Source organism: Struthio camelus, chromosome 1 (genome assembly GCF_040807025.1).
Source record: "Struthio camelus isolate bStrCam1 chromosome 1, bStrCam1.hap1, whole genome shotgun sequence".
NCBI classification, from domain to species: domain Eukaryota; kingdom Metazoa; phylum Chordata; class Aves; order Struthioniformes; family Struthionidae; genus Struthio; species Struthio camelus.
Window position 1 is genome coordinate 84,047,454 of NC_090942.1, and position 72,089 is coordinate 84,119,542.

General features: G+C 40.7%; 2 protein-coding genes across 3 annotated transcripts; both read right to left on the reverse strand.

Annotated features, from left to right (window-relative positions):
- Nucleotides 1-6,335: 6,335 nt before the first annotated feature.
- Nucleotides 6,336-14,523, reverse strand: LOC138068128 (uncharacterized). The gene is made up of 2 exons (XM_068953973.1): nucleotides 13,839-14,523; nucleotides 6,336-6,455 (listed from the first exon to the last, which is right to left on the reverse strand). Exons 1-2 carry the CDS (start codon nucleotides 14,440-14,442, stop codon nucleotides 6,412-6,414), a joined length of 648 nt encoding a protein of 215 aa, XP_068810074.1. The 5' UTR covers nucleotides 14,443-14,523; the 3' UTR covers nucleotides 6,336-6,411.
- A 15,281-nt stretch (nucleotides 14,524-29,804) lies between these two features.
- GALNT8 (polypeptide N-acetylgalactosaminyltransferase 8) lies at nucleotides 29,805-56,100 on the reverse strand. 2 transcript variants are annotated; one of them, XM_009675403.2, is made up of 11 exons: nucleotides 55,623-56,100; nucleotides 48,666-48,954; nucleotides 47,079-47,245; nucleotides 46,005-46,188; nucleotides 44,679-44,876; nucleotides 42,528-42,642; nucleotides 39,505-39,690; nucleotides 36,941-37,078; nucleotides 36,000-36,095; nucleotides 35,237-35,404; nucleotides 29,805-33,587 (listed from the first exon to the last, which is right to left on the reverse strand). In XM_009675403.2, the coding sequence occupies exons 1-11, from the start codon at nucleotides 55,816-55,818 to the stop codon at nucleotides 33,408-33,410; spliced, it is 1,917 nt and encodes a 638-aa protein (XP_009673698.1). In that variant the 5' UTR covers nucleotides 55,819-56,100; the 3' UTR covers nucleotides 29,805-33,407. The 2 variants fall into 2 exon arrangements, with proteins under 2 accessions (XP_009673698.1, XP_068810069.1); XM_068953968.1 differs by lacking the exon at nucleotides 44,679-44,876.
- Between the last annotated feature and the right edge of the window lie 15,989 nt (nucleotides 56,101-72,089).

The window sequence follows — 72,089 nt, forward strand, 5'->3', positions numbered from 1 at the left end:
AAATGACAGTCCTCTAGCACATGAGAGAGGGGATTTGTCAGGCTGTCAATGTTTCAGAATGACACCATGTCCCATGTGGAACAACCTAAGGAATGAAAAAAGACACCATCAATAATGTGTATACATGGCATTTTGACAGCTGAAGCTGTCTTGAATGGCAAGACTTGAAAAGAAATACAGCATAGTTACCTGCACAGAGAGCATCACCCATTGAACACACAAAATGATGGCAAGATAAGCACTATGTGGTTAAGATGCAAAATTATATCTTAATGTACATGTGATAGGGTCACATGAAGGTGTAGCAAAGACGGTCTTAGGACCAGTAGTACCTAACTGTTGACTGATTCTGCAAGTCAAAAAATTTCACATCAGCATAGTGTGATACTTTGAGAATGCATACATGTGCTCACATAGTCCTAGAAAAAACATGTATATCTGAACTTTTGTCTGTTCTGTTAGCTTCTTCGTGTGTAGCAAAGGCATACACTTCTAACTTCTACTGCTTCGTTTAAATTAGTTCCTGTGTAATAGTCTTTCTCTTCATATCCAAGAAACAATATCTATAAAGAGCAAAGATGATTTCATCTACCTCTGTCAGATAATCTTAACTGGGTTATGGTGATATGCCCTCTGCCCTTCTTTGTCCTTTTTGAAGGACAAAACTTTGCTTATCTCAGTTTGCAGGGCTAGGGGTGTTGGAGGGGACAAGACAACATTATTACTTTCTTTAGAATAAATTTTTTGAGACCTGTTCCCTTCCCCATTGCTTTTCCTGTTCTTGGCCATCTGCTTTCTTCACATTCAAGGGTATCCATCTTTCTTTTTATCCTCATCTTTCCAATCCCCGAGGGAGATTTCAGAAAAGTTGTGTTTCCCTTTTCTCTATGGAAATACTGGCCATTTCCAGTGAGATTTCTTTTTTGCCCCCTGCTTTTAGAGACCAAGCCATCGATCTGCCTCAGTCTGAAGCATGTGATTCATCAGTGTGCTTAATAAGCCAAAATATCCTGCAACAAGTGACTAAAACCCTCAGCGACTCAACTTTTTGTTCTCCCTCATTAGTTCCCAGTTAGTGTATGCCCTGGAATGTTTTAATAAAATACTCTTTCCATGGTCTACTTTTGGTGGGTCTGCTGATGTCTGGCTTCACAAATGAGTCTCCAAAACACAAGTTCAGACCTGTGCTTTGAAGGGGGCTGTTTTGTTGCATTGCAGATGGGAAGACAGCTTGAGGCAGGGCTCCTATCAGCACAGGGAGCTCAAAACAGCTTATCTCTTGCAGTAGTGTAGCACCACGACCCTTTTCCTCTGCCAGTACGCCAAGCACGGCTAATTAGCAGATCACGAATTTGACTGGTTGGTTTGTGGGTTTTTTTGCAGGGTGGGAAAGAGGCAGCGGCACCTCCCCACGGCATATGAAGTATGGGTGTAGCTGTGGAGAGGAATAAGAAGAGAGAGGCATTTCTGTGACTTTTACCCTTGATATGTAAAACTTCTTGGTCTTTGTTGGACCTATGGGCAATATTCTGGTGACTCATACAATTTTTTCCATTGCAATTAAATTAATCAGTTCAGACAACTGAGAAAATAAGGGCTCTTTAGCTAGAAATCTTAAAAAAAGACCTTGAATCCTTTGGGAAAGGTAAGTACAGTGTTTGATATCCCATATTCTATAACAATGCCACTAGTTTTAATAAGATTTGCTGGTTTTTGTTAAAAGCTCAGCCACTTAATCCTTAAATACTTGGGTTGACTGTCCCAAGTTATCCTTCATGCTGCTCTCAAGTGCTTTCTGATAGAAAAAGCACTTGTTTCTTTGTGTTGTTCTTGATCTCCTGAAATGCTTTGATGTTACTCTCATCATGCAGTAGATCGTACCTTACCCCTGCTTTGCTCTGTGACAGTGTCCCCAGCAGCCTTCTAAAAGCCTCAGTTCCCTAACTATTCAAACCATCTTGGTCTTTGTCACTGTCCAAGTTTGCTGGGTGGCCTCACCAGAGGAGAAACGTTGTTCCCTCTTACAATAAAGTTATTTATTTGATTGAATCCGTGAGCTGAAAATAGGTTTGGGGTGGTGGTATAGGATTTCTTACTTTTATGAATGGATTTACAATACTTTTTAATTAACAATACAACACTTTTTAATAGATAACAATACCAACAATGTATTATATTAAACTATTTACATGTACATGAAGCTTCCAATCAATAACACAAATAAGCTAACAGGGAATATAGGAAGGGTAGGTACCCTGATGTTCTATGAAGCGGTGCCAGATGATGACAAGGTAAGGCTTTTAAAATAACCCTGCTATAGAAGTATCAGCTCCTGATACAGGACTGTAATACACCTGGCCACACTGGTCGGTGTGCTGGCTCCCGATTTAATACCATAATATACCAGGCTGCACCAGTGGGTGTGCCGGTTCCTGGTTAAACACTGTGATCTTACCGTGCCACACAAGCGGGTGTGCCGGTTCCTGGTTAAACATCGTGATCTTACCGTGCCGCATCAGTGGGTGTGCCAATTCCTGGTTTAGCACTGTAATACACCTGGCCACACTAGTGGCTGTGCCGATTCCCAGCTTAACACCATAATAATTTATGACTCTATAGTTTGAGGGCCATGATGGGAGAGTGGCTAACAGGATCCTGGGGGACTTGATTCAGTATCCCAGATCAATGGGCAGGGCAGGTCCTGAGGAGCGCTGGTCTGTAGCTCTGCATCCCGTTGTTGGTTGCCCAGCAGCTTTGGATGGGACATGTGTGGGTCACTTCAGCTCTCAGCCTTGAGAAAGGCTGCCTAACCTCTTCTGGTCCTGAAAAGGACCGCTAAGCACACTTCTCCCTGAATGTCCTCAATGACTCCTCTTCTCTCCTTGATGACTCTGCCGCCGAACCACCAAACGCGTGGAACTGGAGCTTCTTTTATAGCAAAGACCAATAGTGGATGTAGGCATATATCAGTTCCAGGCCATTTTTTTGGACTCTTGTGCTAAGTAGTTCATTGCTCAGCCTTTATTTGAATGTTCTAGAATGTTCTTTTCATTGACAGCAGCAGCTGCCTGCGCAAGTGCTATCTCTCCACTTATGATATCCAATTTAAATGGCTGGAAGCTTGGCAAGATTCAGTTAACCGAGGAGGGTCACACAGCGGTCATTCCTAATAGGTATTTATTTAACAGGGCCTGTAAAACCATAACAGTCTTGAAAATGCGTTCAGGGGGGCTACTCTCTAAAGAGTAGCGTAACCAGAAGGGAGATACAGGAACAGCTTGGCCTTCCACCTGTTTTCAGATGGTATCCCCAAGGCATTCAGCAGATGTTGCACAGGGCAGTGTGGCTGACACCAGGTCTCTGTACTTCTTAGAAACTCTGTGACCTAGATAGGATCCCACCCTTTTTTTTCTTGGTCTGTTTGTATAGCCACATAGCCATCAGGGAACCTGTGATGAGGTGGTCTTCTCATGCCATGGAGGAGTTCCACCACAGGGTCTCAGTCCCCTCACCCTGGGGAACTCTTATTGCTCTTGAATATTGTTACTTTTCAGTCTTTTGCATTTTTTAAGTTCAAATGAAGAGTAGTCTTTGTGTTTTCTATTCCAAGAAATAATTGCTCAAGCTCGAGGAAACCTACTTCTGAAATGAAGTGAAATGTCCTGTTATATTTGTGCTGTATCTCTGATATTCCTTACTGTTGCACACTCAATAGCCTGGTACAGGACTCTGGTAATATAATACCTGTATTATGCTGACCTGGAATGTGTCTCTTTGCAGTTACTACTCAAAGTAAGTTCAAAGTTCATTCTGCTCAAGGTGCAAGTCACCAGCGGGCCTGTGAAGTACTTTAAATGCTCAGGGGAACTCTTTGGCGAGTCCAGAACTGGAGTGTAAGGATCCAAATTAGCAGAGCACTGTGCAGAGCAGAACTACTGTGACACTGGACTTTGTGGGACAGGGTGTGGGTGCTGGGATGTGAGTTTTGCGTAACAGAACTAAATGAAGTTCTCAGCTGACCTTCTTAAATCTGATGTTGATCTGAACTTTGAAAAGTTTCTTGTAAGTTCAGTTGTCAGTGTCACATTTTTATATGCTTTTTTTCTTTCCTCTTCTCTTTTTTTGTCCCCTTTCTCTCCTGCTTCTTCTCTCACATTTTGATTTTATCTCTTCTTCTATTATTTCTCCCTTCTTTTTTTTTACCCTTGCCCATGCCATCCTCTGTGTTGGTTCCAAATGATATCACTTCTGCAGGTCCCCACTGTAGGCCTGCTGAGACCGTTCTTCCCTTATTGAGTCAACTGATGGGGCAGAAGGACAGAGATTGTTGTCCTTCATTTTCTTCCTTATCTTTCTTGGGCTGAAACCTCATGGGAGCTGTGTGGGAACCCCTCTCTTCTCCTTCTTCTCTCCTCCCTTTCTCTCCCTTCCACTTCCTTATTTATTTCCAGTTTATGGGAGTTGACCTTCCAACATGTGGTCCTGAAGTATGTGACCTTGTGGTTGGTACTACAAAAATTCACACTCTGGTTCATTTGAGACTGGTGGCAGTATAAAAAAATTCTTACTTTTCATGTTTTAGGTGCTTCCTAGGCATGAACTAATTCTCACAAAAGGCAGATACCATGTAGAACGCTAACTGAATGTCACACTCACGTTAAATACTTGTACATTAAGGAGATTCTTGGAAATATGGAGACAGTGGAAGAAAATAAAATTGATGAAGGCTGTTAATTTACAATGTAGATTGAATAAAGACCTCACTTACTTACTTCCTACCATATCTTCAGTCAAATTGTAGTACTTCTGGCAAAGGGTCTTGTCTACCCTTTTCAAGCCTGATTCCATTACTTGGAGAAAAGCAGTAACAGAAAAAATTCAGTGAATGTTGATTGATAAACATAATGAGGAAAACCCTGTGAAAGAGTTTCTCATCTCTGCTCCCACAGTAGCTTCTGATGGTACTGCTTACAGAAACTTCTCATGCAGATACAGCCCACACAGCCTGTAGGCCCAAGTTTGTCTGCTCTAGTCCCCTAATCCTCTTTTCTTCCATAAGAATTTTGACATTTTCCCCTGCTTCAGTCTGTTTTGCACTGAGAGAAGACCAGAAGAGAAAAGCTCCAAAAAATAAATCCCAGAAAGAAAGTGTAGGAAAGAGATAAAAGGGGGTAGATGGAAAGAATAACAGTGAAAAAGGCTGAGAGAAAAAGTGGAGAGAGAAAGATGGCACCAACACCTGACTGAAGGCTGTTTGCTGCTCTTGCTACTTTCTCTCTGCATCTGGGTTGCAGAGTGGTGTTTGCAGGTGGACAGGAAAAAAAATCAGATTATACTTGAAATGTGCCATTGCAGGACACCTTCAATTTCTCTATTTTCAATTGGTTTTGGTTGGTGGGGTTATTTACTCTTCACCAGCCTGATTTTTTGTCATATTTAGTCTTAAAAACACACATACGCACACAGCCAGTATTGTTAACAATGATAAAAAAAAGTTTCGTCTACGCTGCTTGATTCATTTTTACTCACAAGTGAAATTGTTTATAAAAGGACCTGGCACTAAGAAATAGTGACAGTATTCAGAACATCACTTCTGAAAAGTCAAAGCCCTCAGTCTTCTCTCTCTCTTCCTCTCTCTCCTTCTCTTTCTTTCCATCTCCTTCTCCCTTTCTCTCCCTTCCTCTCTCCCTCTCTCTCTCTTCCTCTTTCTCTCTCTCTTTTTTTAACTCCAATACAATGTCAAGGACTATGAACCTGTAGGAATACAGGGCAACCTGTGAGTTCTTTAATCATTATGTCTGTTTTCCCAGTATTGCAAGTTAATACTGTTTTCCCAGTATTACTGTTAAATCCTGCAATTCAAGAACTGATCAAGCTCTATATCAAAAATAGCTCTTTTGCCCCCTCCTCTTCAAAGGCTGTTCCAGAACTTCATAGCTCTTCATAGCTGATGGTTAGAACCTTCTCCAAAATTTTCAGCCCACACCATTCCTAGATGAGTATAAATAAACAGACCATATGTTCTTCTGCCAATATTGCCTTCTAGCTTCAAAATTCTTCCTCCTTCTTTGTATTTTCCCTCTAGGAAAAATAAAGAAGCACTCATATCCCCTTTTCAACTTCTTTTTGTTAGGCTAAATAAAGTAGACATTTTTTTAGATTCTTTTTGTATGATCTTCTTCCCTGATCATCCTACTTATGTTTGCTCTGCATCTGTTACAGTTACAGTTCAGCCTCCTCAGATACTGGGACTAGATTTGTACACAGTATTTCAAAGAAAGACTTACCAATACCTACTGCAAAATCATTTTAATTTTATTATTTTCTGGAAATATCTTTCTTCTGCATTCTAGGGGCATCTTAGCTGTTTTCATAGGCTTGTCCTGCTGAAGTCTTACAATTGTACTATAATCAAGCGGTATATGAAGTCCTTCTCATGTTCATTTTTTTCCAGTCTGTGAAAACATAGTAGGGAAGAGAAATTGTTATTAGTCTCTAACTATATACTCTTATAGTTTATACTATTGAATTTCATCTCATTTCTATAATTTCAGTTCTCTGGCTCACCCAGTTCTTCCTACATGGTTTCCCAATCTCCTTCTGAGGAAGCCTCATTAAAGAACAAATGACATAACTCTTCATGATCATAAGCCAAATAAACAGTCCTTCTAGAAGATAACAATTCCTGGTTTCAGCTCTGGGTATTTTGACACTAAGAAAAAAAAAATTAACAAAGCAGACAGATCCTTTTCCCCTCTTCATCTAAAGGCAGAATGCTTTAGGCAAGATACTGCCTGTAAAAAAGCTGAAAGGGTACAAATGTGCTTAATAAAGAAAAAAGTGCAGGAAAAATGGGGAACCTCTGGCTTCTGCAGTTCATGGCTCTAGAGCAACCTACATGGCCTATCCAAGTTAAAAGACAGAGAGTTTCCTGCTTACTTACTGGAAGCTCTCCACAGCCGAAGCCATATGAAGTTTGGGATCATTCCTTCATGATACAGAAAAGCTATGCTGTTTCTGAGCTTGTGAGGCACTTTGGAATCAGATGAGGCACAGAATTCAGATTGTGTCACCAAAATGTTTGATTTCAAAATAAAAAATTTCACAGAAAGCAGTAATATTTTCTAGCCATGGAATTTTGGCTTGTGAGAAGTTGCAGTGAAGGAATACTCTCCTTTGATACTTCATTTAGCTTGTCCTTTACCAAGTTGTCCCCTCTTTCTTCCATTATTAACACAACCATCTATCTTTCCTTTACTATCCTCTTTTCCTTGCTGAAGGGTCAGATACCACCGCCACTGCAACAAGACCATGAAAAGCTGTGTGCTCTTGGATGAATTCTGAGCAGCTGAACAAGCAGTCATAAGCCAGCTTTCTCTAGTGAAAGGTATCACAAAAAGACAAGGGAAAGCCATTCCTTGGGACTGATAGTTACCACATAGATCAGGTAAAGAGTGAATTATCAGAGTGAGGATTTTCATCAATAAACTTGTCGAGTCTGCCTGTTGCCAACAGAGCAAGAAAAGTTTGAGGTCACTGTAAGAACTGAGGTGAAATCTTGCAATGATGATTCACTGCAAGGTTCAGATAGGTTGGCCCAGTGCAAGTGGATGAAACACAAAGAAAAGACTTAAATATATGCAAGTTTTAAGGAAACATTGGGAAAAGCACAGGCTTCACTGCCTTGCATTCTCAGAGAGTTCGTTGCTGCATCACCTAAACCCTTCAGTAACCCAGAGATTCATCTTTTACTCTCTGAAAGGCTCCCTTGTGTTCTTGGCAGCTTTAAAATAATTGAGATTATCAGCATCATGAAGCAATATAATTAAAATAGTTCAAAAAGGATGTTCTCAGGTTGCACATTTTATCAATATTTCCACAGTTTCTTTGGTTGAAGATGAGTGTTTAACAGATTTCAGGGTGACAATGTGCAGCAGGAGAGCAGAATTGGGTCAGAGAATCTGTACCTGACTCATGCAGGAATCAGTTTCTCCCAGCATGGTGAGATACTGGTAGTTCAATAGATTTGAAGTCAAGAAGATAAAAGGTACATTTAGGACCAGAATTAGAGATCAGCCTAGATGTTATATAAGACTGATAAATTAAATGAAGGGCAGTCTTCATTGGGATATTCAAGTTCACATGCTGAAAAACAAAGCTTTAAAGCCACACGCAGAAACATTAGAAAAAATAAATCTTACGCATTTTTAAGTACATTTTTAGACACATAAATACATTTTTAGGATAGAATTTTTGAGCTGTTGAGTCACTGGGAAGTAAAGATCACTCTTGAAAAATCAGCTCATTATTCAGCTGCTCAACTTCAAGAGCACTTGGAAAAATGCTAACTCCCCATTTGCAAGATTAAAGAATAAAGAATAGGTGAATCTGCTTGCAAAATTACAACTTCCTGCTTTGGAAATGTCAGCTGATAGTCTGCCTGTGGGGTGTTTATCCAGACAGCTCTGCCAAAACTTTTTTTGAACAATGTGTTAAAGAATATTTTCTGAAAATACCATACGCAGGATCTACATAAATGTGTTGATTTACGATGTCTCTAAATGATATGTAGATGTAAGTAGAATTTACAAGCAATGCTGTTCGCTTCAGGACTCCAGCACACTTACACTTCTTATTCTCTGCACTGAGTTTTATTTACAGATATGTGCCTAATATATCAATATTGCAATCAAATAGTGGAATCCTATGAAAATAGCTATCAGTTGTTAACAGAGTTGTTAAAGTCACAAAATGTTCTGTGAAAATTGTGGGGTTGAGAGATGTAAGCTTCTTCTGCCTATACTCCTATTTTAGAATGGGGAATGTTAATCAATTGCACAGTGTACAATACACTGCTGAGGTTACCCCTTTCCATGCAAAGTGAGAATGCAAAGCCATAGGCAGCAACAGCACTTTTACCAGGAAAGCTTGATTTTAAGCAGAATGATCAGAAAGCCTCCCACATCACAACAAAAGATTGAAGGTTGTAGCATGAATGGCATTCCAAGGGGCTTCACTAATCTGAGATTTGCAGAAGACATTAATAGAGCTGGTAGAATGTTTTTTCTAACCTTGTGGAACAATTTTCTAACAGAAAATGCAGATTTGATTGTGTCAAACTATTTTACAGGCACATAAAGAAAGTTTATTTTGTTATTTCTAAAGTAACATTTTTGGCAATGTTAAAGACTGTAAATTTCAACATTCAGGTTTGGTTTGGAAATGAAAGTCAAAATATTGGAATTTTTCATGAAATGGCAGATTTGAATTCCAAACATTTCTAAATCTGAACAAAATCACACGCTGTACTCAGAACCTCTATATCTAGCAGTATCTCAGTAAAATCAAGAATACACATACATGTGGAATTTCAGAAATGTTCCTTATGAAAGTAACTGAGCCCTATGAGAGCCTTTAGAATTAAGATGTTCAATAGTAATACCAGTAATAACCAAGTGAAAGAAACATGAATGCACATAAGCTTGATGGAATATAATCTACTGTGCCAATTGACTGCAGTTTTTAAAATCAAAGTAGATGAAATGCTGACTGGCTTGAGCATGCTAAAGGGCTTTCAAAGTCGGATTTGGCATTTCTATTTCTCCACATTCTTTTGAATGAAAAATATCAAGGCTGCCAGTGTTCATTACATTCAAAATATTGTCAGATATGCAAATACATGCGGAGCTTGACTGATATCATCTGTATTCTAAGCAATTAATTCAAAAGCTTCCATGATGATAACAGGGCTCCATCGTTTTCATTACAGGACAATAGTATAAAGATTAATTGAGAAAGAACAATATCCATTATTAAGACCAGTATCACACAACAAGTAGCCTGTGTATGAAATAGAAACACAAAGTTTCTGACCCAAAGTGCTTTAAAAAATCATATTTTATCATCTTTTTATTTATCGTCTTATTTCTGAGCCCTTAGAGAACATTTAATTTGTATTTTTAAGCTTTCCTCTGCACCACAAGAGCTAAAAGTTACTAAAGAAAAAACAAAGAAAAGGGTTTTATGCAAAAACAAATCTTGAAGGAAGTTGTATAGATGTTCTTATGCAAAAACAGTAACTCGCCTTTTCAGCTAAATCTTAAATATTGTAAAATTTCAAGTACAACTATAAAAAGTAAGATTGAGCAACTACGTGAAACTGCCATGGTACATGTGATCATACCTGACACAGTAAAACCCAAATGCATTTAGCATATGCTGATGTAAAGCTGCAGCTCACCTGGAGTTAATTAAAATCTCTCTCCAAGAGAGAGATTTTCCCCAAAACGTATTTTCCACAAAAAGGTTTTCATCATATAAGGCAGAATGCCTTAAAAAAACAAACAAAAAAAACCCCTATCCTCTTGTGCGCTTTCTTCAAAATATTGTTTGCTTTAAATAAGCTATTCACTTAAAAGTCTCATACTGTTACAGAAGACGTGGTCAAGCACTGTAACATTAATTATAGCTATGTATAAGCTTAATTTAAGTATACAAGGAAATGAAGATAGTCATTCTAGGTTCCATGGCCAGTTAGTAGCAGAATTGAAAACTGAACAATGTCTTTTCATTCCCAAAGTTATTGTTTGTGCTGACTTGAAAACAACAGAGGAATCACTATGAATGAAAATTAAAACTGATTGGATGCTATAGTTTAGCCAGGCAAAAAACAATGATTAAATAAAGGTGATTACAACTGTCTCATCCTAAACAAGGCAAAAATAGTGTGTCCAGTAACTGGAAAGAAAGAACTAACATATTCTGTACTTAAGACAATTATTTCAGTCTATATATCTGTTCTTGTCACCACAGTGTGAAAATAGCTTGAAAAGCTAGCTATTTATCTTCAGAAGACCCTTCAGAGATGGGGGCCTTCAGAAGACCCTTCAGAGATGGGGGCTTGCTGTATGCCCACTCAGTAACTGGGGAGCTGTGACGTGCCTGGTTACATGAGAGGTCTGTGGCAGATATGCGAACGTGCTCCTTCCTGTAACATTGCCATTCCTTATGAGGAGAGGAAGGATGGAGAACATCATCTGGAATCGTACTATTCACTGCCCTAAACTCCTCGGAAAACCAGCCCTGGAACATATATGGGCAATGGAGTAAATGTTCTCCTTTAGCATCTGCTCTAGTCCTTCTAATAGATTGCTCTGCTGAGTCTAAGACAGCCTTGGGCAGTGAGTGTTTTCCTGTGGTAGGAAATCCTCAGAGGACATCAGGCAAAGAGAGATATAAACCACCCTTTTTTTTAAAAAAAAAAGGGTGAATATTTTGAATTGTGTAACAGCTACCACCATAGCATGGAAACAGTTAAAAGTAACCTGTTACAGGGTTCTTTATGGGAGTCAGCTTCACTTGATTTTTACTCTACTTTGTTGTTCTTCAGAGAATGTTTTCAGTTTGATTAAGTGTGGTGTTGCCTGCTTGGCCTCTGGAAGAGCTACATCTGAAGGCAGATGACCTGTATCTATAGGCAGGCCCTTTTGCAGTACAGCTGGATGAGTGGCAGAAGGTTTTCTGGAATGTGCCCGTGGAAAGCAATGATATACAGCAATGTAAAAGGTCCTAGAAGTGTGTTTAGAGATGAAAATTTGTAGCCTAAGAGGTGCAGCAGCCTTGCTAGGAAGGTAACTGCAAATATCTATTATAAGTGAAATGCTAAGCCTGGAGTAATGCTGATTCAGTAAAAAGTCAGTAGATGGATGCTTTCTTGAATTTGTTTTCCTTGTTGGAAGAGGGCTGGAGCACTGGAAGCGCTGAGACTTACCTGCTGGAGAAGGGGAGGCACACACTACCAGGTGTTCAGGTGATTTTGTCACAACACCGAAAGAAGTGACTGGAATCATGTTCTTTCTTGCCACCACTCAAATGTGCTTGGGTTTCTGCTTTCCTGGGATATTCAAGTATGAATTTTGTGTATTTAGTATGCACTAAACTCAGCATATTTGATTCAGTTTAGGGAGCAGAAATTGAATACTATCTGAATATTAGTGAGTATTAGTGGCTAGTACAGCACAGTTGGAGTGGATGTGTACAGTGAAATAGCTGATGTCGAGGACCTGTCATCCAGTCCTACTCTATGCTTTCCAGGACTGTTTCCTTCAGACTATTTCTGTTCTAGTCCTCTGTACTGACTACCCATTAGCAATTGTAGAGCAGGAGGTGAATTCATGGGGTACATTTGGATTTAGTCTCATCTGAAAGGAATCCGAAAGCAAACATGGTGACTTGCCCAAGGCTATGAGGAATTCCAGTAACCTGGAATTAATTTTAATTAATTAACACAGTTTTAATTCTTGCATTATTCCACCAGGTTTCTGTGTGGGGGAAACTTTGTAGGTCTGCAGTGAGGATACAGTGTGGATGTATTACTAAATTTTAGTGTGCAAATAAGCCATGGGCTTAGGAGAAAGTCCCTGAGTGGACAGTGCCTTTAAACATCAAGTTTAAGATGAGTAAGGCAGCACTGTAGCTGCTCTGCAGATTTATGGGGCTGAGATGAATGGTATTGACACAACTGTCCTGAGTAACAGTACTCAGATGCTAAGAAGATGCTAAGGCTAGGCCTGTGGTAGAATTACGCAGCAGTGTTTCTTAACACCACACCAGCAGAGATATCTGTCTTAGGGAAATTTGATCCTGTCTTAATGCTCAGCTGAAATTAGATACACACCTTCCTTTCTTGCCTTGTTACAGGAATGTCTATCATTCTATTTGTGAAAGCTCAGCAGGGAAACTGGAAATTTCTTGCAGTCTAGCTTTACTATTTAAATATTTCCTTTCCATGCATGTAGATTTGTGAAGCCTTTTCCTCCTTGGACTATCACCAGTGTTATACAGAGTTTAAAAAGAGAAAATCACTTTTGATAATATTTTCACAGGGGCTTTTAAGGTCACCAAAACTGTGTAAATAATGCAGGATAGTTACCTTAAGGGCCAAGAACAGCTGGTGGGAGTTGATTTGGTCTGAATGGGCTGTTAGAAGGTAGTCAACAAAGGAAACTGTATAGGCGAATATTCATCTTTTCTTCCTTTTAAGCCTTGTGATCAGAAAGTTAAGTTACATTTTTTTCATCTGTAAGCCGTAACAGAATATCTTTAGCAGAAAACTGTGTTATTTAGCCATTTGCAGCAGTAAAGGGGCTTGCTTTAAATTTAACTTTGATGAAACTGTTACTGATTCTAGGATTCCATCCAGATATGCAATTGTGTATAGTTCTAGCCTAAATCTTTTGATATGAGAAATACGAAGGTGTAAGCCTGTGATTACAGATTTGCAATGATGATACCTGTACCTTCTCTGACTTGGTATACCGAAAAACATTTTAATGATGAGAGTGGTGTGGCATTGGCACAGCTCTAGGAAGCAGTGGAATCTCCATCCTTGGAACCACTCAAAAATGGACAAGTTTGGAGCAGCCTGATCTAACTTTGAAGTTATGGCTGTCTGGAGAGTGGAACTGGTGATGACCTGCAGAAGTCCCTTCCCACCTTAATTCCCACAGAATTACTTTGATTTTTCTGTTTAGCCCGTCTTCTTGATCAGTTCTCTGTTCCTGGCTGTGAATGTGCGAGAAGTCTTTGACTTCACAGGTAAGCCCTGTAGGACAGGTTCCTACAGGAAGGAAAAGTACCACACTATTTACTTCATTTCACAGAGTCACAGAACGGTTGAGGTTGGAAGGGACCTCTGGAGATCATCTCGTCCAACCTCCCTGCTTGATCAGGGTCACCTACAGCAGGTCAGCTAGGATTGTGCCCAGCCAGCTTTTCAACATCTCCAAGGATGGAGACTCCACAACCTCTCTAGGCAACCTGTTCCAGTGCTCACTCACCCACACAGTGAAGAAGTTTTTCCTCAGGTTCAGATTCTGGTTCCACCTTCCTGTGGTTCAGTTTCTGCCCGTTGGCTCTTGTCCTGTCGCTGGGCACCATGGAGAAGAGACTGGCCTCATCCTCTCGACACCCGCCCTTCACGTACTTGTAGACATTGATGAGATGGCCTCTCAGTGGTCTCTTCTCCAGACTGAAGAGGCCCAGCTCTCTCAGCCTTTCTTCAGAGGAGAGATGCTCCAGTCCCCTCACCATCTTTGTAGCCCTCCGCTGGACTCCCTCCAGTAGGGCCATGTCTCTCTTGGACTGGGGAGCCCAGAACTGGACACAGCACTCCAGGTGAGGCCTCCCCAGGGCTGAGTAGAGGCACAGGATCACCTCCCTCGACCTGCTGGTAACACTCTGCCTAATGCAGCCCGGGATGCCATTGGCCTTCTTAGCCACAAGGGCACATTGCTGACTCATGGTTAACTTGTTGTCCACCAGCACTCCCAGGTCCTTCTCGGCAGAGCTGCTTTCCAGCAGGTCAGCCCCCAGCCTGTCCTGGTGCATGGGGTTATTTCTCCCTAGGGGCAGGACCCTGCACTTGCCTTTGCTGAGTTTCATGAGGTTCCTCTCTGTCCATCTCTCCAGCCTGTCAAGGTCTCTCTGAATGGCAGCACAGCCTTCTGGTGGGTCAGCCGCTCCCCCCAGTTTAGTATCCTCAGCCAACTTGCTGAGACCCTTGCTCTGACCCTTCCTCCAGGTCATTGATGAATATATTGAACAAGACTGGAGCCAGTACTGACCCCTGGGGGACACCGCTAGCTACAGGCCTCCAACTAGACTTTGTGCCACTGACCACAACCCTCTGAGCTCGGCCATCCAGCCAGTTCTCAATCCACCTCACTCTCCGTTCATCTAGCCGTACATCATGAGCTTGCCTATGAGGATGTGATGGGAGACAGTGTTGAAAGGCTTGCTGAAGTCCAGGCAGACAACATCCACTGCTCTCCCTTCACCTACCCAGCCAGTCATTCCCTCACAGAAGGCTTATCAGGCTGGTTAAGCACGATATTTCCCCTTTGGTGAATCCATGCTGACTACTCCTGGTCACCTTCTTGTCCTCCATATGCTTAGAGATGACCTCCAGGATGAGCTGTTCCATCACCTTTCCGGGGATGGAGGGGAGGCTGACAAGCCTGTAGTTCTCTTGGTCCTCCTTCTTGCCCTTTGGGAAGACTGGAGTGACATTGACTTTCTTCCAGTCCTCAGGCACCTCTCCTGATCTCCATGTCCTTTCAAAAATGATGGAGAGTGGCCTAGCAATGATGTCCACCAGCTCCCTCTGCACTCGTGGGTGCATCCTGTCAGGGCCCATGGACTTGTGGGTGTCAGGTTTTTCTAAATGATCTTTAACCCGATCCTCTTTGACCAAGGGAAAATCTTGCTTTCTCCAGACTTCATCTGTGGTCTACAGGGTCTGGGTTTCCTGAGGGCTGATCTTAATGACAAAGACTGAGGCAAAGGCGGCATTCAGCACCTCAGCCTTTTCTATGTCCTTTGTCACCAGAACCCCTGCACCATTCAGCAGCAGTCCCCCAGTCCTCCTTAGTCCTCCTTTTGTTACTGAAGTATTTGAAGAAGCCCTTCTTGTTGTCCTTGACATCCCTTGCCAGATTTAATTCCAACTGGGCCTTAGCCTTCCTTGTCGCATCCCTGCACACTCTGACAATATATTCCTGTATTCCTCCCAAGTGGCCTGTCCCCTTTCCCACATTCTGTGTACTTCCTTCTTCTCTTGGAGTTTGGCCAGGAGCTCCTTGCTCATCCATGCAGGTCTCCTGCCCACTTTGCTGGACTCCTTACTCAGAGGGATGCACTGCTCTTGAGCCTGGAGGAAGTGGTGCTTGAATATTAACCAGCTCTCTTGGACACTTCTTCCTTCTAGGGCCCCACCGCATGAGATTCCTCCAAGAAGGTCCCTGAAGAGGCCAAAGGTGGCTCTCCTGAAGTCCAGGGTTGCGATCCTACTTATTGCCCTGCTCCCTCCTTGCAGGATCCTGAACTCCCATGTCTCACGGTCACTGCAACCACAGTTGCCCCCAGCCTTCACATCTCTAACCGGTCCTTCTTTGTTTGTTAGTACAAGATCCAGCAGCGCACCTCTCCTTGTCGGCTCCTCTATCACTTGTTATCGATGGTCTCCAGGAACCTGCTGGATTGCTTATGGCCTGCTGTGCTGCCTTCCCAGCAGATGTCAGGGTGGTTTAAGCTCCCCATGAGAACTAGGGCCTGTGATCGTGAGGCTACTTCCAGCTGTCTGTAGAAGGCCCCATCTACAACCTCGTTCTGATCCAGTGGCCTGTAGTAAACCCCCACCACAGTGTCACTCATGTTAGCCTGCCCTTTAATCCCTACCCACAAGCTCTCAGTCAGGCCATTGACCACTCCCAAACAGAGCCACATGCATTGCAACTGATCTCATATAAAGGGTGACTCCCCCTCTTTGCCTTCCTAGTCTGTCCTTCCTAAAAAGCCTGTATCCACCCACTGCAGCCTTCCAGTCATGCGAGGTATCCAGTCATGTCTCCATAATAGCAGTGAGATCATAGCCCTGAAACTGCACACAGATCTCTAATTCCTACTGTAATATAAAAACAATGCTTTGTTCTGAAGACTCCATTCCAGGTTATGGCTTTCTTATATAGGTCACTAATTTTGGGTGGAAGTCATGTATGCAGCAAAGCATAAGTCATCCTGCTGAATTACCCCATTCAGGGGTAATTATTCAGGGGTAATTCAGGGGTAATTAGCACTGTCACTGCCATCGCTTTCACTAGTTCTTCCCCTAGAATTTACTTTGAAGGAAACTGGAATGAAAATGCTTCCTCAGTGAGGATCCATTGCTGTTCCTGGTACTGCTCACCTTTTCTTTTCACCCGTCACACAGGAAAAGGCTGCAAGATAAATAAGAGCAAGAACTGAAGTGTCCTGAAGTGAAGTGGAGTAGAGTAGGAAAAGAGGTACAAAGAAGAAAAACTTAGGAAACACCAGAGGAACAAGTAATAGCTCAGTCTTGCACTTATTAACTCTATTGTTACAAATGGTGAATAATAGCAGGCAACAAAAGAAGGGACTGACCCAGGAGGCAGGCGTGAACACATGGATATTAGTGCATCAGATTCATTACTATGTACATTGTATTTTGGGCTGCATCCACCAAACCATTAAGGTGGGATTGCCAAAGATGCCTAAGTCAGGACATTCCAAAAGAGAAACTCCTCCTGTGGAAGTATAAGATAGTTCCACTGGGCCAATGCTAAGTTATGTGTTTAACTGCATAATGCAAACTAACCTGAACTGAACTAACCGTACAGAGAAAGGATGAGCAATGGGAAGCTCCAACAATTTTGCTCTGAGTTTGTATTCAAAGTGTCTTATAAAAAAGTAAAACAGACTAGCGTTAAAAAAAAAAAAGAATTTAGGATCCTCTGGATTAGTTTTTTTAAGCACTTAAGAACACATATATACATGGTTTAATGTGTTTTATAATCCATCCCTGCAATAAATACAGCTGCATTCACAGCACTGTGGGAACATGAACTGGGACAGCATGTTTCAGTCCTCAGAAACAAAGAATTCAAAGTAGCAATAAATTATTATTCACCAAAATATTTAATTAATTTTGTTAAATATATTAATATTTGATATTTTAATGATAGTTTATGATTATTGATATAATTATTACTGTTATTTTATAACATTAATAGATGTTATTATATGATTAACATTTTATTTAGTATTTAATATTAATAAAAATGTGCATTTACATACAATCATTTCTCCTCTAAATGCAATGCAAATCTTCATACTATTAAATGCACCATTTTAAAGTTGCTCCAAAGCTAGAAACTCTAACTACAAAGCGTTTTTATGTTCTCACTGCCCTTATGCTGTGTTCTTTGGGAACATTAATATTTCATGATTGTCATAGAGGGTGTAGCATTACAAAGACTTATTTCTGTGCTCCATCGTAGCTTTCTGCCTAGTACTCAGTGAGCACTGAGTTGTACCAGCTTCTTTTAGGCAGCATACTTTGTCAAGCAAAAATTTAAAAAGATTTCTAGATACAACACACAACACTCTTGGGCAGCCTACCCTCTCTTTCCCCCTTCAGGTAAATTTTACAATGTTGCAGTGACTCCACAAGCAGAATACAAGCAACTGAAGACAACAAAACAATTATTATTTGGCGTAGTAGACAACTAGGACTAGTGTGCTCCCAAGCTGAGCATTAATATATTCACTGCACCCAGGAAAATACCTGTTGAGTCTTGGCTGGTGAAGTAGCCATCCATCTATGGCAAAGTAATGGCCTCCACTGCTTCCTGGAACAGGGTGATCCTAGTTGATGAGCTGATGTCTTCTCACTTCCTCCTTGTTTTCATTTGGTTTCAGTCCTTGCCATGTGAGAAGTTTTTTTTCTTCTTCTTAAGGTGCTAGCCATTCTCATCTCAGAAATTTTACTGCTGTGTTTTTACCGCTATGTTTTACTTCTCTTATATTACATGGCTTTAGCATAGAGACTTTCTCAAACCTGAAAAACAGTCAGTAAAACAGATTGGTAAAACTGAACAATAAGGGTGACTGAGCATTGGATTAGGTTTTCCAGAAAGGCTCTGGAATTTCCACCCTTGGAGAGTTTCAAAACCTGACTGGCGAAAGCCCTTAGCAACCTGCTCCAACTTTGAAATTGTCTCTGCTTTGGGCAGAAGTTTGGACTACATGAGCTCTGAAAGGTACCTTCCACCCTAAGTTTGAGCCTGTGAATCTAAATATATGCAGCTTCTTTCCTGTCTGTAAGAGGAATGCCACCATCAACACACATGAAACCAGAGCTCCTCAGCTGTTGCTGTAGGAGGGTGTAAGGAAGGAACATGAGTGAATTACTTCTGAGCTAGAACAGAACCACTGCGCTGAGCATCTGTATGCTTCAAAACACCCCTTGTGCATATAACACAGAAAGCAAAGGGGCCTTGGGACAGGGCAGAAAAAAAGACTTGGAAAATTTAGATCTATTCTATTCAACAGTGAATGCAGTCAGCCCTTTACTGTAATTTTGCCTTCAGGTAGATTAAGACAGAAGAACTAGGTCTCACATGACTGATAGCAGGATTGAAACTTCTTGTTTTAAGCAGAATAAGGAAAGTAATTTGCAAAGCTACAGACATATTTATTTTTCAAATCAGTTGTGTGCTTGAACAAAATATATTTTTCTCCAGAACAAGAGATTTTTCAATAGAGTAACCAGTCTTGTGCTGGTGTCATATCTTCAAAATCAAAGCTACAAAGTGAACGTAGGAAATTTATATGCCTGAACATTAGCACTTTTTAATAGCATTATAATATAACTACTGTTTAAAACCTAACATCTATGAAGCTTTTAAAAATATATTGTAATATGCTCCTCACTGACATAGAACCAAAGAGGCAGAAGATATCCTGAACCTTGAACATGTGTTAACCTCAGATAATTTCACAGCTCTCTGACTTTTTTATTCCAGCCATACAGGTCCCTGAAAATTCCCACATCTGTTTGCAAAAGCAGAATGCACAATGTAAAAAAGAATGCTTTGGCATTTTTTCTAGCTCCTCCTATAAAAGTTGTACCATACTCTGCAAAAATTGTCTTATCAAGAAGAGGTTCTGGTATTCTTACTATGAAAAGTCTTCCTTTTATCTCTATGTAATTAAGGCTGTGAAACTGAGTGACAATATAAGAGAAATTCTATATGGATAATAAGGGAAATTTCAGTCTTACTAAAAAGTGGGAGAAGGAAGAGGGATGCTAAAAGAATATAAATTCAGACTTTCTCTCTAACTTTGAACAGATGCCCTTGTACTTCTCAGCAGTCCTAGTAGGTGACATCTTTTGTTCCCAGATGAATTTAACAATGTAAAAGAAATTAAGAGAATCTAAAATATAGGCTTGGTTTTACAAATCGTAGTTGGTTTACAAATTGTAATTTAAGGTAATTTGTTTCATTTGCTTGGTTCTTTTGTTTTCTTTTTAAAAAACAGTTGATTGATTACGATGTATATCCAGATATGATGGATGTGGGCTTCTTTTAATGTTTTGTTAAACTGATGTGATGCAACATATCATATTGCTAGTTAGCATTTGTTTGGCCCTATATCATCTATACTGACATATAAAGAAATAGTCGCTGGGTCAAAGATTTTTAAACATCTAGAGGAAAACAAAAAGTTGTTTGTAGACATCTAATAATAGGAGAAAAATGATTACTGAATTGTGGAGAATTTCAGAGAGCTACTGAATTTTTATTCAGAGGAATAAAATGCTGCAGTCAGCATTCCTCCTGGAGAAGAGCAGTTCTGCTGGGCCTGCTCAGACTGAAGTTGTGACTCACTAGCATGACATTGGCACATATGTGCCAATAAGGAGAAAAGTTCTCTGATCATATCCAAGTCAACCTGCAAATGAAGTTATATTTCCCATAATCTCTTTTTCCCCTAGTTCCACTACAACCAAAGCTAAGTTGTGTTAGCTCAGCTGTGTTTCTCTTCTTATGGACTGATTACTCTAACCAATGAGCTGTGAGGTGTTGCTAATATATCACAGTTTGCTCTGTACCATAAAGACTCAGATGACCTGGGGGACGGAAAACAGTATAAACTTATACATGGTCAGTAGCATGAAGTTAAAAAATCTGTAAGCCATGTAGAGGACAAGATCAAAATTCAACATGACCTTAAAAATTTAATAAGCTATCTGAAATCAACAAGATTAAATTCAGTAAACAACAAAGTACCAGTCTTGGAGAAAAGACTGCTGAAAAGCTAAGTGAAGGAATAACTAGTTAGAAAAAGAACTTAGATTTGAAAAAGATCTGAGGGTCGTGATGTATCCAAAAGTGAATATGAGTCAAGATTGCACTACTGAGACACAGAAATATGCATATCTTACTTAAGAAATGGGATAACCGTTGTGTTCTATTCAGCATCACTGAGGCCTTGATGGAGTAGTGCCCAGTTATGGGAACCACACTTCAAAAAGAAGATAGCCGAAAACAGTCCCAGAGGAAGGAAGAAACCAGCAATGGACAGTTTAGACACAATCTCTGAGGAGAACCTGAAGAATTGCTCTGGGGAAAACTCTAAGGTGAGACACATTCCATTACATTACATTGTTCTAAAGAAAGTGATTATCCGCTGCTGAACCAGAGATGCTCTCAGGATAACAGATGGTGGTGGGAATAGTGAAGAACCCAGAATGGATTGCTGGGGATTCCTGGTTGCCTCAGAGAGTAACATGAAAGGATAAATCCCAGATAGCTTAGACCAGACAATTAGTTTTTCCAGACCTAAATCTAGGGGAAATAAACTCTGCACTAAGCATTTGAAGAACTAGCTATAAGTTTAAAGCCTGAGACATATGTTAACCAAAATGATACAGCAGATGTTTTTCCCATTGCTCCCAGCTATGTTCCTTTCTGTCTTTAATACTTTGGTACAACTTTGGGTATTTCTAATGTCAGTTAACTGAAGAAGTTACCACAGTCCTCACACAATCCTCATCACTACTTAAACCACAATAACTACCAATCACTTTTTTCCTTCAAAGGTTAGTCATTTCAGTTCCTGAACACGGTTACCACTGAATTTCTTCCAGTTTCCTCAATATGCTTCTGATTTTTAGGTAAGCAAAAAGTCCTAGGGAGGTCCCATTAGCTAGGGTTTCTTACCTCTCTGCTTGGACAGACACTCCACATGCAGCAGCCTCCAAGATTTGATGCATTTCTTATCTCAGCTTATCCTTTTGCCTGATGCCTTCACTTACTGATTATTCTCATCTGAGGTATTAAGTGAACTTTCTGAGAAAAGATGCAGATGGTCATTGCGTTTGTTCAAACCATAGCACCACTGACAGAAAGTAAGTCCCAAATCTCCTCAGCCCTCAGGGGTTTTCCCCATTCTTATTTCACTTCAGCAGTCAGAAGATAAGAAAAATTTGGACATCCTCCCCTTGCTATTGTACACGTCTGTTACTAGAGATAGCCCTCCTGACACAGTATCTCATGACCCTCCTGCCCCGGGAACTCTGGCTCATGAGTTGCTCAGATATATTTTCCTTGAAACACTGCTGTGAGTTTTGAGTACTGCCCATTCCACGTTTTGTAAGTGGGGATGTAAGGCACAGAAAGAACAAAGTGATTAGTCCAATGGTAAGCTGCAAGGGAGCAGGAGATTGAGTCCAAATCCCAAATCTGCTCTGCGTTCTCTGGGCCACCCTTCTGGCCTATCTTCCTGCTCCTGCACCTTTGTATGACAAACACTATGGAGCGGGATGCAAAGCTGCTCTTACCAAGTCACCCCTGAAGGGAGGTTGGCCCTTTTAGCCAGTGCTTGTTTTCCTCACTCATTGCATTTTGTTATCTAGTTTCTAGCTTGGAAGTGTTACTACTACCTTTCTGGGAGGAGTGGCAAAGTCACTAAGATAGATAGGTTATGCGCTCCCACAGTTACCACCAGCGTGGGTAAGTAGAGCAAGGTGGAGCATAGGTGTCCTCAGTTAATAAGACATAACTTGTTAATTGATGGGAAAGAGAAACATGACCATGAGAACTCAGCTCCTACTAACTCCCATCACAAAGGCAGAAGAGGTAGCATAAAGAATGTCCTGGCTTTTCTCACAGAGAAATATGTTAAGAGCCAGATTGTACAAATGTGTTAGAAGGGAGGACCTATGCAATTAAGGTACACCCTATGCAATTTGCGGTGGGTATGATCATTGCAATGGATACAGAACAGACACTCCACACGAGCCTGCCAGGACTTACCTATCTTCCCCTTCCCCATGCTGCACCTGAGTCCCTGCACAGAGAGCATTTTGCCCATGGGGGAAAGAACAGCATTGGGTGTATAGATATTTTCAGTCTTTGCTCTAATCTCTCTTTGTCCCTGTTTTGTTCTGGCAGCAGAGAACTAATAATAAAAGATAACCCAGCTTCAAATCACCTGTGACAGTTTTATGATCATTTAGCCTCTCTTTCGAAAATGCAGGGGCTTCTTTCCCCTTTTTAATCATGGGAATAAAAGTAGCCTCCGATAATGGTGATGAAAGACATTAGATGGCAATATCTAATTTTGCAGCCTTCACTGTGCAGACTGGCAGCACATCTGCCAGCTCAAGTCACTGAGAAATCTCTCAATCCACCTTACACACACCTATGTTACAGCATCTCCAGCTATTTAGTCCTGAGAATCCATCTGTTTGCTCAAACAGCATGCTACCACTTTCTTAATCCTGCCCTGGAACTATCCCATCTCCCACCCGTTCAGTCCCGGGTTACTTACACAGCTTCAGCAATACCCATCACGCCTGTTCTGTGCAGTCCTTCTGCCATCCTAACGTGGCTCTGCCAAAGCTCTACAAGTCTACCTTGAAGTCTCCTTACTTTTTACACTGGCCATTAGATGTTGCCTTCCCCAAAAGCCTTCTAAATACATCCAAATTCTTAATAAGGAAGAATTACTCAAAATGTGAAGACAAATACCAAATGACAAACATAGAAGACACACATTTTTCTTGCCCTATTAGCTTTGTGGGTCTGAAAATGGCTGCTGAGACTGAGATTGCTTCAAGCTTGTGATGTGCATGTACAGGACATTAGTTCTTTAAGATATGGCTAAAATTATTACCCTGATATGAAACCTTATAATGTTCAGCACTCAGTATGGAGTGATACAGGCATTACATAGGAGGTCATTTTCACAAACCTAGGTAAAATAAAATATTGAAGTTTTTACAGACAGATGCTGAACCCTTGCCATCACACGCACAAAAAAAGAATTGCAGTGCTGTATGTCCGTTGTATATTGGTGTCCACAGCCCAAGAGAAGCAATGGGATGGAAAATCAGGCTTGTAACAAGTACACATACAGTGTCAACCAACTTAGCTCTGTTGTTCACTCATAAGTTCTGCACTCCTGATTGGCTATGCTTGCAGCCTCCCTTTCGGAGTGAACCAATTAGTTCTTTCCAAACAGAAGCTGGGCTTTTCCAAACAGTTCTGGGCTCCTGGGTTCCTTCCATCTTGTCATTGTGGATGGGAAGTCACCCCTTCTTGATGCGTGGTCCTCCACGTTCTCCCAGCAGGCCTCGTAGGCCAGCACAAGCCCATATGCTTCATACCACTTTCCCAAGCATATAGCACACCCGCTTGATATCCTGCATTTTGGCAGAGCTGCAACCCAGTCTTCACATCATTTTGTGTGTTTTTTTCTGAAAAAAAAAAAAAGAATTATTATAGCTTAACGACCTTAGGAAGATGCATAATAAGGGCTTCACAACATGGGTACAACCAGTGCTGGGCACTATAGATACAAACTCCTCGGCTTTGGAATAGGCTTGTGATCAGGGATATCTCCTTGTGGTAGATATCCCTAGCTGTGTAAACAACCAATGTGAAATTGCCCATCAGGTAAGCCTTGAGTTTCAAGAAACACAAATTAGGCCCTGAAGAGAGGCAAGCCCTGAGATTAACATAAAAAATTTAAGTCTTTGAAAGTCATATGTATTTGGGCTCATTTTCCCTCTGGTTTCTGAATCTTGAATTCATCAGTTCCAGCATTCCACCTTGTTTTCTTACTCAGCAAAAGTTTATAATTTTGTTGCAGTTTGGTATTAGCCAAAGAGCTGTTAGGAACAGCAACTATTTAGAAATTCCTAGAAACACCAAGAGGGTTGGTCCAACATGTACCTGCTTAAGTAAAGTAACACAATATGTCTGGGGCAGACTGAACTGAAAAGTCTGCTCAGGAAAAATTTTATTTTTGTTCAGTTAAATCTATGCTGCTGAAATAAAAATGTAAGTGAATTTGAAATGAGTGTTGTAAAAGTGAAAATGCTGGACACAAGTCTGCATGTGAAATTAAAGAAATGCTTTGCAACATCATACAGAAGTTGCATCAAACATACAGTAATTTTGGAAGGCTAATTTCTTCAGGAAACAAGACCTACAGATGTACAGTCTATGTGCATGTTAGTGCATGCATCCACCTGCTCCAGCATTCTTTCCAATTGCTTCTAGCCATTGGCAGCTCCAACCTAGTTTGATACAGGTATAAAGATTTCAAAGCTAAATAAGTTCATATGACCTCCTTGAAAATAACAGGAAGAGAATGGCTTTGTTAGGACACTCACTAAGAAAGCAGACTTCATAATCAGTAAACAATGAATAAAGATAAGGGCAATTTCTATTTTGTTTCTTAGATTAATGCCTCTAAACACAGACAGAAATGATCCTGTCTCAGGCCAGGTGGGGCTCTCCCTGAGTTCCTACAGAAGAGAGCGCCAGGGGCCAATTTCCCATGTCAAGGCAAATGGTGCAACTGGTTCCTCATCATGCAGCTGGGAACTAGCTCCTTCTAGAGTGAACAGTGTCACATTGCCCTTGACTGTGGGTATCCTCTGGGCTCTGGGTCAAGCCCTAACTCCAGCACTAAGTCATAATGACTGTTTTGTATGTGCTTCTCAGTTCAAAGTGTCTGGAGTAATGTGGGGGCTGTGTTGTGGCCTCCTGAGTGAGTTTTTGGAGTGCTTTTTGTGCAGCATGCCTTGGGGTGCTCAGGCAGGGTGTGCATGGAGGTGTCTGAGGGTGCCCAGACTGCTGGAGAAGTGCTGGACAGAAGAAGAAGGTCGAGGGAGCCAGGCCTCAAGCCATGCTGTCCCAGCCACAGGTCCTTCTGATGCAGCTTTGAGCTGAACCACCCCCAGCCCTTGCTGGGGGATTGTCCTGGCAAGAACGAGCTGGATCAACCTCAGCAGAGGTGGCTGGAGCAAGCACATGATTAGTCTGTGGGTGTCAAAGAAGGGGGTCTAATGCTTGAGCTTAGTCCCTCGCGCTCGTCTGTTTAGCAATGAACTGATACCTGGAATGGGCTAGATACTATTTTGATGATTATTCTAGCTGTACATTTTACAGTCTTGCTCTACCAGGAACAGACACAACTGATGAGGTTCAAGCATCAAACAACTAATAGAGATCTACATGTGGACTAAATCAAATTATTTATACTAGAAGAAGCAAAGACTTTTAGAACAGAATTCATTTGACCCATTTGAAATTGCAGCTCTAGGATGAGAACGATGTTGCAGAAGTGCCTATCAACATGGAAGAGAACGTGGACGACTAACTTGGATGTGAACACCTACACTGTGAAATTTGTCGGGTGAATCCTACCCAAGGCAGCAGAACTGGAATTCAAACAAGAGTTTGAGAGGGATGACTGCTTATAAATATGTTGAAAATAGTGGTGGCATAGAAATTACAGACTGTCATTTACTGAATCACCCTTATCAAGTGTCAGTTATATTCTCTAAGGTAGTATTCTATTTTAAGTAAGAGCTGGTTGGAAGAACTTTGACAGAGTTCTTCAACATCATAAATTACACTGAATTAAATGACCTGTTGCAGTCAGCCATTTTCGTCTTCATTTTTTGGAGAAAAACAGAAAAGAAGTTCTAAGAAATTGAGAATTCCTGGTTTGACCTATTTACAAGAAAATGTTTCATTTCTATTTCGAAATAATTCTTTCTGAAGAAAGAATTTCTAGTTTTATTTTGTATTATATTAAATTTAGAACGAAATATTTTTAGTGAACAACACCACATTTTTCAATTTTTTTCTTATGCAGAAAATCTTTAAATACCAAGTATGAAATGACTAATTTTGTCATTTTTACCTTCTAATTCTTCTTCTGAAATCAAGAAAAAAACCTTAAAGATTCTTAACATAAGGAATATCAATTTTCTACCCAGCATCAGTTTTGTCTACAGCTACAATTCAGGTAGAAGCAGTCCGGGTATGTCTCAACGGACAACAAATCTCCAATTCGTCTGCTCCATCTCTGAAAGTATTTCTTGTTTTCACTGCTGTTGAATATCATTTTCTGTTTTTCTTCCTCAATATTCTTCCTAACAATTTCTAAAAAAAATAATGTTATCCACGACTTAATTAAAAGCAAACAAACAGAGAGGACCCTCAGATGAAAGCAGATCTTCAGTGAGTAGTAAAGTCCCACATAAAAAGCCTGAGAAGGCTAAGCACGGACATGGATTTTTTTTCTACTTCAGCATTCTGGTGCCCAAATAGATTAAAAAAAATGTCTGAGTTCAGACACAGAAGAGTGTCAAAATAAAATCAAGGAAACAAAGTATTTCCATAAAAATTAGAATGCAGTAATACTGGCTTTCTATGAATTTAAATCTCATAGTAGATTGACTTTTCAGTGCTTGAGAGATGTAAATTAGACTGAAGTTTTCCCTATGGCAAGATAGCTTGTGTAAGTTCTCTCCCTTGTGTTGTTTCTAGTAGCTGAAACCTGACAGTGAAACCTTACCACCATTTGAAGCACTTCTTTCCACTGTTCTCTGTCTGGCTCTGTTTTCACATAACTTGTAGGCTCATAACTCCCTGTAAGACCTCTGCCTCTCTAGGTTAGATCTGCTAATCGGCCAATAAACAATAAGAAACAAAAGCACATATAGAATGAGTTTATGAACTCTCTACACAGGAAACCAGGAAAATTGCATGGACTGATTGCAAATTTGTTTTTCCAATACAGGAATGTTTACTTTTTAATTAAACAGTTATTTTCTTTGAAATATTTTGTATTTTCCTAAAGAGAAAAAAACAACCTATGAAGAACGGGTGTTCATATGCACATGAAAAGATTTTCAAGAAACTTTTCACTTTGACATTTCTCAGTGAAAGACACAATGTAATTTCCACCTTTACAATATCATAGCAGGGTCGGTGCAAATGCAATCTAATATCTTTGCACCAGCACAACGCTGGTTTCATTCTGGCTTTACAGTGAGCAATATTAGCTTATGTTATTTGAAACTCTGTGAACAATTGACATGGTCCTTGAAAGACTGTCCATTACAGCATCACACTTTTGAGAAACACTGTGTCTGTGGAGGCTTCAAACAGTATGTCATTTTTACTGTCTTTATACAAGAAGGAATCAGAAGAATAGTATTAGGGATAGAATTTTTATTCCCATTTGTTCATCTTGTTTCAAAAAGGAAGCCATAGAAGGATTTCTTTATGAAGAAAACAACAAAACAATGGAAGGTGATGCTTTCCCTCTGAAAGTTGATTGGTGCCCTGCATCTCAAAGAACCATCCACTGCCCTGCTTGGAGTATTTTCTTGGACTTGGGTTCTCCTAAATAGCCATTGTCATGACACAAAGCAACACAGGCATCAAAACTTGTCCTGTAGGGAAACTTTGAATTCAGATTCCTGTTTTGCACCTATGAGGTGTTGGTTCTTTCTGTACCTCAGTAAGAAAAAATCCCCACTTGAATCTTTAAGTATAATACAATTTTTAATCTGAATAATCAAAGACAGGAGCATAATAAAAGACTAGCAGTTAAATCTTACATCCTTTCTGATGCTGGGAACCCCAAGATGGTACAGCATTGGATGGAGCTCTCAGTCAGGACACAGCACACTGTGCAGAACCCACCTGTGGTGAGGTCATCAGCATTTTGGTCTTTAGAGTTCTTGTAGGATTTTCTTAGAAGAAAAATGACTCTATTAATCATTCCTACTGTCAAGCAAAAGGATGTGGCATGATCCTTGGTGCCAAGTGGGAGCTGCCTGAGGGTTCCTCTGTTACAATTAGCTGGCTAAGTTTATTCTATGGTCAAGGGATACATTCAGCACAGCACAGGCCTGTGCCTACTCAGTTCAACTCTTATGTGGACCACCAACTCCTTGATGTAGTCTTCCCATTAGGATCACTACAGATCCACGTTCAATATTTTCCTGATAACAGAGGGAAGAGGAAGAAACTTGCTGTTCAGTTACTTTCCAGCCTCCTTGAATCCCTACAATACATCGCCAGAGCAGATAAAATCCATACTGATTAATCTTGATAATCCCATTATGGCCAGCACAGTCATAAGATGATATCATCTGGAGTTTATTACAGCAGGGCTGAGTCAAGCTGGGCCTCAATCAGCAAGCTTGCCAGGTTTCAGTCTCTGAATCATTGCTGCTAACAACTATATCACTCATCCATGAATGTGATTCTGATTATGCATGTGAATGGATGTCTATTCAAATAAAATAACTTGAACTGCTGCAATCTTTGGAATCATTTTCTCTCAACAGTCATATATTTTCATATTTGTCACACAGTCCCCAGCTTCCTTACTGCTGAAGTGCATAAACACCAACTTGACTGGGTTTCAAGCATCAGGAAACCCTTAAATTGAAAAACTAATAGTTTATCTTTTGTCCAAAACTACCAGATAAAAAATGGTAAAGAACATTCACATCCCCTTCACTTTCCTAAACTTCTACCTGTAGCTGCCAGAACAAGGTAAATGGAACAGGACAACTCTTGCTCCCGTGTTCTAGAAAGCCCGGCCCTCCATTCACAAGCTTTCTAGAGCATCAAACAAGCAGCAGTGAAGACCATTTTAAGGTTTCAGGAATCAATACTTTCATTACAAAACATACTAGAAAAGCAATACTAACTCAAGGCAATTATACACCACTTATACACACACACAGTACCCATTATTCAGACAGACTTAAGGCAGGTTTAAGGTGCACAAAGGAGGCACCATGAAGTAAGCTATACTGTACGGTAGGAAGCAACAGCACATTTGTGCCATGTGAAGTATAAGGCAATTCATCCCTCAGGCACAGAGATATAAGCTAACTCAGTTTTAATTTGTTCTGTAGGTACTTCCAAAAAGACATCACACCTTCAGAGGAAAAATCTACCCTCGTGGTGCTTTTCTAAGTCATAATCAGAAACATTTTTTTCTCCCTCCTAGACAGCAACAAGCCCTATCCCAGTGTGACATAGTAACAAACTGTGAATCCAATTAAGTGTATGATTATACAGCAGATTGCAGCACAGTATGTCATTACTTACATGGACTAACTTGCATACAAGAAGCAGAGCAGTCACAGAAACTCAGCACTCCATGCAGATTGACCTGGGCACATTAGGGACTGCTGCCAATGGGGGTGATGTATCAGCACATGCCCAGCGAAGAAAGACTGCAGTCACCAGAACTCCAAAGTCTAAAAGAGATACAGAAACAAATTTGGGCAAGTCTATTGCGTGGCAGCTGAAAGGAAGAACTTTTTCTCAGATCGCTGGTTTGCACATACACCTCTCAGTCTTTTTGGATATGGCTGTCAGTGCATTGCTGGGTTGCTGCATCTCTTTTCTGTGGAATATGCTGAACTGACAATACTTTAATGCTCCTTTTCACAGTACCTCTTTCAAAGGTACCTCTTTCAATTTTGTCTGTTTCTGACAAGTATTCCCTCTTTATCAAAGTACAATCCTGCAAAAAAAGAGTAGTTTTGGGGTGTTTGCTGTTAGACCATAAGGCTCTTAGCACCGAAGACTGACAGTGGCAGTGACAGTTTCTGCTAAATAAGCCACACAAAGCTGAGCTACGTGTGCAAATCTCCTTTGAATCACTGTAACAGAAATATACATGACACTAAAAGCAAACAGATATCATAATACTGAAATCAAAGAGCTGCGCGACCACAGTAGGGCTCGAGTAAATGTAGTTTTACTTCAAAATTGCTGCCATTATTACTGTTGTTTTGGACACTTAACAACAGGTAACACATTTCTGGGGAATTCTGCAAGCAAACACACACACTGTAAGATTGCATTTTCCTTTGTCCAGGGGAAGGAGGTTGGAATGGCCAGGGACTGCAGATAAATTACCAGTGAACAGATGGAAGAACATGCTTCGAAGTAACAGTGAGTCTCTCCACAAAATCAGCAAATGCAGTCTAAAATCTAATCAAAGAATATAAACATGCCCACAATAGCTACCATGTCTCAGCAGATGTAATTTATCTATGTTGGGGAAGTATAAAACAATTACTGGAATCACACTTGCTACAGGGAGGTGAGCTGAACATTGAAGAGGAATTTACATGCCTGTGGTTACAAGCATGAAGCTTTATGTAAAGCCTCAGTGTCATATTTTCCAAGCATTACCGACAAGACATATGACCTGAGCCTGTCTTTAAAACCTAATTTGTGATTGGTGAATCCTTTAGCAATTTGCAGGCTTGCAGTGTTGTTACTGCTTGTTTCAGGGTGGGGATAGAAACTCTTTATTGGGGCTCTTCCCTTTTGTTAAGTACATACAGGATCAGAGCAAAAGATTAACAAATTAGGCTGTCATGCAAACCGAACAAACACAACCAGGAAGAAAATAATAGTTCACCTCTTTCAGATGCCAAAGCAGATATCATAAGGAGACAAGTACAAGTAAAGAACAGGATGAGTAGAGGAGATTGGAGTGCCCAACAGAACAGCAGACCCTCTCCTTGCTTCCTCAGGGCATGCCAACTCTCTCCAGATCCTAAGTCTATCTTGTATCAGAGCCATTCTTCCTTACCACAGACACTACTGTGTTTCTCCACTTGTTTGCTGCAATCTTCATTGTTCCCAGCTTCTATCTTCTCTATCAAAAATTCCTCCCAAGTCCCCAGTGTTCCCCATAAGTGCCTGATGTGGTCTCTACTTTTACGAATCGTGAGTTTGCTGCTTCAGACTTGTGGTGCTCTACATTCTCTCTTTCTTTTCTGTCTCTAGGGTATGTACTGCCCAGCTTTAAGTGCTTTTCCCCATTTATACACTCTGAGTAGCTCCACACTTCCGCCCAGTCCTGGTAATTACCTGCACTATCCTTGGACTGTCACAACTAGCTATCCTCCTTACCTCAGCCAGGTCTCTCAGCAGAAGGAAAATCTCAGGTTCCTAGTTTGCTGAGGATTTCAAAAACCACTCGTTCACAGAACACTTAGCAAAAGACCCTGGAAAACACACTGTGCTGGAAGATGTGTGAAGGAAAACAGGCAGGCCTATGAAAGCTTAAATAGGGATGAATAAAGCTCAGGAATATTGACTAAAACCGGAGAAGAGTGTGATATTTCAGTCTTGCTTCAAAATGGAAAAATTGTGTTGTGATAAAGACACGCATAGTGGAGAACTGGTGAAGCCAGTAGTAAATCATCCAACTTTCCAAAAAATGTAATTTTTCTACCAATTCTTGCTATATTTTGAGAGGAACCCATACTCTGGACATAAAACAGATAAAACTATAATAATTATTTGGTTAAAAATTGCCAGTTGATCCTGGTTGCATTCCTCTCAACTTGAATAGACAGCTATACCTCAATGATAACACGTAAGTTTAATGATTCAAAAGGGTGAGTTCCACAAAGGGGGAAATTGAGGAAATTAATCTTGGTGGAAAAATTCAGCCATAAAAATGTGAATGAAAGCAGTCAAGCTGTTTTTCAAATTTATTTTATTCTTGATTATCACAGTTGCACCCCCCATGGCTGGTCAGAGCTAAATTAATCTGTTGGTGATAGATTAAATAATAGTCTGCTCCCTGATTTGTTCTCCCCTCAAAGAGGTTGATAATTAGCAGTCCTTAGTTTCTGTCACCAGATTGCCTCTTTTTCCTATTCTCCTAGACAATAAGGAAAAAACCTTTTTTATCTGTTAACTCCTCCTCCTAAGGTGAGTTCCTATTGCATATGTAGTAAAACAAAGTTTGCTAGAGCACAAACCCAAGTTAAAAAGCTTTCCTGGTTTGTGTAGGCTTATCATTGGGGCTGCCTTACCTTACCTTAACAGCGTATCTACCTGGAAGGGCTCAGAGGGAAACAAGTTACCTCCCTTTAGCAACTCCTGCAATATTTTACTGTGTTTCTTTGACAGATACACACTATGGCATTGGACTTGTGTTTGTTTGCAGATACTACTGAACTGAATGCCCTTGCTTCCAAAGGCTTGACCAGACTCTATCCATGCTGTTAGCTGGCTAGCACAAACCAGCTTCAGGCAGGTAATCGCAGAATCGCTTTAGTGTAGCACTGCTTAATCTAAGAAACTTAACTGAGAAGCAGATTTATGTCCAGTGGATTCATAAGAGAAGCAGAACAAGGATGTGTTTCTTTTCCCCCTCTACCACATACACACCCTGACAAGATTTTTTGCATTGTCTGTACAACCTAACAAAAGAAAAATGGTCCATTTTTTTAGTGAATTCTATGTGTGACAGGAAGAATTAGACCTAAGTTCATTCCTTCCAAATTTTAATATGTAACTGAAATGCCTAAGTTAGAAAGTTAGAGGGCTTACGCCATCAATGAGCAGAAATAGTCACTTCCAAAGGACAACATAAAGAACTCAGGTGGGCTGAAACACTTCTAGAAGCAACCACTTCCCTCCAACGATTATAAGACAGAGCCAAGGCAATCCCACCGGTAATTGAGGAAACTCAGGCAGATGCCATGAATGTGGTAAGATGAATATGGACCTTTGCAGTCGTAGCTCATAACTACTGGAATAGTTAGTACATTGCAAATGAGTAGCTAGTACATTGTAAATTCCTATGTAAACAAACTCTTCAAATCGTTGCTTCCAGCATTGTGTTATGAGCATAGTAATTTTAATGGATCAAGTCAGTTTAATGGACTCTAGTCAGTGCTTTGAATGCTGTGTCTTCTGTTCCAGATCTTTTGTCTTTCCCCAGGCCTTAAGAGTGTGTTGAATATTCCACCTTTGCCCTGAGCAGGTCTGCATCACAAGTCTGTATGAAGACTGACTGTCTCCTGTGATTTCAAGGCATCTTCTAGTGTTTCTGTTGATTACTGCTGATCCCTACAAAAGAAAGGAAAATAAAAGAGAAGCTGCGGGCTTAAAAATTCAGTGGTCAGTTGGAAAGCAATTCTCTTGGCCTCTACAAATGTGTCTGACAAACACTACTAGGTCACAGATCAGAAAGAAAAGTTTTGCACTTTCTCCATGCCAATGAAGCACGACAGCTTTTGGAATTCTCCAAAGTCTATTACAATATATTCACAGGCTTATTCTGTTTCTGTTTTCTGAGGCTTTTTAATCTGTTTTGTGGGGTTTTTTACAGTTCAAAAAACCATTTTAGTAATTCTTATACTGTATCCTGTTCTGCAAGAAAAGGATACAAGATCAAGAGGATATTCACCTCTTATCTCTAAGTCAGTGTAAACTATTGTGAATAGGGTGGGTGTGACTAAGTCCTCTCATCACGCTGGAAATTACGATGTTTGTAAGGGGCTGGGTTACAGAACCAACAGGATCTTAATAGGTTCCATTAAGCACCCAGTTGTTTCACTCTAGTGATGTTTGATACACACAAATAACTGAAGATTTACTTTTAAGGTGGGTCTAAAATCTTTCAGAAACATACCTTCACCTTTTTCTAAGTTCTGTGGTTACAGACCAGACTAAGGGCAAGAGAAACTCTGTGCTAGCAAAATTGCTGGAGACTGTGTAGAGTCATATTATTTGTTATACATCATTGAAACCTTTGTCTTTTACCAATTCAATCCTAGTCTCAACCACTTTCCCAAGATTACTAGTCTCCTGACTAGTATTTCACTGAGAGAGGGATACAGTAAACAGGCCCACAGCTAATATGTAAGATTAATTACTTATTAATTGCATTAATTACTGATGAGTTCTGAACTGCCTGAGAAGGGAAAAGCTTCATGGCTTCCTTTCCTACCTCTCCCCTCCATCGTTGCTGCTGCTGCCTGCTTATGCTGCTGCAGCATCTGCCTTAGACCAGCTGACTGAGCACAAGGAAGAGATGATGAATGCAGAATATGAGATTATCACTTGGGATCTGAAGTATGTCAGTGTCAGTTGCCATAAATACAGCACAAATGGAGACAACTGAACTGTGCACCCAGCCTGATCCCTGACAAAGACTTCCACTCTAAGACTCTGTTGCTGAAGATGGCTCCAGAGAATGCCCAGGACATGGGAGTCAGCCTGCTGCTCTTTCCCCAAGACAAACCAGTCCCATGAGGAGGCTGGGAAGATGGATGGTAGACAGTGGAGAGAGTTCATAACTTATAGTCTGTTAAAACAGGAGACATCAGGGCTTGTGCATTTCTTATCTGTTAAATGAGCTCTGATAAATGAGCAAGTGAGACTTTTTTTAACCTGTCCAGCTAAAAAGTAAAAGGCTTTAGATTAAACCACTTGATTCCACCAAGACAGATAGATGGACAAATCAGTGGCTATGGCTCAGATAACGTGTGGGAATTGGTTAAATTCTGGTAGGTTAGTCAGTTGCATATGTGTGACCATCCCCTGGTTTTTAACCTCATACATCCCTGCAGACTCATTGACTTCATCTTAGCTCTTCCAGTGGCCTGAAATTGAAGCAACCCTATTCAGAAGCAAGTCCTTTTGCAAGGAAAGTGTTTAGGATTCCTCATAATGAGAAAGCTTACTGAAATGTGGGGATAAAGAAATGTACCTACTTGCTTAAAATCCCAATACAGGTTCAGGCCTCTGTTCACAGCTGTGTCACATTGCTCTAAAACTGGCAGGTCTCCACTCCCAGGGTCAGTTAGGCATCGATCAACTCTATTCAGTTGGGCACGTAAACCTCCTACGTATATTTCTCCAGTGCTGTGATAAAAGATGTGCTGAAAGGGAAGGTAACACCACTGACAATGAATTAAAATATCAAGGAAATCTCATCAGCACATGATAGCAAACGGTTCTGAAACTCACACTGAGTGAGCTATATTGGCTGTACAAAATCAGCATTCACTGCCTAGTAATTAAACCAGGAGGAATTTATCGTATACAAGGGACAACATCTTTCTCCTTTGCCCATAAACAAAAGCAAGGTGTTTGCAGTTGAACGGTAACCCTCAGCTTCCCTCCTACTGAGAGGACAGGCAGCAAGGTGTGAGGAAGAGCTCAGTCTCTGTCCTATTCAGCCCACTGATCTTCCGTTAATCAAAAAAAATCAGTCAGCATCAACAAGAGGTCTTATTTTTTCACTAGGCTAAACCAAAAGCCCCTGTTTAATGCACTTAGATCACCACAGGAACCTGCCCTCTATCACTTGGTTCGGGGGGTAGGGGACAGAATGGTAGAATTTACCGAAGTAAAGGTTATTCTTCCCTCCTAGCACAGAGAAGACAGTTTTGAAGTGCCAATTCCATGGCCCTGTGAGAAGTTAAACTTTAGTAATGGCTCACATCTGAAGATTTGATCAGTTGTTTCCATTACCTGTGGTGAGTATGCATGGCAAACATACATAATTGGTGTATTTCCAGGGACAGGACCTTGATCAATACAGATGTCTTCTTTCAATGTATTTCTCATCTACAGGATAAAATAGGAAATTTACTGTGAGGAACAGCTATTCTGTCTCCAACTCCTCACCACTAATTTTGGAAACTCTCCTGTGAGCAAAGCTATTTTATTCAGAGCCCTGAATCAAATCCTAAAGTGGAAAATACAGTATGGAGTTAAAAAAGAAACCTTAGACTACCTTTGCAGAAAATATTATCATAGCACAAATAAGAAGCAAATCTAAGGTCCTTCACAGACTCATCTACACTGTACTATTTAGCACCCTGTCAGAGGTCACCAGGCAGCTCCAAACAGGTGGGTACAACCGCTCAGCTCCAGTGAGATTTACAAGCTTGGGTCTAGAAACAGTGTAGCCATATCAGGAAGCCACTGAAACCTGGATGATTAATTTCTCTCTTTTGCAAATAATGGCCTGACTTCCACACTATTATCTTGATTTATATCTGCACAGCTCCCAAATTATCCTGCTAAACTTTTAATCTCAGCAGAAGAATTCCATACTATTCCATTGAAAAATGCAGACCATTACAACAAGATATTGATCCATTCTTGTTCCTCAGCTGGCAAGTTTGGCATGCAACAAAACAATGCATATTAAACACTTTCCCAAACTACTTTTATGCTCCTATAAGTACATATAAAACAACAAAAGTTTAGAAATTCTAGATTAGCAGCAAATATGAAAAAGATTTTAGAAAACTTTAGTGTCTATAAAGACATTTAAAAGCCTTTCTAAAATTTCTAAAAATTATATCACAATCTCTAAGCAAATCTAGAACTGTTCACAACAGTTTTTCATAACACTGGAGTTAATGAATTGTTCCATATTTGAAATAAGTGGACTCAATACTTACTGTTCCATAGGCAACAATGTTGGGCAGAACTGCTAAATTAGGGTAAACATTTTTTATGTACCAGTCAAACCCCTTACAGTTTAGTTTTTTCCTTAGTTCCTTTCTGGAAGAAACATCTCCAAAGTCTATTCCAGGATTCTGGAAGAACACCATACGTAATTTCAGCACATTAAGACAATCTGAGAAACTGGAGAAAATACACACTTCCTTTTTCATATTGACTACTCACGATATACAACGATATTCAAAGGTGCATTTGAACACACATTTTTTAAAATTTAGAAATTCAGAGCATGTTTTGTCTGAAGTTCCAATAAGCTACTGAAGAATTAACATGTTATAACGTCAGAAATGGAAAGAATATCAAAACTAGATACAGAGAGGAAGTAGTAGTTTTCCTATTTTATAGTGACATAAAACCTAGATCAAGGTGAAAAAATGAGAGAGTGCTTGTTAACAACCCTAGCTTGAACAACAGTCTATTGACTGTGGCACTTATGTCATAGGGAAGAGATCAAGATTCAAATTCTTATTTCAAGACTATGTGACTACTTGCACAAAGCAGAACAGCTCCAGCAGGAAAGCTGGACAGAAGTCATTCTTACAGGAGGTTACATCCTGTCTTTATGCAGTTCTTTAAAACACAGAACAAGTCCTTGGCCTTCATCAGATAGACAGTTTGGAAATTTTAACTTGGCTCTTGCATATCCCAAGGAAAAGTGATTGTTTAAGATGAATGAGCTTCTCTCCAGATCAGAAATCGATTCATTGTGAAAACTGGTACTTATGTTCCTATCAAGAGCTTCATTTTTGATGACCAACATTTTTGATGACAAAAAGGGTTCTTACCAAATACTTGCAGTAAAAGTCAATTAATGGGAAGGGGAAGTGGATTGTTTTAATGTATTAATTTATGCTATATATTTTAACATAACACATATTTTAGTATATATTTTGTTTCTTTAATATCTATTCAAGAAAACAGAAGAAGGCAGGAGGGTATCCTTCCTTTGTTAGAGACGCATAAACCCATTGAAGTAAAGACTTCATGAGCTTATTCTTCTTAATGGAAGATATTAATACTCAAAAAATGGTGCTGAAACTCCTAGTACTTTCAACAATTTGTCAGCGGGGAAGTTAAAACCATATTCAGAATTACTGATTATTAATTATTTTTAATTAAAATTGAAAAAACATAGTAATTTTAAGGACATAAATTATCTCTAAAGGAAAAACAGCAGTGTAAAAAAATTTTTGTCATAAATAGGCAAAAAAACCATGAAACCTGAACATTGAATGAGGAAATTGAAAAGTTCTAACGAAGAAGCAAACAGGAAGCTACTTTCATAAGGTTTACTTTGTACATGTTAGTTAGGGTTTTGACATGGGATATTGACATGGCACTACTGGAGGGAGTCCAGCGGAGGACTACAAAGATGATAAGGGGACTGGAGCATCTCTCCTCTGAAGAAAGGCTGAGAGAGCTGGGCCTCTTCAGTCTGGAGAAGAGACCACTGAGAGGCCATCTCATCAATGTCTACAAGTATCTGAAGGGAGGGTGTCGAGAGGATGGGAACAGACTCTCCTCCGTGGTGCCCAGTGACAGGACAAGAGGCAATGGGCAGAAACTGAACCACAGGAAGTTCCATCTGAACCTGAGGAAAAACTTCTTCACTGTGCGAGTGACAGAGCACTGGAACAGGTTGCCCAGAGAGGTTGTGGAGTCTCCATCCTTGGAGATATTCAAAACCCGCCTGGACGCAATCCTGGGAAATATGCTCTAGAGGACCCTGCTCGAGCAAGGGCGTTGGACTAGATGATCTCCAGAGGTCCCTTCCAACCTCAGCCATTCTGTGATTCTGGGTTAAGAATACCAATCCAGATGAGAAATCAGTTTCCTGGGATTCAGTACATGCAAAACTGCATTAAAAATCACTTTATATGTGTGGTGCCTTATGTAATTCACAATGCTGTGTTAACAGATTGTATTAAGAACAGCATCACATTGAAGAAAAAATTAATACTGAGTTTTCAGTTGTATCTATGAACACTGATAATTCAGAATTCTTAATTTCCTGGGGAAACAAAAGCAGAACTTCAAAATGCAGAGAGGAGAGCTCACTTAAATAGAAGTTGTTGCGTTTTTGATGAAGAGTAATTGAATTTTCTATTCGAGGTTCAATTTTGCCTATTTAAAAGATATTCAGGGACATCTAGATCATTACAGAAATTTTCTTTCACAAGAATTTGTAAAGATTCCCGGTAAACTAATGCTTTCCCTTAAAAAGATAAAATATATATCAACTGATTTGATTTTGAGTTCTTTAAGTTAGCTATCAGCTCTTAGTCTGTAAATATACAGCACTTAGCATAAGAAGAACACAGCCATGATTGCAGATGTTGGATGCCATATGTAAGAATAATTAACATATCAGTATTAATAACAATTTTTACAGTGAATCTCATAACCACTCCAGCCTGCCTCTTGTCATATGACCACTTGCTCTTATTTGACCACTTTTAGACTATGGATCCCAATGTGAACTACAGGGAAACTCTACTACCTCCACTGGAAGATTCCATGCTAAGTAGACCATGTACTTGTAGTCATCCATCCACACTTCCGCCACCCGCAAGGCATTCCGTCTCATAGACATACTCAAGTCTGGCAAATAAGGCTTGTGAGCTCTTTCCAAATGAGCAATTCTTGAGCAGGGCAATACTTCAATTTTCCCTCCGCACTGCCAGGCCTGGATTGAGAAGAGAGAATTTCTGGTAATGTTACCTGGTTACTCAAACTCTTTTCACTTATTGTTAGAATGCTCCTATTTCTCCTCTCATTCCTGTACCAGACTCACTCATGCGCTCTCAACATTCAAAGCCCTGTTTCCTGACTTGAGTGAATAAAGACAAATTTTCAATATCTTTCATTTCCACTGTATGTAGACCTATCATAGATCCAAGAGAGTAAAGGAACGTTTTTTTGTTATTTTTCTTTGGCATCATCATCAACAAAACTGCTCACTAGTTTCCATTTATAAGGCACTCAGAACCATTGGCACAGATGTACTATGGCACACCAGTGTAAATCTCCAGATGATCTCACTGAGAGCCAGACAGCTAAAGACTGGTGGATGTGGGCCTGAATCTTTCAGAAGTAATGATATTACCCAGAAGATGCCAAGGAAAAAATTGGTCCTGTGGAATCTTAAAAACTAGAGAGAATTCAAGAAGTAGTGGTCCAATGGATTCATAGAACATGCCTACACCGCATCCACAGAGATACCTACGCAGACTGCAACCTATGCTTCAAAAGCACAGGAGGTCCAGCACAAACACATCAAACCTGACTGTGCATGTGCCATTGCAAGTGTGGAAGCTCTTCAAGAAACCAAAAGCTTGGTACAGCACTGGATCTGTGCTGATCTAAGCTTAAGCTGAAAAGTCCACATGGCACTGCACAATGCACACATATTGAATTAGCTTAGACAGCATCACACGATGCTCCATTGCATGGTATAGACTTCCTTCACATCTTCAGATTACATTTTCAGGGCTGATAGCCAGCTAAAGAAAAACGTAAGAGACTGTTTGCTTGCTAACTAAGCATTTTTGATACAAGAAACCCTTGGGATTGAAATAAACAAAGGAACCTCTACTACCATTTTCACAGTCAATTTTCAGAGCAGCTGTGCATTTTAACTGAACTGATTCGCCATGGCTTTCACCTCCAACACTTGTGTAAGTGACTACAGAGTAGACATACACTACCTGTACTGTGAATGGTTCAGGGCAATAGAGAATAAAGTATAAATGTATTTTCAAGCAAGATAACTGATATATTAATTCACCATCTGCCTCATCTGATGTGAGGTGATGACATGTCACATTTCTTACAGACAGAAACTGAAGCATGGAGTCTTTGGGCATCTCCACTATGCATAATCGAGAAATGTGTTAACATCTCCAATACAGCATCAACCCAAGTTAAAAAATACATGTGACTCAGCATGCTATCTGAGACAGAATGTCAATTTACAGAGGGGCTCCATCTGTGCTATCATTTAACAGAGTTGGAAGACAGTTACTCTATCTCCTCTCCATCATTTTTTCCACAGACTAAACAATTTCATTTTCTCCATTCTCTGCTCTAATGTTACATGTTGCTAGACCTCTATTCATTCTCCTTCAGACTCTTCAGTTGTTCCCTGTCTTTCCTGACATATGGTCCCAGAACTTCAAACACTGCTCCAGCTGAGGCCTTAGCAGAAGAGGCTAATCAATGGCATCATTCCCCATCCAGCCCTGTTGACTCATACACAGTAAGTATGAGTAAGTAAGAACTCATGGTTCTTTTCTAGCTAGATGTTCCTCAACCTATACCACTGTAGCTGATTATTTTTCATACTTTTACTAGCTGCTGTTTCTTTTCTCCTATGCAAAAGCCTTGCTACCCATCACAGAGAAAAAACAGACTTGTCTGATATAATTTGTTTAGAGAAATGTATGTTGTCTATGTTATCTCATATGTGCTTACAAACAGATATCAGAAAAAAAGAAAAAGCTATAAAGAACATAAGAGAATGACCATACCGGATGAAAGGTGGATCTAGCCTAATAGTCTATATGCAGCAGGGACCACAAACTAATGCCTGGGAAAGAGTAAGAACAAGGTAAGTATGGATAATACTTCCCGTAGCCCCCAACTATTTTCAGCTCAGGGGACTTTCTGCAAGTTCCTGTGGTTCACATGTGTTTAATAATTCTCAGAAGGCTTTTCTTTCAGAAAACTCCTCATTCTCTCCATGAATACTTGCAAGTTTTTAAGATCCACAATATTCTTTGGCAAGAAGCTCCATAGGTATGTTATTTTGAACCTGGTTACTAACCTCTTTAAAAGCTCCCCAGCTTGCATAGAATTATCCAAGCTTACCCCCTGCCCCGAAATTGAAATCTTGCTGACAGGTCTATAACTCTCATGCCCTACCACTTGGTTTCTCTTCTTTATAAAGATAAGTGCTATGTTCATTTTTTTTCCTCTTAAGTCTTCTAGAATACCTCCCACCACCATTACTTTTCAAAAATACTTGTTAATAGCATTTTTAGTACTCTAACAAATTCTGTAAGAAATGAAAACACTCCAGGTGAAACTCTTCCAGCAGAAGAGGCATCCATCCTTGAGCTGATGACATCCAAAGACGATGAGCACATTATTTTCTAGGTCAGACAGACTTGTTGCTGTTAAAAAATTTTCCTAACTTCATCTACCTTTACTTAACCTGTTTTCATCCTATTCTACTGCTGAGCCAAAAGACAAAGTTTGCAGAGAACTCATCTCATGATTCAGTATTCTCCCATTGAACCAAGTTTTCATGCTAGGAGCCAAACGTCTTAAGAAGTTTCAACAAAACTGTGCTGCTGAGCCTTAAAGACTTCTGGAAATCTATCCACTTCCCTTGGTATCCAAAATAAACTAAGTTATTCTGAAAAATTATCCCATGCTTTGGGCAACAACCTGAGTACTTTCAAAAACCATGTACCAATTTTCACTGCTTCTTTTAGAAAAAAAGTGAAAAAATAGATTTACCCTCAGGCCAAGTTCGACATTTTCTCCTCCATATATGTGCATTCCACCATCCAGGACACCAATTTCACCTAGAAATTCTCTATGTGCAACAAGAATCCCCATTATAGATGGGCTCCTGGAGAACAAAAAGGTAAAATTAGAAAGAAGCAACAATGATGGAAACAAAATAAAGTCGGTTAGCAATCAATCACTGCTTAGACTGCCAAAAGGATTCCAGTTGTATTTCAGAGTAATAGGTTAACTTAAAAATATCATGCAGATCAGTAGGAAAGAGTCCAGATAACAACAAAAACATAATCGATGGCCTAAAAAGCATGATCTGGTATTTTTTAAAGAATTGGATCTATTTTGAGAGGAGACATAGCAACAGTCTTCAGATAATTAAAACAAGAAGAAAGAATCAGATAAAACTGCAGCGAGGTTAGAAATTAGGAAGCTTTATCTAACATTAAAGAAGCTAAAACACTAGAGCTGATTGCCAAGGGGGACTGTGGAATCACTATAAATTGAGATTTTGAAGGAGAACTGAGACAACTCTTTAGCAGGAACAATTTTACTGCTGTTGAATCCAGCCTGGATTTTGGGAGAAAGGGGACTGAAGGTGGACATGGTGCTCTTTTGGGAGGATCTGGTCAATGCAAATAAGTGTCTGCAAAGAGGATGAGGACAGACTCTTCTCAGTGGTGCCCAGCAATAGAATGAGAAGCAACAGGCACAAATGGAAACACAGGAAGTTATATCTGAACACAAAGAAGAGTTTATTTACTGTGAGGGTGGCAGAGCATGGTAACAGGTTGCCCAGAGAGGCTGTAGAGTCTCCATCCTTGGAGATGCTCAACATTTGTTTGGACAGGGTCCTAAGCAATGTGCTCTAGGTGACCCTGCTTGAATAGGAGGGTTGGACTAGATGATCTGCAGAGGTCCCTTCCAACTTCAATAATTCTGTGATTCTGTAATTTTTTAATATCCCCATCCTCTATGACAAAACCTAGTTCTACTTTTTCTGGTCTAAAAATTGTGACCTACTCATGAACCATTCTTTAAGCTATGTTTGGTTTTCTTTCATTTCATTTTCCTGCCTGAATCATCAATGTTTACTATAGAATGCTTTTAATGCACACAGGCTCCAATTTCACACATAGCTCTTTATCTAGGCATCTGTGTAGCCTTGTCTCCAGTGTTTGGCTACCAAAAGTAAGAGTACAGAAGAGATGAAAGATTCTTTACTTATGACAAACAGAGCACATGATTTTGTGATGTTTTCACAATGACTTGACTCTTCAGGATTTATACAGTACATTTTTAAAGTCCTTTACATAAATAAAACAGAAGTGTCTTATCTGTTGCTGCGTTTTTTTTTAATATTGCTTTACAGATGGTTATTAAGAGCTAAGGGATTGTAAATAACATTTGACATCTGTATGAAACAAGGAGACAAATGCTTTTATGTACTCAGCAAAAGATGGTGGCTGATATCACAGTACTTGCAAACATCTCATGTTGCATATATAAAGCAACTGAGCAGTTAAGGGAGATATGGGAAGCACAAGGAAATAAACCTATCAGCAAAGGGCTGCTTTAAATAAAACAGCCATATGTATTCCATTAATGTCTTTTTCTTACTTTTGTGTACTCCTACTCATTGAGTGGTAATGGTTGAAAAAGGGTGCACAACGTCATCACAATCATACATTGCCTCTGCATCTCTAAATGAAGAACTTCAGTGCTTGAATCCATGTGAGTCTTCACAGCTGGGACATGCAATTGTCCAGTAAAGCTGTGAAATCCAATCCAGATTTCCTGGACAAGCGTAGAGAGGGGCCACAGTTCATCCTGGACAATTCATAAATATTGCTACCACCTTCTCGGGTAAGGAACATGGGACAGAAAAGTTAAATAACTTGACCAGAATTTCCGGAAAATTTGACAACAGGATTAGCACAGAAGAGATTCTGGAATACAGCCGATACACTGAGATTTTTCTGGCTGCTGAAGAATCCTCATATTCATTTCAACTGTCTAGACATAATGTGCTTCATAGGTATCTATCCCACCACCTATGAAACCTCTTCTTCCCTCTGCCAGCTCTAAGTTAGATATCATGTGTCCTATCATGTATCATAGCTCCTTCTCAATGCTATTCAAACTCACCGAACTGGAGCTGTTTCATCTTTGAGAGCGTACCATTCAGGTGGTAATGGTTCATAAAGGCACCAGAGTGCCCAGTCAAATCCATCCATGGCCACTGAATACTGGAGAAGCTCAAAGTCATCGAAGCGAATATTGTCAAATACTGGTGATACTATAACAGTATGATCTTCTTTTATTCGAGAAAGGATAGGTTCAGCCCTACCAAAATTAACAGAGTCTAATCACCTTGAAGAAGTGAAAGTCTTATGAATGGCACTAAACTGTACAACCTCTTTGTAAAACTGGGTTAGCTTGTTTATTTAATCATTGATTTGTTTTGATTTAATCATCAATTTTTGCCTCTACAAAAAAAATTACGCTGTTCTTCGAGCGCTAGTAATACAATTTGCTAATGTCATTGCTCAATTCTCCCTTCCATTAGGCAACTTTGCCTTTTGATTGTCACTTATTATACTAACCATAACCTCCACTCCTAACTTGCTGGGCTGTATTGCCACTTGGGCTTGCTCCCTACAGACTCTAGATGTTCTTCATTATCTGCACAAAGAGACAAAAGGGGAGGCAAAAGGGAGGAAAGCGTAGCCTGAAAGGTGCTTTAAGCCTTGAGGAAGATCTATTTCCCCTCTCTTCTTGTGCCTTGATGGCATGGCTGCAGTATGAAGGAGGAAGAGGCCAGTACAAGAGAACGGGACAGCCTTTTTTGCTGAAACCCATACTGTTTTTAGGCCTGGAGGAATTCAATAGTCCAGAAGAGAGAAAATGTAGAGATTTAACACAAAACAGCACTGTGAAGATCATTACCTAACAGAATACAAATATCCATCATTAGACACTTGTTTTGTCTCTCGTTCCAGAGTCCTACACAACTGTGATACACTATTTAATTAACAGGCAACAGTAATTAAACATTCTAAAAAGCCAAAATTGTAATAGGAATCAAACCAATTTAAAGTCATGGGTATTAAAGCTGCCTAATAAACTGATACAGGGCTAACAAAGTTGCTGGTACTAGAACCAGCATTCTCAACCAGCATTCTCACGGTATTTCACGGCAAGAATCTTTTTTCCTAGAAAGGTAATGAATATATAGAGACAGTAGGCATCGCTGTCTTGCTCTTCAATAAACAGCCTACTCTGTTACCTGGCTGCTTTGCTATTTATTTCAAACAATTTTACCCCTTTCCCTCTCAAAATAATGACTTGGTGGCTGCCAATTAAGGTGTGGTTTGCGTACAGATGCTTACCCCAGCTATATAGTTAAACTCCTTGTCCTCCTTCTCCCCACTCCAAAAATAAATAAATAAAAAATAGTCCTGTTAGTCTTACCATGCCGTGTTTACTTCAATATGAGCATCTAAAATTGCAACAACATCTGCAGTTGACGCCTCCCAGCCAGAAATTCGGGCTTGTGTTAGGCCTTCTCTTTTCTGATGTCTTATAATTTTCAGCAGTCCAGGATGCTTTGCATTGTAACTTTTGATCTGTGCTTCCAAAGGTCCTTTCAGATCATCTAAAAACAGCTCCACATATTTTAATGATTTTTAAAAATTAACAGAGGTCATCAATATTAAGAAATGGAAAAGATTAGGTAGGCAACTGCTTTCTAGCTTCTCTCGGTTCCAGACTGAATATGCCTGAAAGATTCCTTACAATAGAATAGCTAGAAGAAGGAGAATTAGTCACATCTCATCAGGCAAGATAAAACAGATTTGCCTGCCGTGAAAACTGGACAAGACAGAACTTCCACTGTAGTCAAAAAGAAAGAGGTAAGACCCTAACAATGCAAAGGTGGTGCTGGTTACAGTCCATGACAACCTGTTTAGTTTATGATAAAGTTAAGAGAACCTACTGACCAGCTCAGAGTTTAATTGCAATGAAAAATCATGGGAATAATTTAAGATCTCACAATATGAGACAGACTGTAACTAGGGTAATTTCAACAGACATATATTGTCCATAGAGCACCCTGAGACCAGGGGCATGACTGTTTCTTATAGACCATTTTCCAGTGTTTTGCTCAGTCCAATTCTAAGAGCAAGGAGGCTCCCAATTACTTCCCTCAGGAGTCCCTATACACCACTCTTCAAGAAGTTTAGATGCTTACAAAGACAGCTTCCTTAGCATACTCTCATTTTTTGTTCCTTACTTTGCAAGCTTGTGATGGTAAAAAGTCTCCAACTTCACTCTTTAAACTTTACAAATACTTGCAGACCCTCACCATGTTCCTTATTAATTGCCATTTTTCAGGCTAGTAAGGTGTTTTTTTTTTTTTTAAATATACTCAATTTACCTCTGAATTTTGAGAGGTCTACTCTGTGTGGCTCCAAAAGGCCAGATACAGTCATTTAAGACAATAGTAGCATAAATGAGAAAGATCCCTGCCTTCCCCAGGTCACTTACCGTATGAACTGTAATCATCTACCAGGATGATTTCTTTCAATAAATGAGGTGGTGTTCGATTAATTATACTAGTAATTGCACGTAAGATGATTGACAGTGCCTCATTCATAAATATAAGTACAACACTGAGTGTTGGAAGGTCTTGAGGATATGTTTTCCTTTGACAGCTGTAAGAGAAAGAAAACAACTTTAGTACATTTTCCAAAGCAAATCAGAGAGCAAGGCAGCTACAAGGCGGCAGAACTGGCACATTAGGCTGAAAACATATACTGAAAGTTAGTATAAGAAAGAAGAGGGAAATCCCCAAAAAAACAGTTTCACCTTTCATTTGAACAGTGTTATGCTGAGAATGTAAACTGTTGGAGTAAAGTTAATTTCTGTAAAGATAAAAACAACTATTACTGTTTCTCAGTCCTAAAGGGTTATAAAATTTTGTAACTGAAGAAGTAACCTCACCAGAGATGATTAGCTCACAAAGCAGTGGATATGTGAGTGAAATTTGGTTTTTGGCTTCCACAGAATGAGATGACAGTGGTCAAACTTGGAAGGAAATAGAAGCAAATTAGATCATATTTCATTTGTATATGCAACGAATAAGAGCAAGATAGGTATAGCTGTACTTACGAGGTGATGTGAGAAGAGTAACTTGGACAAGGGATCTCTTTAGGAAATCATTGAAAGAGCTTCAAAAATCCTTTTTACAGAGTAAACCAGTCCTTGTGGAACTCCATGCTACTCTCCACTAGACTGCTTTCAGTGCAGAAACAAACTTGTACCATGCCAGTTTGAGTACCTCTGTAGTTCCTGCTAACCCTGCCTGAGCACCCCAAGGCATGCTGCACAAAAAGCACTCCAAAAACTCACTCAGGAGGCCACAACACAGCCCCCACATTACTCCAGACACTTTGAACTGAGAAGCACATACAAAACAGTCATTATGACTTAGTGCTGGAGTTAGGGCTTGACCCAGAGCCCAGAGGATACCCACAGTCAAGGGCAATGTGACACTGTTCACTCTAGAAGGAGCTAGTTCCCAGCTGCATGATGAGGAACCAGAAGCTAGCAATGTAGGGGTCTGCTTCTTCAATGGCTATACTGGGTGGGGGGGCAGTCCCAGGCAAGAAAAAGTTTAAAACTTGGAAATTACCTGAATGTTATATAAGCCTCTGGATATCGCAACATATGAGAGACTTACAAAAGACAATATAAAAGACTAGAGCAAAACAAGCTTCAGATGTCTTGCCTTTGGGGCTTAAATAAACAGAGCAGAAGGTCTCATATCTTCTGAATTTTTTGCTTATTTTTTCCCCCTTTTTCCTGACTTTCGAAGTCCTGTTTCAGTTATAATGCTAATATTCTATTCTTTTTTTCTAAGTAACTTCTCTACACTGTGACTTCTTTTAACACTTTGGAGTATTACCTAAAATCAAGAAATACTTAGAAGAAAGCCATAGAAAAAATTCTAAACAAACATAGCATAAATCTAGATATGTTTGTAGATTATTTTAACTTAGTCCAAAGCAATGTAGATCCCTTCCCTTTAATTTTATGTTGCCCTTATGAAGGTAGAGAGGGCTTATACTGCACCTGGGAGATCTGGTGTCTTTAATAAGTCGATCCAGAGGTAGGCGATCACTGAGATAAACGTTATACCCATATTTTAAGAACAGATTCTGTGCAACAGTTTGCTCCTCTTCTGTTAAATCTACACCCCAGCGTTTGAACAGAAATGAATCTGGGAACAGCAAACGATGTACACTCTTCTTTTCCTCCTTTGCATTTCCAGCCTGATGTACTTCAGTCTTGGAGTTACTTTGCGGTTGGTGATCATATTTTATTTGTTTTATTTGTTCATAGAACTGTTCCACTGATTTTGCTGATTGAAAATGAAAGTGGATTAGTTATAACAGCAATTGAGAATATTATCCATCATAAATTAGCCACATCATCCTCACAGTGAAGCAGGTCAAGAGATATGTGAAGTCGTGAAGTTACTGTTAGCCTGAAATTGGCATGACAGTAGCATTAGAGTCTCTCCTACATGAGAAAAATCTCTAAACATCACATTCCACAATACCATGGGCTAGACTGCCCTCAGTTGCACCAGTGTAGAGCTAGTGGCACCACAGTGGTATCAGTGGAGAAATATGGAAGTAGAGGCAGCACACAAATTAAATTTGACCCAAACCATATCCATGACGTTTGACTAGCATTAACCTATCACGGATCCACAGTAGGGTTCCTGTCTACATCAGGATGATTATATCACATTGGTCTTAAAGGTAAATACCATAAATGAGCCCTTTGCCCTCTCTTTTGATAAGCTTATTGGAAACTTTGGAACATCATCTCTCAGGGTTTTGTCAGGTTTACAAGATATGACTATGCCATAACTCTCCTGATAACTCTCCTCCCCTCCAAGTTTATTATGGACTACCTTGAGAAGAATATCCTAATTATTTAACCCAAAACAATGACTACAATAATTACCAGATAATAAAACTGGTAAAATGGAGGGATAGGCTCTTCTCCACAAAAAGCAGCCAGTCAGTCTCCAACACAAACCCATATTTGTCTTGCTCTCTGTCAGGCTGTGTATGAAAAAATTAGCAGCACTGCAAGGAGATTCTCTCCTTAAGAGAGAACACAAATGCCACTGAAGATAAAGTACCATCATAGATTTTGAGCACTGAAGAAAATGTATATCCTAAAAATACTATGTGTCATGTTATAATAAATTACTACCCAGGATCTGACATTTTAGCACTAAAATATTATTTGAAGTAGATTTAGCAGCATCTAAAAGAAAGTTATGAATAAATATAAATATAGCAAAGATAGTATTTTAGAAAAACATATCCAGAAACAAATTTTAAGATCTACTTCATGCTCAGAATATGTATTGCAGAAGAAAGGCCCTGGTTCTCATGGGGGACTTGAACCACCCTGACATCTGCTGGGAAGGCAGCACAGCCAGGCACAAACAGACCAGGAGGTTCCTGCAGAGCACTGAGGATAATTTCTTGACTCAGGTGGTGGAGACGCCAACGAGGAGAGGTGCACTGCTAGACCTTGTACTAACAAGCAAAGAAGGACCGGTTAGAGATGTGAAGGCTGGGGGCAACTGTGGTTGCAGTGACCGTGAGACATGGGAGTTCAGGATCCTGCAAGGAGGGAGCAGGGCAATAAGTAGGATCGCAACCCTGGACTTCAGGAGAGCCACCTTTGGCCTCTTCAGGGACCTTCTTGGAGGAATCTCATGCGGTGGGGCCCTAGAAGGAAGAAGTGTCCAAGAGAGCTGGTTAATATTCAAGCACCACTTCCTCCAGGCTCAAGAGCAGTGCATCCCTCTGAGTAAGGAGTCCAGCAAAGTGGGCAGGAGACCTGCATGGATGAGCAAGGAGCTCCTGGCCAAACTCCAAGAGAAGAAGGAAGTACACAGAATGTGGGAAAGGGGACAGGCCACTTGGGAGGAATACAGGAATATATTGTCAGAGTGTGCAGGGATGCGACAAGGAAGGCTAAGGCCCAGTTGGAATTAAATCTGGCAAGGGATGTCAAGGACAACAAGAAGGGCTTCTTCAAATACATCAATAACAAAAGGAGGACTAGGGAAAACGTGGGTCCGCTGCTGAATGGGGTGGGTGCCCTGGTAACAAAGGATATAGAGAAGGCAGAGTTATTGAATGCTGCCTTTGCTTCAGTCTTCACTGCTAAGGCCAGTCCTCAGGAAACCCAGACCCTGGGGACAAGAGAGGAAGTCTGGAGAAAGCAAGATTTTCCCTTGGTCAAAGAGGATCGGGTTAAAGATCATTTAGAAAAACCTGACACCCACAAGTCCATGGGCCCTGACAGGATGCACCCACGAGTGCAGAGGGAGCTGGTGGACATCATTGCTAGGCCACTCTCCATCATTCTTGAAAGGACATGGAGAACAGGAGAGGTGCCTGAGGGATGGAAGAAAGCCAGTGTCACTCCAGTCTTCAAAAAGGGCAAGAAGGAGGAGGTAGGAAACTACAGGCCTGTCTCAGGAAGTGTGGGTTGGAAGAACGGACAGTGAGGTGGATTGAGAACTGGCTGAAAGGCAGAGTTCAGAGAGTTGTGGTCAGTGGCACAAAGTCTAGTTGGAGGCCTGTAGCTAGCGGTGTCCCCCAGGGGTCAGTACTGGCTCCAGTCTTGTTCAATATATTCATCAATGACCTGGAGGAAGGGTCAGAGCGCACTCTCAGCAAGTTGGCTGAGGATACTAAACTGGGGGGAGTGGCTGACACACCAGAAGACTGTGCTGCCATTCAGAGAGACCTTGACAGGCTGGAGAGCTGGGCGGAGAGGAACCTCCTGAAGTTCAATAAAGGCAAGTGCATGATCCTGCACCTAGGCAGGAATAATCCCATGCACCAGTACAGGCTGGGGGCTGACCTGCTGGAAAGCAGCTCTGCCGAGAAGGACCTGGGAGTGCTGTCGGACAACAAGTTAACCATGAGTCAGCAATGTGCCCTTGTGGCTAAGAAGGCCAATGGTATCCCGGGCTGCATTAGGCAGAGTGTTACCAGCAGGTCGAGGGAGGTGATCCTGTGCCTCTACTCAGCCCTGGGGAGGCCTCACCTGGAGTGCTGTGTCCAGTTCTGGGCTCCCCAGTCCAAGAGAGACATGGCACTACTGGAGGGAGTCCAGCGGAGGACTACAAAGATGATAAGGGGACTGGAGCATCTCTCCTCTGAAGAAAGGCTGAGAGAGCTGGGCCTGTTCAGCCTGGAGAAGAGACCACTGAGAGGCCATCTCATCAATGTCTACAAGTATCTGAAGGGAGGGTGTTGAGAGGATGGGAACAGACTCTCCTCCGTGGTGCCCAGTGACAGGACAAGAGGCAACGGGCAGAAACTGAACCACAGGAAGGTGGAACCAGAATCTGAACCTGAGGAAAAACTTCTTCACTGTGCGGGTGACAGAGCACTGGAACAGGTTGCCCAGAGAGGTAGTGGAGTCTCCATCCTTGGAGATATTCAAAACCCGCCTGGACGCGATCCTGGGAAATATGCTCTAGAGGACCCTGCTCAAGCAAGGGCGTTGGACTAGATGATCTCCAGAGGTCCCTTCCAACCTCAGCCATTCTGTGATTCTGTGAAAGGGCATTCAGAAGGACTTTCAGATACCCAAAAACTGCAAAGCTGTTTTGTCTATGTTTGCCAAAAAAGAAAAAAAAGAAAGCATTCTTCTTCTGTGTTTCTCACTTTGTTGCGTTAACACAATCAATTCAAACAAATTAGCAACCTTTTTCCAGATGCAATGGAAGAACTTCAGAGTCACTGACCTAGACCTGATCTCCTGGCATTTTGTACTCAAGGCCCAAAGTGGAATAGAACAGTTAGTATAATACTAAAAATTGTCTTCCCTGGAGAAATATCCACTTACCCAAGCACAAGTGAAGTTAAAGTCATTACATCGCCATTTGAAGCACAAGTAAAACCCACAAACCGGCAAAATGTGTCATACAATCACTTCTGTAAAGCAAATAATCTGAGACAAGCACATAAGCGTAAAGCCATCATATTAAATTAGGGCAGCCTGACAACTGTCCTTAATTATGGTCTAGAGCCTGTGAGAAGCAAAGAATTACTGTCTTCTCCTCTAGTATTTCTTCCATTTGAGAAGCAAAACAGAAAACATTATTTGGAGGAATAAGCAGAGAGGGTTTTCTCTTTTCCCTTTTGGACTCTTACACTTCCAGATATAGAGATAAATTTAGGGCCTAACATACTACAAAATTAAGGTAGGGCATGAATTTAAAGCGAAAGTATTTATATGCATATGCTCCCTGTGTGTATATTCTTAATTTACTTAAAATTTGCCTTATAAATTACTTTATGCAGCCATTTCCATATAGCACAATTCAGTGCCACATGGTCTATCCAGATTTAAGTAAACTTTTTTGAGTATCTGAAGCAGCTTAGACCTTAGATCTTGATGATCTCCCTGGACTGGTCAGTCTTTCATTGCTCTGTCCAGTTAAACTCCTAACTCTAGCATATTAAGAAAGCACCCACAGGGAACAACTACATAAAGTTATTGCCCTGGTACACCAAAGTTGGTCTTAACTAAAAACTTGCATCCTCAAGACAGGTCCAATAAGGGACTTAAATGTCTACAAGGCAAATCCTGCAGAACTTCACTTTCAGCATTCATGCCCCACATGGAACTCACGCAGTTTGGTTATGCACCCAGGCTCATGGGACAGAAAGAGTTCAGCAAATGCATATACCAATGAGTCACGCGAGAGGTGCCCAACTGGAAGTGCTGTGCACGTTCTCATATCTCCCCATCTCGGCTTTAGAGCTTCACATTCAGAGCAGACGAATGAAAGTGTCTTTGTCTCCAGCACTCAAATTATAGGACTTCTTCCATAAAGGTAAGTACCCGTAATCTTTACTACAGAATCATCCTAAGCATATGCATGTAAATAAGGCAGTGCCTATGGGACCACATTATGGGGAAAGCGCTCATGTCCTTTCTAGGAAGTTAGCATACTGAGGTGCCTCTCTGAAGTGCCTGTACACTAATGCCTGCAGCATGGGAAGCAGACAGGAGGAATTAGAAGGTTGTGTGTCATTAAAAGGCTACAGTCTCATTGGGATCATGGAGACATGGTGGGATAGCTCACATAACCGAAGAGCTGAAAGGGATGGATGCAGGCTCTTTAGGAAGGACAGGCCAGGAAGATGAGGAGGGAGAGTTGCCCTTCATGTGAGAGAGCAGTTGCAAAGCATGGAGCTCTGCCTGGGGACAGAAAAGGGGTTAGCTGAGAACTTGTGAGTCAGGATTAGCCAGCAGACCAAAACGGGTGACATTGTAGTGGCTGTCTGCTATAAAACACCTGACCAGGAAGTAGTAGATGGGACCTCGTTCAGAGAACTGGATGAAGCTTCATGTTTGCAGGCCCTGGTCCTCGTGGGAAATTGAATCACCCTGATATCTGCTCAAGGAGGTAACACAGCAGGGCACAAGCAATCCAGGAGGGTTCTGGAATGCACTGATGACAACTCCCTAGCAGTGGAGGATTGAGGACCCAGTGAGGAGAGGTGCTCTGCTAGATCTCATACTTAAAAACAAGGAAGAAGAGGTCAGAGAGGTGAAAATCAAGGGCAGCCTTGGCTGTAGCAACCACAAGATTGCATAGTCCAGGATCCTGTGAGGAAGGAAGCAGGGTAAAGAGCAGGATCACAACCCTGGACTTCAGAGGAGCAGACTTCGGCTTCTTTTGACTTGCTTAGAAGAATCTCATGGGATAGGGCCTTGGAGGGAAGAGGAATCCAAGAGAGCTGATTGATATTCAAGGATTACCTCCTCCAAGCTCAAGAATGGTCCATCCCAGTGAGCAAGAAATGAAGCCAAGGGAGCAGGAGATCTGCCTGGAAGAACAAGGAGCTCCAGGCAAAACTCAGACAGAAGAAGAAAGTATACAGAAGGTGGAAGCAGGGACAGGACCCAGGAGGGATACAGAGACACTGCCTGAGCAGGCAGGACACCTGAAGCTAAAGCCCACCTAGAGTTGAAACTGGCAAGGGATGTTGAGGTCAACAAGAAAAGCTTCTACAAGTACATAAGCAGCAAAGAGAAGGCTAGGGAAACTGTGGGCCTTCTACTAAATGGGTCATTGGCCCTGGTGGTAAAGGACACAGAAAAGGCAAAGGTACTCAATATTTTCTTTGCCTCAGTCTTTACCGGTAAAAGCCCAGCCCTCAAGAATCCCCTGCCCCTGAGACCAGAGAGAAGTCTGGAGCAAGGAAGACTTACTCTTGATGGAGGAGGATCAGATTAGGGACCACTTAAACAAACCGCACATGCACAAGTCTATACACTTCCCAACAGTCAAAGCTACAACAAATAGCTGCTGAAGCAAGGCTCTTCAAAATTCATGAACCTCACTGTAAGAAAGTGAAGGCCCTTCCTAAATTAATATCCCTCATACACAAGCACATCTGCTTGGATGTTGGGCTTGCACCATCATGGGATGAGAAAGAAATAGCCTTGCTGGTATATCTTACCAAATGTTGCTTTAGAACGCAGTCCAATTAAGTTGGTGACATTAAGTTCCGCAACACCCTTTTGCTCTGACCTACTCCATCGTGTCTATGCTCAGGGTACAAGGACTAAGGCAAGGCTGGTCACAATTCCCCCTTGTTATTCACCCACAAAGCAGAGGCTGAGGAAATGGGGCAAGAGGGACTTCCAGGGACTCCCTCCATTTCAAGACTAACAGCCACTTGAGATTAGTTTGCTGATATGATCACCTTAAAACCACTAACCACTTCTAAAAGAGTTAAGGGGTAGGAACTGTCTAATATGCAAAAAACACAGTCTGTGAAAGACTTCATTGTGTTATATATAAATGAAGACATTACCAAGTCTTTTTCAAGACTGCAAGAAAAAATAAAGAATGCCCAGGGAGATCCAAACAAACATTAGCTCTCTTATCTGTTATTTTATCCTTCAGGAAAACTAGAGATCTAATTCTCACAAAGTTAAACAGCATTGTGTTTTACTTACAGAGGTTGTAAATGCGCCAATCCAAATGGTCCAGTCTCTCAAAGACGGTATTTTCTTGGTTAAGAGACCGAGGATTAACTACTAAGGAGTCACTTCTTCCCTTTCTTAAATCTTGTAGTAAGTGCATAATATAAAACACAAAACCTGCATTCATTATTAACAGCATAACTTTATCCAGTCGCCTCCAGGGTGCCATCTAAGTATAAAGAAATTAAGCCTTTTGCTCGTTGGAATTTGTATTTGTTTTAGGTTTGCACTGTCTTCTCTTTCTGAAGTTGATGTTTCAAATAGCTCTCAGTCAAGCAGATGCAAAGACTGCTCAGATGAAGCAATTAACTGAGTTTAACAGGTCATAGAATTGACAAAAGTAAGGTACAACGTAGACGTATTTTCTTTTATATATATATCTGTAAAAGTCACCATTGACAGGGAAAGCAGGCAGCTCTCACAGGCTTGCAATGAATCAAATGACCTGAGTGCTTACCTGAGGTTATGCTGTAGGAAGTGCAAGGCTGTTGGTACTGTTGGCATCAGAGAGGCTCTGACGCAACAAAGCACACCTACATACAAAGAAGGTGAGAATAAAATGTAAAACACTTCCGTGTTTCGTGATCATTATTAGCTGGAAATGGTAATATCTGATTTAAAAAAACCTGAGAGTTTACCACGTGTGCCCCTCGGTGGGGTCCAAATTCTCCAGCTGAAGTTTTTGACACGTAGGGAGTATGCCAAATAAAAAATGCAATTTCATCAGAACAGTTAGGTCAATGCACTAGTTCTGGCTTGCTCTGTTATTTGCATAAAGGGCAATAATTCTCTGAGCTCATTCTTTGAAAATGGAAATAATTGCATTTATGTCCATCTCCCAGTCAACAAGACTGCATCGAGCTTCATATTCAGACCGTATAATGCTAAGATTTTCCACAGTGAACTGTATCTTTCTAAGTGAATATTAAGGTACATCTATCCCGTTGGTTGGGTTATTTGATTTTCCTTATCCAAATGCAACAAGGGTAATAATGCTTTATAATTGTACTCCAATTGAATAGGCATTACAGTTTTTTTCAAGTAGGTTACAGGGTGGGTTGCTATCACTCAATAGCACACTACTTACCTATTTGCAAGGCATACATTGAATTTCTTCTTTTATAGCACCCCCTTACACACATATTCCCTTCGATGCTACACTCCATTCCCAGACCACTTACCAGTGAGTTTTCTTCAGCACAGCCAGCATGAATGTCTCTCCTCTGCATTTTCTTCCAATCTGATAGATGTAGAGGGGAAATCCCACTGCAGTCTTTTAAAGGTCCGCACCAGAAAAGCTTTTGAATATTGTTAATTTACTGTGCTTGTGTCAACCACTGTCCTCATGCTAATCTTATGACAAAATACAGGAGTGAGCCATACTTCCTTCTGTAGACATTTTGAACATTAAAAGGTAAATCTGTATCATGGGGTTAATATTACTTTGATTCAATCATTATTATTCAGCTCTTGTGATGTAGGAATACACTTTGTGCCTCATCATCTGTATTTTTCAGTTCTTCAAAGACCATGTTTTTACACTACCCATTTCAAAAATACCTACAAAGTACCTTCAAAAATACCTTATGGAAGCTAAGTTCCCATTGGACTTGGATTCCTGTATCACTTAGGTAATTTTGAAAATATTATATTTATGTTAAAAGGACTAGCTTATAATCATCTTATTAAAGTCTTCAGGATATATATGACATCTTTGTAATGATGGAACATGAAATTGGGGAAGAAAAAAGCAAAGCCATTTCAGAAGTCCTAAGTAAGTGGAGTCCCAAATAAGAGAGCTTTATTTTCCTTCTGCAACCACCTGAGACCTTCACCTGGCAGTTTCCTGTTAAAATTTAACTGCTGATATCTGAAATGTAGTCACCTTTTTTTATGCCTTGGGGAGGAAATAAGTGAGGGGTGCAAGGCCAACTGTTCAGAGAGGTTTCAAAGTTTGTTTCCTGATTTTCACTTATGACTATAAATCTAATGTTGCTGAAAAGAGCACTGCTCAGAGGTAATTATCATTGCTCATCAAATGGTCTTCTGTTATCATATGTGTGAGGAACAAGTGATGTATCTGTGTGAGAAATTCCATTTGAAAGACCTGAGAATGTAACTATGTAATTATTGTATATAATACTTGGCTAAGCACCCAAAGTTCCAGGAAGAAGGTCATTACTCAGTTAACAAAACAAGGCCTTGAAGAAAGGAGCAGGATGACACCATAAGTCAGCCAGATAAGGAATTATCTAAATAAGCTTGAAGAGAACAAAGACAGGTGATAAACCAAAGAGAACTGCTTGAACTACGGGTGAACCATCCCAATTAGCATAGTGAAAAACCCACCCACTAGCAGGGAAGCCCCACTAACAACCTTCTCCGTAGAGCATATGTAGTAGAAAAGAAGGGTACTGTAACTTTAAATGAAGACGAGACTTAGCAGAAACCAATGGGAACGAGGATGACTTAATATAGTTGCAAAATGCACCGATAACTGTTGCTCAAACTGTATAAAGTGTCGGCTGTGTAGTAATCAGGTGTGCTTGATTTGTGGAATTGTCCACCAAGCACCCTGTGCAGAATAAAGCAATCTCTACTCCCTAAACTTGACTTTGTACTTTAGAGAGTCTGCTTAAAAATAGGCAACACAAGGAACTTGAGGCATAAGTTGTGTTTACAATTGGCTGGTGACATCTGAAGGGTGAAGAGAAGGTAAAATATCTAATGCAGCTACATCCACTGTCCATCACATACATTAAGCTTTATACACTGAATTTGCTCCTAGATCTTATGCTACAGTAAAGAGAGCAGTGATCCATGTCTCACCAGTCTGATGATCACATAGCACAGTATATGAAACATTCATTGCAGAAACTCATTATCCAGTAAGGTCACTGGTAACACAGTCTTTCAGGACTAGGAATAACAATTTATCCTCCCCCCACTACAGCAACAAGTAGGGTGCATGACAGGTTAATACTGAGACTCTTATTCTTCAATATCTTCATCACTGATATCATGGAAGGTTTGGTTTAGGGGAAAAATTAGGAAAATGGGTTTTATTGAACAATGGGTATAAGGTGTCAGTTACCTTGTCCTTTCTGTGACCCCAGTTAGCCCACAGAAATCTCCCCCAACCACAATTTAAAATCATTGGTGGAGGACTAACATGTGCCCTAGAAGCCTGTACCTGTCACTCAAGCAGAATATTCCAGAAGGAAGACAAGTCTACACAGCTGTCTGCAAACAGGTCCACATTATAATTAGGGATCGAAAAGGGACCACTAAGAGCAGGGGTCTAGACAAATTCGACCAATCACTTGCCTGCAGGCCCAAAGGGGGATAGGTATAAAAGGAGCACATGCTACCCACCACAGTGGTTTTTTGTGATGGTGGAGAAGAGAAGAAAGCTGAATTCACTGAAGCAACTGGGCACCCTTTTTTAAGGCTCTCTTCCCCCCACCCTCAAGGGAAGGTCTCCTTCCCGGCAGGCTGCAGGACAGCCAGTGCTGCTGTGCCCCCCCTGATCTGGGACACTGGGTCAGGCAGCTGGGGCTCCCCCACCACTAACATCAGTGAACAAATGAGTATTACACACACCCCCGCTCCGGGGAGCAGTAACTGACGCAGCACACCAGCTGGAGCGTGGCCTGCTTATCTTTGGAGCCATATAGCAGTGGCACACTGCGCCAGGTGTGGCCTGCTTAGGAGCCCTTGGGCTTGAAGAGACAACCCCCGCCCCAGGCCAGGCCTGCTTATCCCTTCCGGCACCTTCCAGCGTAGCCACCGGGCACCTTTCCCCTTACTAATTTGAGACCCTGTATATATATATATGTGTGTGTGTGTGTGTGTATGTATGTATATGTACTTCTAAATATTGTAATTATTTGTGTTCCATGTTGTTTGTGGAGTTGTATGAATTAATTGATTAATTAATTGTATATTGTTATTATTATTGTTATTACTAGCTTTTAATTGTTATTCCTACCAGTGATACACATTAAACTTTGTTATTTGTTTCTGGCTGTTAATTGTGAACGCATTCATAAGTGACAGGGACACCTATACTGCCACCTCGAACCTTTTCTGTAGCGTGGAGTGCTGTGGGGACCAAAGCGTCAGGATGCTCTGTGGTTGGCTCAGCCGCCCCTCCTGCAACAAGTGACCTTGGCAGCACCACAGAGTGCACTCAGCAAGCCTGCAGACGACACAAAACTAGGGAGAGTGGCTGACTCCGGAGGAAACACAGTAAACTGGAAGACTGGAGCAACAGAAACCTCCCGAAGTTTAATAAGAGGTTAAGAGTTCTGCATGCAAGATAAAATAACCCATACTTCAATATAGCTTGGAAAATAACTGGTAACATAGCAGTCATGCTGGAAATAACTGGGGCTTACAGCAAATGCCAAGTTGAATACAAGCCAGTAATACACTCCTACCAGAAATAAGACAAATCCAGCAGATCAAGGGAAGTTACAATCACCCTTTACTCAGCACTGGTGAGGTTGTACCAGGAATATTGTGCTCATCTGTGGGCACTGCAGTTCACAAAAATGGAGAAAATGCCTCACACTGTAGCATTACCTCAAGCATTGTTACTCTTTAACACATTATCATGGGCAAAACAGTCTTGACTCAGGGAATTTTTACTTTATTTATTGACAGCTAACACAAATTTCTTGTCACTAACTCAGCCTTTGAAGAAAAAGAAAACATAGACAAGCACTTCAGGAAATACCTTTCCTCCCCCTTTCGTAAGCTCCACCTAAGCCAAGCACCTCCTCTCCCTATCTAGTCTCAGCTTCCCTTGTTGCTATCATGGCTTGCACTCAGCCCTTTCCAATTCTTTTGACGAGGCAACAGGCCCCACAGGAGATTGAGGTTGGGCATGTAACAGTTTCTTTCCGCTGCTCTGCGCTTCTCGCTGGGTCTCCTCTGCTTCTCCACACTTCTCAGTGTTGCTGCTCTGGAAGGAGCCCTCCACAAACCTCAGTCCCTTCAGGAATGTACCTGCTCTGGCCTGGGTCCTCCATGGGCTGCAGTCCCCTCAGAGATATACCTCTTTGGCATAGAGCACCTTGTTCCAAGAGCGCATCTTCAGCTACACATCTCTTCAGCAGTTTCTCCTTCTGCACATCTCCCAAGAACATCTGTTCCAAACACATCATTTAATAAATCTCCTGCCCTAGTAGCTACTTTTTCTTATATAAAAGTTTGAAAAGTGCTGGCACATGCTCCTCTGATTGCTTGAAGTTTTGGAGCACCATGGGCTGTTTCCATCTGTTTCAGAGACAGCTGGAACCAGGGCCTCCTCCCACACAGGGCACCCTGGCAGCCTCCTGCTACTGATGCCCTGCCATTTATGCCCAGTATGCATGTGAACCTGAGGTAATGCTTACAACAATGACTAGCACACAATCCCTTCCTTTCTATAAAAATACCAATCTTTCTCCAATATTAAGCTCCACCAGGCTTCCCAGCATTGCTGCCACAGCATGGGTCCTCCACAGGCTGCAGTCCCTTCTGAAGTGTCCATGCTCTGGCATGGGCCATAGTCCCTTCAAAGGGGTCTCTGCTCTGCTATGGACCACGCATGGGACACAAGCCCTTCCCTGGCTCTGGCATAGGTCCTCTATAGGCTGCTGTCCCTTCAAAAGTGTCCCTGCTTTGAGGTAGGTCCTCTACAGGCCACGGTCCCTTTGGGGGTGGCCCTGCTCCAGCATGGATCTTGCACAGTCCACAGTCCCTTTAAGGACTCTGGCATGGGTCTTCATGTACCCCTTATGCATGAAATGCCTCATTCCACGAGCATGTCTCCAGCCACATGTCTCCTCAGCAGTCCCTCCCCAAGGGCATTCCCTCTGCATTTCTTCTGCCCTGTGGTTGCTACTTTTTTTTAAACATGCGTGAGCAGAAGAGCCATGTGCTCCTCTGACTGGTTGAGGTTTCTAGGGTCCCATGGTCCATGGTCTGTTTCCATTGGTTTTGCAGTCATCTGGAAACAACTGCAAAGAGCACAGGGCAGTTCACAGCTTCCTCCCACCCAGGGCAGCCCGGGAGCTCCCTGCTTCTGTAACTTTGCCATTTATGCCCAACACACATGTGAATGTGTTGTAATGCTTACCACAATGACTAGTGTATAAGCCTTTACTTTCCAAAAATACATCAAACTTACACCTGAGTTGTATGAAAAGTGAAAAACTGAGACCACTGAAAAAAGCAGATCAGTCATGTATGCCAAGATCCATCTAGTAAATACATTGCTGATGGAAAATAGAAAGGGGAAAGAAAAAAAAAAAACAAGATTCTACTTCAAGGAATAAAGGGCAGTGTAGATGTTAAGAATGGGTCTCCCTGCTATTAATTTGCCTTTCTTTGTCCTCATAGGTCTTCTGCTTTTCTCCCTCCCAAGGCCTGGGTATTGCAAGTGCTTCTAGGTAGTACAGCTATTCACCTGGCAAAAGCGAGTCCTACACAGCAGAAGAAAGCATTCCTATTCTGGTATGAAGTCCACTGTGGCATGGTGGTAGAGTCAGCAATGACAATGCTGGCCAAGCCAATATCAAGTGTACCCTGAAAGAAGCAAATTGGTGCTATTTCTGCTCTTATCTTGAAATACCAGTCTCTTACATTACATGCAGTTCTACTTCATGTAGTTCTACAGTTCTACTTCATAATATTGAACATGCACATGCTGAAGTCTGACTTGTTTACTATATGATTTCCAAAGCTACAAAGTAGAAATGGATGTATACGGTACATGATAATTACACAATGAGCACCAGCAACTGGAGTCACACTGCAGGCTTCAGGGGCTTGTACGTCCAAGTGCCAGCAAGTGGGGAGACCAGGATTCAGGGCCAGCTACTGGAGAGGCTATCTAAGCTCAGGTACTGGAGAGATCCACACTGGATATATATTTCCCACCAACAGACCTTCACCTTGATGAGCCACAAGCAGGTACAGGATGAGGCCACTGGTGGTGGTTGCGTTTGCATGAGTGTTGTGCATTTCTGTCTGTATTGACCTCTGACCAGCCATGTGTAGGTGTGCACGTGCATTGTATACACGTTTGGGAATTCACGCTCAGCTTCAACCTGAGCAACCATGAGCAACCAGCTTCACCCTGAGCAACCATGCTCAGCTGGTTGTACCTGGGGGTAGGGAGCTGTGGTACCCATTGCTGGAGAATCTGGGGGAAACTATATGGGAAGGGTGGCCAAAAAAGGGGCGAGAGCAGTCGTCGTACTGTGCACCCATTGCTGGAAATTCCAGGGAACACTATACTAGAGGAGTGGCTCTCAAGGAAAGGGCGAGAGCAGTCATTGTACCATGCATCTGTGATTTAAAGTAGCGCTCTTATATGTATCCATGTTTTCAATTCAGTTATATTTCTAGCCTTACTATACTTTTAACCTTGTTATAACCTGTCATCTCTAATAAATTCTCATACTTGACAAATGATGATCTCTCGAGTTCAGTGCAACTAATCCCAGAATCTGAAAGAATCCTGTACACCCCGCTATTGGCACATCACAAGTACCCCCTAACACTTGGCATCTTTTAGCATGCTTATTTTTAAACAAAAAGGTGAGAAATGTCTTAATGCAAGGTTTTAGCTGAACTGGGGTTCATCACAAACTTGATAGCTAGATCTCTCTTTCCTACCTAAAATCCACTTCAGGCCAAAATTGCAAACTTGAGAAGTCTCTTCAGCTACCATCTATATTCAGAGGCATCTGAGCATAGCTTTAGTGCAATGATAAATAAAAAAGTGTACACATGTGAAACAGATAAGCCTCATGCTGGCAAACTGGAGATGAGCAAACTTCATTTGTTTTTATTTGCACTCAGTTCTCTCGTTACACCAAGCCACCATTCTGTTTAACGCTCTCCAGGCACAAAACCCTGTGCTCTGCCAAGCATGGCCTCAGCCTTAGGAGCCTCACCAAATATAGTATTATTTTAAGTGACAGCAATATTATTTTAAGTGACAGCAATATCTGCTAGAGGTGTATCTCCTAAGGAAATTATGTCTATAGCATCAGGCTGTGCATACATGTTCCTATATGCCCTTCCCTTAGTAACTTCTGATCCTGTCGGCCCAAGAGAGCAGACAGCTTTACAAAGAAAGAGACTATTAGCCACTTGCAGAAAGGTTACAGCATTAAGTTTAATCCTTAAATTCAATGGGAGAGAGACATCATAAATACTGTAACAGGGACAAATTGCAAAATTTATGCCTCCTTGGACAGGTGACAAACCAAACAGAGGGGACAAATCCAGAAGAAACTACTTTTCTTAGGTAGAGAACCTTTCAGATGTTCATGAACCCTGTTTACACAAATTTGCACGAGCCAGGTTCAGGGATAACCTTGAGAGATGTGAACTCAATAGTTTTAAAGTAAGGAACATGCACCCTCTCTATTGCCAGAATCCACAAGGTACATAAGTCTAAAAAGATGCATATGTAGGAGGAATTCAGATGCACAGCAGGTTGAGCAATACCTAGCTATGAACAAAGGCAGTCAAACTGACCTCAAGGAGACTAAGTTGTTCTCAAGGCTGCTGTTGGTCAAGACCAGTAACTCCATAGTAGAGAAAAATCTTGGGCTATAACCATGCCCATAAACAGAACACATTCAAAGCACAGGCTCTTGCATTTCCCCATTATTGCCAACGTTGTAAATGTGGACGTGTTCCTGCCTGCATCATCTAGGACTTTCCCATAGAACACCTGGCACAAACTGGGCAATAACACTTACCAGGGACCTCTTCACCAGTAGGAACAGCTTGGGCACAGTAAATGTGCTCTTGAGTAGGCAGGAGAGAGGAGTTAGACCCAGCAACAAGAGCTGTGTCCTTCCACTCTTATTTCTAAGGCCAAAGAGTGATCCTCCACTGCTCTTGCATCATAGCACAGAGGTAAGCGTACATACAGTACACTGCACCTCTTTCTGCTCAAAGTCACTGGCATAGTAAGAAAATCAGATGGCCTAGACTTTATCAACCATACAAAGGAATGAAAAAAAAAAGATAAAATCAAAAACCAAATACTCAACTGAACAGTTTGTTAGTTTTGCCTTGGCTTTTTATCGTTCCAGGAATCTACAACTTAGATAAGTCATTAGATTGATTTGTACCTGTTAGAAAGTTTACTTTCAGATTAAAAGGGATAATGGAAGTTAATCTGAAACTGTCTTACCCAGGCATAAAAGATGCCTGAGAAAGCATTCACACTTGTCCTAAGGTATTCCTGTTTAGTTTCTTACATTAGAATTGCAGATTCCTTTTGAGAGAGAAGAAAAGAAGATAAAGGAAAGAAAGGAAAAGATAAATCCTAGCATCTTCTTAGATTTTTATTGTTGCTGTATGTTTTTTAAAAAAAAATTATTCAAATTTTCCATTTTTCATGAACAGTTATAAAGAGAAGGGGAAAGAATTTTCACAAAAAATATAGATGATGTCAAATTCTTGTGGAAACCCAAGAAAGACAAAAATAAGGAGGGACTTCAGGACAGAAACAGCCATAAAAGCGATGAAATGTGATTACACCCAGAAAAGAAAAGAGCTGAGCTAACAAGAGCATAGTAAATTTTATAGTGAATTCCAGTAAACAGTTTAACAGGAAACAAAAAACTGCCATCAAATTAACTGCAATGTAAAAGGCCAGTAAAAAAAGGTAGAGTAATTCAGGGCTTCCAATAAAATGACATGCCACTGTAGGCAGCAAGATAATAGTCTACTCACTATAATTCTGCCAAGGTCTTGGGTTGAAATATTATGTTGATGTTTTTCTGCATATTTTAGAATTATATAAAAAAACTGAGGGGAGCTGAGGAAAGAGCAACTAGTGCACACAATGGGTCTGAGCAGGATAATGAGCAAAAATACAGGTAATCTAAATATCCACCACAAAGCTAAAGAGATAGGTAATCAGCTGCAAAAGTGGCAACTGCAAGTACAAAATTGCTTGCTTAACACAACAGAAAGGAAAGGAGGTGAGACAGGGAAACGCACAAACCAACAGAAGGAATACTTTGATTAACAGTACGAGTATAGTCCAATTTAAAATACTTAAAGTATTTAAATACTATGTGTTCTGAAATACTTATTTTTAAGATATTCAGCATTTGGTTATAAGCACCAACAAAGTATTTCTTTGGTAATAGGAATAGCTTCTGCATGACCTAGGTATATTGGGGTGGGCAGGAGAGAGGAAGTAATTCTACCTATAAGGGCTGTACTGTTCCATGCACTTTCAGGGGCAGAGAATGATCCTTCACTGGTCACAGAGACTGCTGTGTATAAGACAAAGAAGGAAGGAAGGAGGGATAAACTATTTCTAAGACACAGAATTTCTAAGTGCACTCAGCACTCTCTACATCTATCAAGGAAGCACTGAGTAAACACACAACTGAAGTCAGCAGGATTTTTACCACCACCTTCTGCAAACTCAAGAATTTCTACTCTTGTGGTAGACATTGAGCACCACCCAGGGCAGGCTCCTAAGAACAGTGATAGCTTTCCAGCACAAGGAAGGGACAGTACATTAGAAATGGACTAGAAAGAGATGGTCCAGGCCAAGGAAAAAGCCTACATTAGCCAAGAAAATGTGTTGTTAATTACTCTTTATTACTCTCATTGGTTATATTAGTTCTGGTTATATTAGTTATATAGGTTCTGAAACGATTTGAAACCACGGTTTTCAGGAAGTGAAAGTCTGGAGGAAAGAGCATAAGCTGGTCTAGACAGTCATTGCCATAAGCAGTTATGCCCTTCATCACCACCCCAAGACACGTTTCTAACCTTCAAACTATGAAGCAGTCCTTTGTGCATCAAGCACTATAACCTTCAGAACTGTTCAGCATATTTCTTTCCAATCAGCTCCGTCTCACTTGATGTCTTTGCCAAGCTTTCCAAATTTGGAACCACTGACAAATGTCCTAAATGCACCACCTGACTCATCTTGCAAATCATATGGAAAAACTGCATTACATAATTAGCCAAGTGTTCCTCTTTTTTAAATCAACACACTATGGCTGTGCACACTGTAATCATCACTGTATTTGGTTTGCAGTCCTTAAGTTTCTCCAGATGCATTAAACATTTCTCCACAATCACACTTAAACCCCCATCAATCTGAACCACATGTTTATATTGGAAGGAATGCATATGGGTGTTCTGGAGACAGAGAGATGGAACACTGCCAGGATCTGCTCATTTTGTCATTAAATTTGAAGAGATTGACACATGTTCTCCAAATGTTCTTTACTGCGGTTCTTCTATCCTGTTTCTTCACAATTATCTGCCTTTGTATTTGTCCACCTAGGTTTTAAGCAAGACACTCAAACTGATAATTGCTCAAAACTGATGGAGCTGGTCTCTATAACTAGAAATTGAGCTACATGGTTCCCAGTTTATTTCCAAACATGCAGGTTTTGCCAGAGCTATTTTCAGCTATTTTTATGAAAGTAAATTTTTCAACTGAAATAGAAATGTTTGGTTGCCCAGGATATCCTCAAGCTCCCCATCTCTCATGTTTTTTTCCCCTCTCTCCAAGTAAAGGAAAAGGAGGAGGGATAGGAACATGAAACATGAAGTACCAATACAGCCGTGATAAGCCCTGACCCAAGAAATTACTTTAATGTTTCTGCAGAAGCCATTAACTTTTCTTCTTTTTTTCTTTTAAGTTATAATTTCTTGTATTACACCAGGAAACTTAAGAACAATAAAAAAAAAAACAACTCCTTCTATGTATATACTTAAAGCAGGAAGCTTTGAATAAGATATTTAATGTCATTTCTATCAGTTTTACCAGCCCAGAGGATAAATGGTGGCCAAGAAAGAAGTTACAGTAGAGGTGGAAAACCTAGAAATGCAATTGCTAAATCAGTACTACAGACTACTAGTTGACTGAATTCTAATCAGGGGTCTGGTAACACATAGGCTGAACCAAGAGACATGTGTTATTATATATGTTCCTCAAACCAGGCAGTCAGCTGAGCATTGTGCCCTGCTCCAAATCAGAATCCCAATATCAAAATCCCTAGGACCTGGATGACACTCCCTGGTGACAACAGAAAAAAAAAAAATTCCATTTTCTAGTTTTCAGTCAAGAAATCAAATGGGCTTTGCCCACTAACATTAAAACATTCTCTGAAATTTTAGAAGCAGATCCAAAGTAGAAGTGATTTTCAGTTGCTGGTTTATACACAAGCCAGCACAGAAGTGTTTGTCAAAACATGCCTAAACAAGCACAAAGGAAAACAAAGTAGAGATTCACAGAAAGACCAATCTGGCCTCATTCAGAATTTTGTCCAAAAGATGTCATTCGCTTATTAGAAATATTTTGAGCAACCAACTTTGTAAGTTCTTTCAAGAAAGAAAAGTGTTTAGGGTGAGTGAGTCCCGATCTATAACTAACCATTACAAGGATAAGAAGAAACCATGGCAGCACACTGTAGCTCCACTGTCAGCTCTGCCACCAGCTTTCCTTTGTCACGTAGAGTGTCCTTCATCTTCTACCTCCATACCTCAGAGAAGCAGTAGTAATAAGTAGTAATAAGTAAAAGAGTAATCCTCTTTTGGATTGTGTATCGCTTTGGGAGGGGCAAAGGAAGAAAAGAGAAGGGAGTTAGAGGTAACTACAGGATGACGACTGCCAGTGTGACTCTGAGCCTTTCCAAGTGACTCTAGAAGGAAAATAAAAGAGGTAAGAGTAAAGAAGTGCAGGCTTAAGTCTATACAAGCCACCTGTTCCAACTTCAAGCTTTACACTACAAAACAGTGTAAGTTAAGTTTTCACATTTTCAGCATGAATAAACACAATTAGCAATAAGTCCAAAACAGAGTCCTTTCTGCTTAGGATACATAAGAAACCAAGCCCAAATCCTGCTCTCCATCCTTAGATGCAGAAACTACTTCTACTTATTGCCATGCCATTCTTAAGACACAAGTATCTTCCAGTCCTACATGCTTAGGGACCTCTACAAGCAAATTAGGTCCCTTTAAGTTTTCTGCTTTTGCTATCTCTTTCTCCTCCCTCCACACCCGCCTCCTCTCATACTGAAAAGTTACACTAAAGATTACATTTCCACTAAAGGATAAGGATTATCAATATTTCCCACATCAAACAAAACTATAGAAATACCCTAAATGATATGAATAAGACCATTACTTGTAGCATGCTTCCCCTCCCGAATATTCTCCTGCTTCTTGCAATTTCTCTCCACACCAGCCAAAATCTGCCCAAAGACATCATCTGAACAAAGCAGCTACATTCTTCAGAACTGTCAACCTCTCCTTCCTTTCTAGCTGAGTATCAAGAGTGAGAAGTGATGTTTTAATGACACCTATGCACTACTTCCTTCTTTCTTCTCAGTATAAAGGAAGTGCATACTTTCCACCACATTGTCCAAAGTTGTGTGTGTATATACATAGACAACTACATGCATATGTGTGTGCATATATACATACATGCATGTATATCTACTAAGACACATACAAATAAAATGACTGCCACTGTGATTGCTTTTCCCGCTTCCTCACCCCTTATTGGTTCTTAACCGCTACCTTCTAATTGTGTACATACACACACATATATGTGCATGCATCTGTATATTTATGTATAAATATATGCATGTACATACACACACAGAACCAGGCAAACACAATTCAGCTGGTCCACAGGCAGCTGCTGCCAAGTCTACTTTCCCCACAAGAAAGCAGAGCAGGCTGAAGGTAGGCTACAGTTCAGATTAATGTGGTGACACTCTACAGCAAGCTACTATTTTTCCCAGAGGATGCTATAGCTTTCCCATTACAAATGATGGATACACATTTACACTAGGTAACGGGAAAGGACCAAAGCACTTTTCCTCCCAGTGCTGGGTACCAGTACCATGTACAATTTTTATAACACTGTATTTAAATTTATCCATGCACAGTTTGGGGATTGACCTGAAAACCCCTTTCTGGGCAGCCTTCTGCCCGTATGCAGGCAAAAAAACAGAGTTTAGAAATTTCAAAGCCCGAGCAGGAGACAACAGCAAACAGTAGAAGTGACTAGCGTGCCTGAAGACCACTGCCACTTTCTGCTGTACCAGTGTCCTCTTGTGGAAAGGGCGGAAAATAACACGCCACTGCTTTGAACAACTTCCCTTTCAAAGGCATCCAAATCCCTGCCTCTAAATTCCACCTGCTTAAAGAACTTTTATTACTTTGCAACTTGGCAAGAAAACAGCTGCAAGCTAAGAAACTAGAGAGAGAGTAAGAAGGAAGATCCTCTCACTGATAAATGAGTAGGAATAAAATTACAGATGAAATTCAATGTTAATGTTTTTTCCATGTGCACTACTTTATCCTGACAGGTTCTAAATGAGATACTACTACTTTAAAAAAAAAGTGATCTTGGCAGTACTGTAAACAGTACTATGAAAACATTAGTTCAGTGCTCAGTAGCTGTCAAAAAAAAAAAAAAATATCAGATGTTAGGAATTATTAGAAAAGGAATACAAAACAAAGCAGGAAAACATCACTGCCCCACTTTGTAACTCTACAATTAACATACCTCTTGAACGCTGTGTGCAGTTACATCTCCCCCCGCCCCAATCAGACAAAGAATACAACAGGCCCAAAAAAAAGAGACAGCAAAGGGCAAAAAGGAATACAGCAGCTGCTATGTAAGACCAAGAAAACATAGAGGACTTAGACAAAAAAGAGAATAGACATAGTTTATAGATTCAAAACAGTTAAAGAGAAAGCAAATAGGCAACCATTATCTCCTCAAGCTTGAAAACAGAAGAGAAAGGGATCATCAAAATGCAGTCAATCAAATGAAACATTGAAAATGAGGAAATATTTTTTCATGCAGTACGTCCTCAATTTGCAGATCCACATTTTAAAGGATGATGCAAGTTTGCTTAAGATTTAAAAAGTAATTTGGGAAATAAATGGAGGATCAGTCCACTGAGAACTACTAGATGTCCAGTTCAGGAAGACTTAGAGCTACAAACTGCTGGAAGTTGGGAGAGGGTACCCAAAGAAGCATCACTCTAATTGCTCTGTTGCAGTATGTTTCTCTAGGAATCTGCTATTAATTTTTGTCAGTTACAAGATACTGAGCTAGACAGACTTCTGTTGGCCCAGGACAGAGATTTATTCGTTCATGTATCCAGCAATTTTAAATAAAATTGAATAGCAAGAGAACCTAAATTATGTCCCCTCCTTTCATCATGGGAATTTTCATATGCATTTTTATATATTTTTTTCTCTCTCTCTCTTCTCTCAATGAAAACTCCCTGCCACCTAGGTATTATTTAGAATCTAGCTCGTTTTGAGGAAGACTGAAAAACAAGCCAGTATTTTATTTATTCTCCAATCATTTCTCTCTCACGCTCATTCTGTCTTCAGAGAGACTTAGGTATCTCCCTGCACTCTTCAAAGATTTAGACAATTACGTACCACAAAAAGACTCTCACTTCTCCAGCCACAGAAACAGATGCTTGCATATCAAAGCAAGGGCACGGATGAGAATAGGACACTGGTTTTCTGATCCCTAGCAAGGGCACTATTCACATTCTACCAGAAACATATGAAGAAGTACGTGCTGATGATTCTGTCTTTAAAAGGTTCTTTATTGATGCTATACATTTCTCAGCCAGAAACATTTTTTCTAAATCCAAGTGATAGCAACTGCCAGAAAGCCATAAACCAACTGGGATAAAACTGATAGATGATGAAGGCACTGAAGGATTTTAAGTAATGGAAGAAACAGATTGCATAATACAACACACAGCACTGATGAATCCTATTGAATTTATACACGTGGTTTGCCCCCACTGTCTGAAACCATAGGTGTCAGGTAACTTAGCTACATTCACAATAGAAGAGCCTTCACAACACAAGAAATACATGGCCATCTGCATTAAAAAAAAGAAGCCATCCCTCTAGGAACACTTGGATGCCTCATCTACAAATAAAAGTTAAATATATTTTTTTAAAAAAATCACCACTGAGGCTGCAGTATCAGACTTCCAAAGATGGAAAATGTCAGAGTTAAGGCTTCATATGCAGCTTAATTTGTTCCCCTTGCATGTTATGTTGTGGACTGTATTACAAAATGTAACTTTTACATTTAAGAACCCTATGCCCTAGAAAGAATGCTCTAGAGGAGTAAATAATGAGAAATAATACTGCAGCTTCTGCAAGAAAGGAAACAGAAGTGCTATGTAAGGCAAAATATTGTGGAAAACTGAAGACTTTCAGCAATAGCAGCTGAACACTTCTGTGACCTTCCTCTTACTAGCATTTCCATCTGGTGTGGAGCAAGTTGCTTAAACCTAATCCTTTTCATGGCTATTCATCACCTGCATGTTCTCTATTTAGCGGCTGTCTGAATTAAGATTCAGAATTATTCTCTATGCAGCAAATGAA

Excerpts from the sequence above, each read along its gene's own strand:
- LOC138068128 (XM_068953973.1), bottom strand. The coding sequence starts at position 14,442 with ATGAAACTCAGCAAAGGCAAGTGCAGGGTCCTGCCCCTAGGGAGAAAT. Across the intron at positions 6,456-13,838 it reads AAAACTTCTTCACTGTGTGG|ACTGGAAAAAAATGAACATG; the intron begins GTGAGTGAGCAC and ends ATGTTTTCACAG.
- GALNT8 (XM_009675403.2), bottom strand. The coding sequence starts at position 55,818 with ATGGCACCCTGGAGGCGACTGGATAAAGTTATGCTGTTAATAATGAAT. Across the intron at positions 37,079-39,504 it reads CATGGAATCTTCCAGTGGAG|AATCCTGGAATAGACTTTGG; the intron begins GTAGTAGAGTTT and ends GTGTTCTTCCAG. Across the intron at positions 35,405-35,999 it reads GCCATGCATACTCACCACAG|CACATCTTTTATCACAGCAC; the intron begins GTAATGGAAACA and ends CTTCCCTTTCAG.